Source organism: Cervus canadensis, chromosome 15 (assembly GCF_019320065.1).
Source record: "Cervus canadensis isolate Bull #8, Minnesota chromosome 15, ASM1932006v1, whole genome shotgun sequence".
Taxonomy (NCBI): Eukaryota; Metazoa; Chordata; class Mammalia; order Artiodactyla; family Cervidae; genus Cervus; species Cervus canadensis.
In genome coordinates, this window is record NC_057400.1 from 9,221,122 (window position 1) to 9,293,210 (window position 72,089).

General features: G+C 41.7%; 1 protein-coding gene and 1 non-coding gene across 2 annotated transcripts; one reads left to right on the forward strand and one right to left on the reverse strand.

Moving 5' to 3' along the window:
• The first annotated feature begins 6,525 nt into the window (after positions 1-6,525).
• LOC122454121 lies at positions 6,526-6,632 on the forward strand. The gene has a single exon (XR_006273330.1). It is a non-coding gene; the product is annotated as a U6 spliceosomal RNA (small nuclear RNA).
• A 28,609-nt stretch (positions 6,633-35,241) lies between these two features.
• On the reverse strand, positions 35,242-36,058 carry LOC122454016 (pro-interleukin-16-like). The gene is made up of 2 exons (XM_043488379.1): positions 36,009-36,058; positions 35,242-35,632 (listed from the first exon to the last, which is right to left on the reverse strand). Exons 1-2 carry the CDS (start codon positions 36,056-36,058, stop codon positions 35,242-35,244), a joined length of 441 nt encoding a protein of 146 aa, XP_043344314.1.
• Positions 36,059-72,089: the final 36,031 nt, after the last annotated feature.

Genomic DNA, 72,089 nt, shown 5'->3' on the forward strand with positions numbered 1-72,089 from the left:
GGTTTACTTAAGAGCTAGTCCCCTGGTTTTACTGAGTCTGAAGAATGCGATCTTCTCTAGGTTGTCCAGCTAAAATGTCAGGGCGTCTTTTCTAAGGAAGGAAGGAAAAACAATGCCACTTCATCTCTGTCTTTATTCTTCCATCAAAGGAAATTGAGTCCTCTATCCTTTCTAAGGCAACAGCTTCCATATGTGCTGGTAATCCTACCCGTTTCACAACTGTTTGAAAGTGTGTACTTGTTTTCAGAATTATGTTAATTGTGCTTATGTCTCTTTATATTTCTGACAGTGGATGTTTTTCCTGCCTCTACACTTTATTACATTTGATTTTTTTGAAACTGAAGTTTTCCCACAAAAGTTTTTTTTTTTATCGTGTTAACAAATGGCGTAAAATTACTTTTCTGCCTGCCTGCTACCCTTTTGGATCTTTTGAACTTGCTTTAAGTAATGAAAAATGTGACTGCGACTATACATATGTGTGTGTGTGTGTATGTGTGTGTGCATGCATGTGTGCATGTGTGTATGAACATGATATATACGTATGTATGTATAAATATGTATATATATGTGGGCTTCCCCTGTGGCTCAGTGGTAAAGAATCCGCCTGCAATGTAGGAGACACGGGTTCGATCCCTGGGTCAGGACGATCTCCAGGAAGAGTGCATGGCATCCCGCTCCAGTATTCTTGCCTGGAGAACCAGATGGACAGAGGAGCCTGGCGGGCTACAGTCCACAGGGTCCAAAAGAGGCAGACACGACTGAATCAATTGAGCATGCCCGTATATAGACGTATGTATGATGTGAGCATGCTGCTCATTTCCATTCCATTTTTAGATGTCTTATTAATGTTTCATCTAAAAAATCAGTGTACTGGTTATGAAAACATTGTTGATCTCAGAAAATAGCTAGCCTGCCCTGTCATTTTGGCTGGACTATGCAGATCAAAGACACTTCTGTAATCTTGTACCAGAGAGGCTATCTGGAAGTAAATTTCTATTTCAAGATAAAATGTTCCTGATCCCAGGATCTGTGCTCCAGTCTTAATTTGTAAAGGTGACTGAGTGGAGACCCGGAAAAGCCAATGCTGTTGGAAGGACAATTTTCATTATTCATGTTTCCTGAGAAAAGGTGGCACGTGTGCCATGCGGGTCCGCATAGGGCAGCCCCAGGTTTGGTCCGGAGGCGGGAGCAGGAGCGAGGGGAAGGCCTAGCTCCTGGGGAAAGGACGGGCAGGATGGGGGAGGATTTTAGGATAGGCAAGAATCATTCTGGCTGGCCTTGGGGCGTAGGGGCTGTCCCCACTGCCTGTACACAGCCCTGGGGGATCAGCCCTAGGTGCACCAAGCAGGTAGAAGAGGTGGCTGAGAACGTGGGCTCTGGACTGGGTAGATCGCACATGAAAGACATGTTCCTGTCAGAAACCTTAGTCATCTCTAGGAATTGGCTCGTCCTGATGGGGGCAGTCTCTTCATGTCCAGCGACGTATTCCGTTTAAGATGCTAAAGCATTGTAAGAAACAGAAAAAAATAAAAGATTAACCCAGTCCACATCATTTTTCTAGCTCTCATCTTTTCTTAAATTTAGTTTTATTTTTTAAATTTATTAAATAAATTATTAAAGATTTATTTTTTTAACTCGAAGAAAGTCGCTTTACAATGTTGTATTGTTTTCTGTTGTACAACAATGCGAATCAGCCATAATTATACATATATCCCCTCCCTCCCCTCCTCCCATTGCACTCCTCTAGGTCATCACAGAGCACCAGGCTGGGATCCCCGTGTTATATAGCAACTTCCCCCCAGTATCTGTCTATTTCACATGTGATGGTGGGTTCTCGTTTTATTATCACCACCCCATCTCTGTCTCCTCTTGCTGTCAGATTATGTTTCCCCCTAAAATTTAGACCTAAACCCTCCAGTTCTCCTCCTTTTCAATCTGTTGTGCCCACACACCCTTTTGGGGCCTTAATCAGTACCTCTGTCTATCAAGGATGGAGTAAGCTCTAGTTAGTGTTTCTGTTTGGGCCTCTCCTTCTTTGTCTTAAAATAGAAGGCAGTAAGGGGTCATACAGAGAAGGCAATGGCACCCCACCCCAGTACTCTTGCCTGGAAAAATCCCATGGACGGAGGAGCCTGGTAGGCTGCAGCCCATGGGGTCGCTAAGAGTTGGACACGACTGAGCAACTTCACTTTCACTTTTCACTTTCCTGCATTGGAGAAGGAAATGGCAGCCCACTCCAGTGTTCTTGCCTGGAGAATGCCAGGGACGGGGGAGCCTGGTGGGCTGCCGTCTATGGGGTCGCCCAGAGTCGGACACGACTGAAGTGACTTAGCAGCGGCAGCAGCAGCCAGGGGTCATAAGTAGTTGTGCTTAGTCGTGTCAAACCCTTTGCGACTCCATGGACTGTAGCCCAACAGTCTCTTCTGTCCATGGGCTTTTCCAGGCAAGGATACTGGAGCAGGTTGCCATTTCCTTCTCCAGTGGATATTCCCAACCCAGGGATTGAACCACCATGCCTGCATCTCCTGCATCGGTAGGCAAATTCTTCACCACAGAGCCACCTGGGGTAGAGGGCTTCATTTTTCCTCCCATCTGTACCTTTTATCTTAAAGGTCATAACCAGCACCTGAAAGGGGGCCTCTTTCTGAGATAAGACATGGAGGATATTCTCCATCACCAAAGTGCTTGTTTACCTGGGAGAACAGAGGAGGGAAGATGGAATATCTCTGGGTCAGACAGAAAAAGTAGTAGAAACAGATTTCACAACTCTCTGCCATCCAGTTGGATATGCAGCACTCTAATTCTGCTTGTGCTTATTAATTTTAGGCCCCATAATATGAATGCCTGATATTTCCTAACACAAGCCATTGTCTGCATCCTGATGGGTCTTTGCTTTTTCTTTTCTTTCTTTCTTTCTTTTTTTAAACTTTTTATTTTGTATTGGGGTATAGCCAGTTAACAATGTTGGGAGAATTTCAAGTGAACAGCGAAGGAACTCAACTATACATACACATTATCCATTCTCCCCCAGGCTCACTTCTTATCCAGGCTGCCACATAATGTTTAAGAGTTCTGTGGGCTATACAGTAGGTCCTTGTTTGTTATCCATTTAAAATAGAGCAGTGTGAACATGAGACAGGTCTTTGTCAACTGTCTTTGTTATTTCCACCAATGTGTCTTGTTTCATCCTGGCTCCTCTGTCTTGCATGCCCTTTCCCTTTTTTTCCATGTTTAATCTTCAAGGAATAGGGTTTTTACTCCTGATTTTCTTCTCTGGTTTTTCTGGCCTGCCTTGAGCTCTACTACTATAGGAGTTAGGGTCTGCATCATGCAAGGATCCCTTAACTAATTCTAATTGTTACAAATGTGTTAGCCTTTTAAATTGGACCCTGAGCTTTAGGTGGTCAGAGGCCACTTCTGAATGCCCTGCCAATGTTGGAGGTCTTTAGTCACAGTTTACATAGTATGTTTTCTCCTTGGATCTCCCAACTGCAGGCTGCTCTTCGTCCTGCACCAGCTGAATGCCCTGCTGCTTGAGAATTCAGCGCGTTTACCCATACAACCCCCTTTGCACACCCTCTCCAACCCCACTACAGTTTTATTGGCCTCATTATGCCTACTTTACAACTCAGCTTTGATTACTTATCGAATCTCCTTAGGCTGTGAGCTCCTTGAGGGCCATGACTTGTAATGCTTGGCACACAGTAGGTGCTTTAAGAATTGCTCTTAGAATAATTAAGGAACAAGCCCAGCTGGCTTTTTCACATATTGTATTATTCTCCACCCAGGACTTATCACATTTATTTTATCTTGAAGGCTGCTGATTTCCTGGAACAGAGAGGGACAGAATCTGCCATGAATTCTGATTTCTGTTTGACCCTGGTAAAGACAATCTGAATATTTTTTCCCTTTGGGTGCTTGAGGAAAGCAAATTAGCTCCATGCTTGTCAGATTCCCTCCTCTCTTTGTGCTGCAGATGAAAGTACAAGGAGTGAAAACTGGAACTCTCTTAACCTTTTCAGGTCTTCAAATAATGATTTTCTAGACAGATAAGACTAAATTGGTATTGGATCTCTGCTCAGGAGCAGGCAGGATGGCTGTTTACAGGCTGCATGTGTCTTGCTCATAGCTTCATCACCTCCTCTGCTCCCCAGTGGAGGAAATTAAAACTCCGATGGTCAGATTAGGTGGTTCTTAGCCTCTGCCCTTTTCCTGCTGCTGCACATGTGAGAATTAGGCTTATCTACCAGTTCAGATGAAGTGGTCGATAATTTGAACACTTGAAGAAATAACTGAGGTAATAAGATCCTAAACTAAAGGGCTCATGGGTTGTTAAAAGGAATCCACAACCCAAAGCAAACAAACAGTCCTCACCCTCAGCTTCCCAGTGAAGAGCAAAGGGTCACCTACTCAGAGAAAAGCAGAAGGCATGGTCCAGATCGTCTGCTTCCTGGGACTGCCTTCTGATTTGAACTGCCCCTATTAGTCATTCCTTTGAGTTAAAGCACCCATCTAAAATGGAGCTGCCTGTTAACCAGGGAACATCTGCTGTTGACCAGTATTAACATGACTTCCATCCAAGTGTTTAGCTGGGCTTGTGGGGAACTGAACCATGTACCAGGTAAGTCTTCAAGAGGAAAAGGGGTTGGCAGTAATCCAAAGCCAGGGTTTGTTTCCAAAGGCCCATTTTCATCACATCCCACAGGGGAAGTAACTGGAGGGCATTGGCTACTTTCCCGAAAAGATACCAGGGATTGGAAGGAGAGGTCCTCAAAAACCCTTTCAGCTTACATCTTGGTGTGGCTAAGACTGGCTTCCCAGGTGGCGCTAGTGGTAAAGAACACGTCTGTCAATGCAGGAGACATAGGAGATGCCGGTTCGATCTCTGGGTTGGGAAGATCCCTCGAAGAAGGGCACGGCAACCTACTCCAGTATTCTAACTTGGAGAATCCCAAGGACAGAGGAGCCTGGCAGACTACAGTCCATGGAATCATACAGTGTCGGACGTGACTGAAGCAACTGAATATGCATGCATATGGCTAAGGCTAGCAATGATGTTTTTGAAGCATCCTTATCAAGGGCTGTGAGTCAGTCTGCATTTATTGGGTGTCTTGACTCTTGGAGGAATGAGAACTGGAAGGCCAGAGAGAAAAGTTGAGTCATCAGACTTCTTTCAGTTTAGTGGCACATCATTATAAGATATACTTTTTCTGTACCTACTCTTCTGTGTTACTGATCCTCTTAGTGGGTGGCTTTGAATCTCAATCATATAACTCTGCACTGTCTGGGATAAAGCATTAGGAGAAACAGGTCTGGATAGTTATTCCTCTAAGGTTTAGCAGAAATCAAGCTTTATTTATTTATTTTTCAAGCTCCGTAGTTAAAGGATACAGAGGATTATTGCATCTGATTCTCACAGCAGTGCAATTTTTCTTCTGAAACCAGTGGAACAGGATTGGTTTTGTGCAGTCACACAAGTAAAGAATCTGAGGGTCACAGTGAACCACTCAATAAAGCCTAAATAAGACTATTATTAACAAGAGACTGTTATTTTTGTGTTTTTTAGTCTCTTGCTCTCTTTTTCTTTCTCCTTCTGTTTATAGAAGGATGGGGCTCTCTAGACAGTACCTGGTCATTTTCTCCTGTGACCCTTTAATTTTACTAAAACATCTCTCTTTATTGGGAAAAATTGAGTTCAAAAGAGCATTTACTATTGTTCTTTGGTTTACTTAATGGAAGATGAAATAGTTATTTGTGTGCAGTTTATGTGACTTTTTATAGTTCCTAAGCTAAACATTATAAAATGGCATGACCCTTTTATCTGAAAGCTGACAGTTCTGGCCTGTAAAGTGTCCAGAGCATAGATGACCAAAGCCCCCTTCTCTCTGTCTTGATCAGACTCACACCAGGCTCATTCTAAGCCATTGACAAAGCCTAGGATAATATCATACTGAGAAAACATATCTCATGAGCCAAAAGAGCCTGGTACTCTATACCCTGAAATGACTAAAGTGAGACTGCATTTGTTGTCTTGACGTATCGGAAATGATGCCATATTGCAAAGGGGCAGCCTTGGTCCAGAATTTGGTCTGATGTCCAGGAGTTCAGAGCAGGGAGATCTGAGCTCACTATAAGGAGGAACTGTTCCATTAGAATTGGTAATGTACTGAGACTTCTTTCACTTAAAGTATTCCAGCAAAGACTAGATGATCACTTGTGAGAATATTGTAGATGAGATTAGGCTGGGTTATCCTATGTGCCTGCATCTCAGATGAGGTTTTCCCCAGTATAATCCTCAAAGAAGCAAAAATTATTTTATATTTGAAGACAAATAAGCTTGGAGATAATTTAAATACTTTAGTTGATGCTACTTTGAATAGCATCAAAGATTTATGATTTAAATAATAGAATCGGTAAAAGAGGAAGGAAAGGAATTTCTGAAAAATTTAGTAATGGTTTCTGGGTATTTGACCTTGCGATTCAAAACACTGAGGTTGTTATAAAAAATAATTTTAAAATAATGTAGTGCTCGCTTCGGCAGCACATATACTAAAATTGGAACGATACAGAGAAGATTGGCATGGCCCCTGCGCAAGGATGACACGCAAATTCATGAAGCGTTCCATATTTTTAAAACAGAAAAAGAGACACAGATGTACAGAACAGACTTTTGGACTCTGTGGGAGAAGGCGAGGGTGGGATGTTTCGTGAGAACAGCATTGAAACATGTATACTATCTATAGTGAAACAGATCACCAGCCCAGGTTGGATGCATGAGACAAGTGCTCGGGGCTGGTGCACTGGGAAGACTCAGAGGGATGGGGTGGGGAGGGAGGTGGGAGGGGGGATCGGGATGGGGAATACATGTAAATCCATGGCTGATTCATGTCAATGTATGACAAAACCCACTACAATATTGTAAAGTAATTAGCCTCCAACTAATAAAAATAAATGAAAAAAAAATTAAAAAAAAAAAATGTAATATAGCACTACAGGAAGAGGTTACTCTGGCAGTGGTTCTTATCTGGGGGTGATTTTGCCTCCCAGGAAATATTTGGAAATTTTTGGAGACTTTTTTTTTTAAAAAAACTTTTTATTTTGTATTGGGGTATAGACAATTAACGATGCTGTGACCAGTTTCAGGTGAATAGTGAAAGGATTCAGCCATACATGTACAGTGTCCATTCTCACCCAAACTCCCCTCCCATCCAGGCTGCCACATAATTTTGAGCAGACTTCTGGAGCCGCTTTTGATTGTCATGACTGATGGGAGCTGTGTGTGCTATTGCCCCCTAGGGAGAGGGGCCAAGGATGCTGCTAAACATCCTGCCATGAGCAGGCCAGGCCCCCACAATTAAGAATTATCCAGCCCGAATGTCAGTCATGCCACAGCTGAGAAGCCTTGCTTTAAGGAAGTCAGGAATTTAACTACAAAGCTAACAAAAATCAAATCAGTGAAATTATGTTTATTTACAAAATGCTATTTTTTAAACAATATTATGGGAGTAGAGATGATGTGTTTTGAAGAACCGTGTTTAGTGTTATGCGGCTCAAAACCGGGCTTTGTTGACAGCAGACGTTCTGTTGTCAGCAATGTATGTGAAGAGCTCCAAGAAAGCTGTTTCATAAAATGTGTAAGTGAAGAAAGCAATATCTCTAAATCAGTGTTATTGTATATAACATGTGATTTTAAATATTTGCTTGTAACTAATTTAACAAACTAAATGTTGTAATCATTTGGCAATGTAATTTGCTCTAAGAGTTGACTTATTGAAGTAAGCCTGAAACAATTTTTTGATCTCCTCACTGGGAAAAAATGCCTGCATGCCTTGTATTCAAGTGAGCCTCATATTTGGAAATGGACAGAAAATCTAATTCCAGGGTCTTAAGTTCTGTGTATGTGTGTAACATACATTTTTTGGGTCATAATATGAAATTCCTTCTGTCTTGTGAGTCTGGAAATAACGTCTAAATGTAATCAAATCTTTCCTTTTATTTGCTTTAAAAAATCACACACTGTAAAATTCAGCACATTCTATGAATTTTGACAGATGCACACAGTTGTGTAACTACGGCCACAATCAAGATGCAGCCAGTCTATCATCTTTCAAATTTTCTCATGCTTGCTCTGTGTTATCAGCCCCTTTCCTCCATGTTCTATCTTTTAAAATAGATAGATACATAGGTAGATAGATACATACATAGATACATAAATAGATAAATAGATAGATACACCTTACCAGTAGAATGCTAATTTTCACAATAGACTCCTCTGTGGAGACCCAGCATCTAAATCAGACCCACTCACATTTTCTCTGGTCAAAGTGGGGCATAGAGTCCTGAGTTCACCTGCTCTGACTCCTTCTGACCCCTGCCAGGGCCCTGGGGATTTTTTTTTTTTAAACTGGTGCTCTGTAGAACAGCCAACATCACTGATAAAATTCTTTTCTCAATCAAATGTTAGATTTGGCCCTTACAGTGAGCCAGACTGGGAACTGGGATGGAGAGAAGGAAGAATCAGATAGGTATGGTTCCAGCCTTTAACAAGCTTAGAGCCTAGTAGACAGACGTCAGCCAAACACACATTCAAACAAAACTGAAGATTTGTTAAATGTTAAGAAGGAAATCTCACGGTGCTTTGGGAGGAAGCGTCAGTGAAGCCGAGGCAAAAATGATGTCCTCTCTGATGGAGCCAGTCCTGCTCATCATTCACATGCTGAGCAGAGTAAGCTCCATGGGAACCCTGAAGGAAAGGTGTGACTATGAGAAAGCTGATGTGGCCAGACAGGCAGAGAGTCCCTGGAGAAGTTGTCAGGGGTTAGGCTGAGCAGGGCGTTGTGTGCCAGAAAGAAAGAAAGGAAGGAAGAAAGAAAGAATACTGAAAAACCTGAACTTCATTCTCAAGATTTAGAATGAAGGGTGATAATTAGGACAGTGACATGATCAGATCTCTCTCATTTACAATGGTTTCAGTTAGTAGGTCAGATTGGAGTGTGGGATGGGTAAATGTGAGTGTAGATGGAGTAATGAAAAAACTGTTTCAGCAGCGACAGACGGGAGATGATGGTTGACACACGGAGGGGTGATGTTGAAAATAAAGATGAGGTAAGTCATTAAATGTCAGAGGCAATTTAATGCTGGCTTGTTGCTGAGATAAGGAGAGAGTGATGATGAGCAGGTTGACCAGATATTTAGCTCGGGGGGTGTGTGTGTGGGGGGGGGGGCTCGGGGATACAGAGTCTACTTCTGAAGGTGGGGCATGGGAGACAGCTAGAAGGAAATCCAGACGAGGTAGACAGATATCAAGGTCTGGAGCTCCATTCCAACAATTATTTATTTATTCTTTGGAAAGACCCACCATTCCCTGGTCCCTGAGCTAAGAGTTGGGATGAAAATACTGCTATGTTGTGAGCCCTGCCCCGGAGAGGGAAACGGAATACATTTGGATTAATGCTGTAAAAGAAATGTGCTCATGCAGCCATGGGGCTCAGCAGAGGACACGATTTCTTTTGCCTAAGGGAGTCAGATAAGTTGTTTCCAGCTTTGCTAGATGGAGGGTTTTCCTAGACAAAAAGTGGAAAGAACATCATTCCTGGGACAGAAAGCAGTTAAGTACAAAGTTTGCAAGGTATGAAAATTGATGGTCTACATGGGGACCTTCAGGGAGCTGGGTTATAGGCAGGCTGTAGAGACTGCAAACTAGGGGAAGTGGCTGGAAATGGGTCCAAATGTTGAAAGTGCAAAATGCCTTGCAAGGGAGGAGCCAGGCAGGGCTGCAAGGAGGGAGGAGACATGGGGGGAAAGATCCACAGCTGTGAACTGCAGTGTGGGCTGGGGACGGAGGGGCTGGGGCCAGGGGGACAGGCTCGGGGGAGTCTCAGGGGTCCAGCAGGGAGGTGGAGTTTCTCAAGGCCATGGGACTAGGAATGGACAGAAAGGGGTGACTTGGGGATATAGGAAGCAGAGTCTTGTGGTCTTGGTGAGAGATGAGATGAAAGGACAGATGATATTATTTCCATTTTGAAGAAGCCTGTGATGGTGATGCTGTTAACTGCAACTGCAGACTAGGGACGAATAGCAGTGTTGTGGTCAAATAGTAAATTCCATTTTTTTACATGTTGTGTGTGGGCTCCTGAAGGGCCTCTATGGACCCCAGCGGGAAGTCAGGATGATGTAATCCCATCACGTTGGCTGTGATTCCCTGGCAGGTTGTGACAGACCCAGCTGTTTCGTTCCAGTGATTTATTATGAGTCTCTGTTTAGATTATGTATATTCCCAGGGTAGGAGCTGGGCTGTATTTTCCCTTTCTCTCCAGGCACATGTTGTAGGGTGGTGTCTTTCAAAATTCAATTTTTTTTCCACTTGAAACACAGTAAGAAATACATTTTACTTATTGCACAAACATCCATCTAAAATATACCTAAAATTGTCTTAGAAAACACTTACCCATAGCATCTGCAGTGTACTTTTCTTTCTAGTTTCCTCGCCTCTCATCTCTCCTTTCGTCTCTTCTTATTTCTCCATATCTCTTCATTTTCTATTCTAATTTTATTTTAAAAAGTTACTCCTTGCTATATTCACTCCTTCCTATACTCACTTTGGGATGAGGAGTCTGCCGCCAAACATGTGTTAACCACTGACGTGGAGCAGAGTGTAGTAAAGATTCTGGAATCTGTAGTCAGGCAGACTCAGGTCTGAACTCTGTCACCGAATAGCTTTATGCCCCTAGGCAAGTCATTTAACTTCTTTGAATCTCAATTTCTCACTTGTAAAATGGAGACAAAAGCTTCGGCTGTAGTGAAGAGCAAATAAGAAAAACATGTAAAAGGGAATTTAGCTGTATAGCTTGTCTTGCTGCTGTAGCAAATTATCTGCAAACAAGACAGATCTTTAAATCTTACAGTTATGGAGGACGGATGTTCAAAATGGGTCTTACTGGGCTAAAATCAAGGTACAGGAGGTCTGTGTTCCTTCTGAGGCTCTGTGAGATGAGCTCCCTCACCTGCCTGCATTCCTGGGCTTGTGGCCTCTTCCTCCATCTTCACTGATGGCAGCACAGCATTTTCAAATCCCTCCCAGACTCTAACCTTTGCCTCCTTCTTTCACATTTAAAGGACGCTGTGTACTGTACAGAGGGCTCACCCAGATAATCTGGAGTAATCTCTTCATTTTAAGGTTAGCGGAATAGCAACCTTAATTCTCTCCTGCCATTGAACATAATATATTCATAAATTCTGGGGATTAGGATGTGGGCATCTTTAGGGGCCACTGTATTCTGCCTTGGAGAAGGAAATGGCAATCCACTCCAGCACTCTTGCCTGGAAAAACCCATGGATGGAGGAGCCTGATAGGTTATACTCCATGGGGTCTCAAAGAGTTGGACATGACTGAGCGACTTCATTTTCACATTCACTTTCATATTCTGCCTACTGCAATAAATACAGTTGATACCATGCAGGCCCTGTTGGGCTTCGAGACCCAAGACCTTTCCATGTCCCTCATTTCTTTGATTATAGGAAACAGCCTTTGTTCAGCCCTCCATGACCTTCCCTGAATTCCAACGGGCAGATTCAATCTGATGTTAGTTAAGGAAGGGAAGGAATGGGAGACCAAGGAGACACAAAAAGTCAAGAGCCACCTTTGGACAAGGTCCTGTATCCCCATCAATGGATACATGCAACAACATCTTTGAGCTATTTTGCAGATACTGAAATCCCCTCCAGGTGGGAGAATTTAATCATGATTAGGAATGGTATGCTGCCCACAAGCATGTAGACCACAGACCAATTAGACCTGAAAGTTGATGTTGACTCTTATATACCTCACCACCAACCCAACAGAAGAATGTCCGTGAATTGATCACTCGCTCTTTGAAAAATTGCTATAAAACTTCTATCTTCTCCAAGTTGGGACACACGGTTTTGAGGTCACTAACCTGCTGTGTCCTCCTTTGACTGGTTAAGCATTGCACATGTGCTAAGTCACTTCAGTCATGTCTGACTCTTTGCCACCCTATGGACTGTAGCCCACCAGGCTCCTCTGTCCATGGGGTTCTCCAGGTAAGAATACCGGAGTGCCATGCCCTTTTCCAGGGGATCTTCCCAATCCAGGGATCGAACTTGCACCTTTTATGTCTCCTGCACTGGTAGGAGGGTTCTTTAGCACTAGCACCACTTGGGAAGCCCAGCTAAGCATTAAACCTGCCCTTTTCTACTTCATTAAAACTCTCTGAGATTTCACTCAGCACCTGCATACAGATAGGCTGAACTTTTGGCATCACAGTGAGTAGAACTTCATGTGTGTCCAATGAAGAGCTGGTACATTGAAGTTCCCCATTAACTCTGTCTGTGAAATTAAAGAAAAACATATAATATAAATCAATGCAACACAAAACAAAAAATTCCAATCTTTAAATATAGATTCAGCTTTCAACCAGATACTCATTTAAACATTGGGAAACTGACATTTGATGCTAAGTACAGGACGTGGCATTTGACTATCTTATAGTTTTGAAATCAGGCATTAGCATCAGAGTCTTCTTAAAATGTTTTGCTTCAGTTTGAGTACTTGGTGAGCACGCTTTGTTGTCAGTGTTCAAATCAACGATGAAAATGTCGAGCAGGCTAGGTCTTGTGGAGTTCTCGTAGAGGCTTTCCTCAACTCGGAAACTGATAGTCATCAGTGCTTCCCCCATTTGAACTGAGAGAGAGAAGGAGAAGGTAAAGAGAGACAGAGAACAGAAATTAAGAGCAAGCTGAACTTCTGAGAATATGACACAAAGTAGATTTTTTTTTCCTGGTGTCTTGGATAAAAAGTGGAGTTATAATAAGGCCACCTTCCAATAAATGTTTGCTATTATTATTATTCTACCTATTTGCAGCATTTCTCATAAACTACACCTGGAGCTACGCACAAGACTCTCACTGTTGCCTCCCCTGCAGATGAGATTAAAGAGCTATAAACCCCTGGATACTTAGCCAGCTTGCAAGCCTGCAGTCAATCGTGCATACTAAGTCGCTTCACTCATGTCTGACTCTTTGTGATCTCAGGGACTGTAGCCCACCAGGCTCCTTTGTCCATGGGATTCTCCAGGCAAGAATACTGGAGTGGGTTGCCATGTTCTCAACCGGGATCAAACCTGCATTTCTTACGTCCTCTGCATTGGCAGGTGGGTTCCTTACCACTAGCTCCACCTGGGAAAGACAGTGCCTAATTCTCTGGACCTTGACTCCACAAGATTTGAAAGTAGGGTCAACACCAGTGCAAAGGATTCTGGGAGCTCAGGACACAAATTTAGCAGCACCAAGAAGAGTGACATAAGGTTCAGAATTAGGGATCCTAAAGGTGAGTTTATGGTAGCTTCGCCTTCTCTGAGCCATGGGGGAAGTATGTAGTGATAAAAGGAAATAAAGCACCACAGCAGTCAACTAAGAGGAGATGAAGGATATCATCACTGGTTTTTTTTTTTTTTTTTTTTAAATGATGTGGACCATTTTTGAAGTTGCTATTGAATTTGTTGCAACATTGCTTCTGTTTCATGTTTTGGTTTTTTGGCCACGAGGCATGTGGGATCTTAGCTCACCAACTAGGGACTGAACATGCACTCCCTGCATTGGAAGGTGAAATTCCAACCACTGGACCACCAGGGAAGTTCCTATTACCACTGGTTCTAGTGTTTGGCCTACATGGCATCAAACATGTGGACTTTGAGGACAGTCCAATGATGAATTGACTTTTTCATACTCTATTGTCTTTCCACACTCATGAAGAGTCCCAGTTTTCTGTTTTCTAGATATTTTGCCTCTAGACACATGATCGAATCACCTGGTTGCCCGCTGAACTCTGACATCATATTGATTCAGGCTAAAGTTATTACGGAATATAAGGTTGATGTTTTTCTCAAACCATTAGCAAGGTCCTGGGTGAGGACATTTCTGTAGCCCAGTGCCTAATCCAGAAAAGACCTTCATTAAATTTTTGCTGAACTTGAGAGAATAGATTCAAATTGCTTCGCAGTAGACTTTTGTACCCATTTTCTTGACTACTGGTTATTGTGCAAATAATTTTGTGGTAATGAACCCTGCCCTTTTTGTGTGTATGTGTGGTAATAAGATTTCATAGTTAACAAGAAGAGAATAAGCTTAGAACTAGGCCCATGGTCAAATCTCCATTTGGGCATTTACTTATAATTTTTGAGATTTTGAGACAATGATTTAAATGATCTGTCTTAGCTTACTTATCTGTAAAGTGGGGATAATAGTATTTCATATCCTATAGAATTAAGGTGAAAGAGGAGAGTGAAAAAGCTGGCTTCAAACTCAACATTCAAAAAACTAAGATCATAGCATCTGGTCCCAACACTTCATGGCAAATAGATGGGGAAACAGTGGAAACAGTGACAGACTTTATTTTCTTGGGCTCCAAAATCACTGCAGATAGTGACTGCAGCCACAAAATTAAAAGACACTTGCTCCTTGGAAGAAAAACTATGACAAACCTAGATGATGTATTAAAAAGCAGAGACATTACTTTGTCAACAAAGTTTCATCTAGTCAAAACTATGGTTTTTCCAGTAGTCATGTATGGATGTGAGAACTGGACCACAAAGAAGGCTGAGAACCAAAGAATTGATGCTTTTGAGTTGTGGTGTTGGAGAAGACTCTTGAGAGTCCCTGGGACTGCAAGGAGATCAAATCAGTCATTCCTAAAGGAAATCAATCCTGAATATTCATTAGAAGGATTGATGCTGAAACTGAAGCTCCAATACTTTGGCCACCTGATGCGAAGAGTCGACTCATTAGAAAAGACCCTGATGCTGGGAAAGATAGAAGACAGGAGGAGAAGGGGACAACAGAGAATGAGATGGTTGGATGGCGTCACTGACTCAATGGACATGAGTTTGAGCAAACTTCGGGAGACAGTGAAGGACGGGGAAGCCTGGCATGCTGCAGTCCATGCGTTCACAGAGACTCAGACATGGCTGAGCGATTGAACAAGAACAACCCTACAGAATTATTGTGAGAAGTACTTAAGACTTTTTCTGCCCCCTCTGAGTCAGGATGCTTTTGGCAGCAGGTAACAGGCACTCAGTTTCAAAAGCAGAAACTTCAGTTTCAGAATTGACATTCTAGGAATCAGAGAACTAAAATGGACTGGAATGAGTGAATTTAACTCAGATGACCATTATATCTACTATTGTGGGCAGGAATCCCTTAGAAAAAATGGAGTAGCCATCATAGTCAACAAAACAGTCTGAAATGCAGTACTTGGATGAAATCTCAAAAGCGACAGAATGATCTCTGTTCATTTCCAAGGCAAACCATACAATATCCCAATAATCCAAGTCTATGCCCCGACCAGTAATGCTGAAGAAGCTGCAGTTGAACAGTTCTATGAAGACCTACAAGACCTTCTAGAACTAACACCCAAAAAAGATGCCCTTTTCATTATAGGGGACTGGAATGCAAAAGTAGGAAGTCAAGACACACCTGGAGTAACAGGCAAATTTGATCTTGGAGTACTGAATGAAGCAGGGCAAAGGCTAATAGAGTTTTGCCAAGAGAATGCACTGGTCATAGCAAACATCCTCTTCCAACAACACAAGAGAAGACTCTACACATGGACATCACCAGATGGCCAACACCGAAATCAGATTGATTATATTCTTTGCAGTCAACCATGCAGAAGCACTATACAATCAGCAAAATCAAGACCAGGAGCTGACTGTGGCTCAGATCATGAGTTCCTTATTGCCAAATTCAGACTTAAATTGAAGAAAGTGGGGAAAACCACTAGACCTTTCAGGTATGACCTAAATCAAATCCCTTATGATTATACAGTGGAAGTGAGAAATAGACTTAGGGACTAGATCTGATAGACAGAGTGACTGATGAACTATGGACAGAGGTTTGTGACATTGTACAGGAGACAGGGATCAAGACCATCCCCAAGAAAGAGAAATGCAAAAAATCAAAGTGGCTGTCTGAGGAGGCCTTACATATAGCTGTGAAAGAAGAGAAGCAAAAAGCAGGGGAGAGAAGGAAAGATATACCCATTTGAATGCAGAGTTCCAAAGGATAGCAAGGAGAGATAAGAAGGCCTTCCTCAGTGATAAATGCAAAGAAATAGAGGAAAACAATAGAATGGGAAAGACTAGAGATCTCTTCAAGAAAATTAGACATAGCAAGGGACCATTTTATGCAAAGATGGGCTCAATAAAGGACAGAAATGGTATGGACCTAACAGAAGCAGAAGATATTAAGAAGAGGTGGCAAGAACACACAGAAGAAGTGTACAAAAAAAGATCTTCATGACCCAGATAATCATGATGGTGTGATCACTCACCTAGAGCCAGACGTCCTGGGATGTGAAGTCAAGTGGGCCTTAGGAAGTATCACTACATCGCTATGAACAAAGCTAGTGGAGGTGATGGAATTACAGTTGAGTTATTTCAAATCCTAGAAGATGATGCTGTAAATGTGCTGCACTCAATATGTCAGCAAATTTGGAAAACACAGCAGGGGTCACAGGACTGGGAAAGGTCAGTTATCCTTCCAATCCCAAAGAAAGGCAGTGCCAAAGAATGCTCAAACTACTGCACAATTGCACTCATCTCACATGCTAGTAAAGTAATGCTCAAAATTCTCCAAGCCAGGCTTCAGCAATACGTGAACCATGAACTTCCAGATGTGCAAGCTGGCTTTAGAAAAGGCAGAGGAACCAGAGATCGAATTGCCAATATCCGCTGGATCATCGAAAAAGCAAGAGAGTTCTGGAAAAAACATCTATTTCTGCTTTATTGACTATGTCAAAGTCTTTGACTGTGTGGATCACCATAAACTGTGGAAAATTCTGAAAGAGATGGGAATACCAGACCACCTGACCCACCTCTTGAGAAACCTGTATGCAGGTCAGGAAGCAACAGTTAGAACTGAACATGGAACAACAGACTGGTTCCAAATAGGAAAAGGAATACATCAAGGCTGTATACTGTCACCCTGCTTATTTAACTTATATGCAGAGTACATCATGAGAAACGGTGAGCTGGATGAAGCACAAGCTGCAATGAAGATTGTCGGGAGAAATATCAATAACCTCAGATATGCAGATGACACCACCCTTATGGCAGAAAGTGAAGAACTAAAGAGCCTCTTGATGAAAGGGCAAGAGGAGAGTGAAAAAGTTGGCTTAAAGCTCAACATTCAAAAAACTAAGATCATGGAATCCAGTCCCATCACTTCATGGCAAATAGATGGGGAAACAGTGGAAACAGTGGCTGACTTAATTTTTCTGGGTTCCAAAATCACCGCAGATGGTGACTGCAGCCATGAAATTAAAAGATGCTTACTCCTTGGAAGGAAAGTTATGACCAACCTAGACAGCATATTAAAAAGCAGAGACATTACTTTGCCAACAAATGTCCGTCTAGTCAAGGCTATGGTTTTTCCACTGGTCATGTATGGATGTGAGAGTTGGACTGTGAAGAAAGCTGAGCACTGAAGAATTGATGCTTTTGAACTGTGGTGTTGGAGAAGACTCTTGGGAGTCCCTTGGACTGCAAGGAGATCCAACCAGTCCATCCTAAAGGAGATCAGTCCTGGGTGTTCATTGGAAGGACTAATGTTGAAGCTGAAACTCCAATACTTTGACCACCTCTTATGAAGAGCAACTCATTTGAAAAGACCCTGATGCTGGGAAAAATTGAGGGCAGGAGGAGAAGGGGACAACAGAGTATGAGATGGTTGAATGGCATCACTGACTCAATGGACATGAATTTGGGTGAACTCTGGCAGTTGGTCATGGAGAGGGAGGCCTGGAATGCTGTGGTTCATGGGGTCGCAAAGAGTTGGACATGACTGAGTGACTGAACTAAACTGAACTGAACAGACACTCAAGATTGGCCTGATTTATGAAGATGTTCACTATTAACTTACAAAGAAACTATTGGCTGGCAGTGCCAAGGTCTTCAATTACAACAGTTTCAGCTGGGACCCAGACTCTATAGCTTCATGATGTGCCACGTTGCATTGATTCTTTTTCAATTTATACCTGATGGCTACAAAATGGGTGCTCCAACTCCAGGGTACCATGTGATAGCATTGCCCCCAAGAAGAATGTTACCAAAAGCTTTTTTCTTAGGGATCTTTTTATCCTACAAATGAAAGCCTCCTGTGATGGACTTCACCTTACGAATCTTTGGCCAGAACTGTGCCCACCTCAAGACCATACTTGAGGAGGAGGAAGGACCATGCTTCTTTTCTGTGATCAAGGCATCTCTGCTTCCAAGCAGGAGGATGGAGAGGACTGTCTGCTGGGTTAACTTTAAGTGACATCTGCCATACCTCCTACACATGCTTCCCTCCCTGCCTACCTTCTTCTCACATGCTTTATCTGTAGCCAGTGCCTCTGAACTTTGTTTTCTTCTAGAGGTCATGATCCCCAATACACTGGAAGTTCTAAAGGGTTAAGTAGGAACCCCATCCAACATTTTTTTTGTTTTATTTGCATATTCTGTCTCCCCCAATACAGCATAAAGCCTTGAAGAATAAAGATTGTCTCATGCTCATTTTTGTTTCTAGTACCTAGCACAGATCCTGCTTGATGGTTTCTGTTTAAAGTAGGTTTGTTAAATGAAATAAGTGTGTCTGAGACCTGAAATTTAATGAGAAATTCATGCAGATTAGAGTAGGAATGAGGCTCTAGTTCAACAAAGGACCTATGAGTATAAGGTAGAAGAGTGATTAACCAAAATGCCTGATAGGTAGAAACTCAGATATTAGCACCTACCTTGCTGTTGATTTGCAAAGTAATCTCCTTTGCACCTAAAGGCAGCTTCTGTCTGGGAAGGGAGGAGGAGCTGGGAATAGTGTGAACCAGCTGGGTCTAGCATAAATGGTGCTATGTGGATGTGTGTGAGTGTGTACTGAGCCACGTGGGACCCTTCATGGTCAGTAACCGTCCCCTCAGGTCTAATGGGTATGGCTTCCACATGCATTCTCTTCCCTAGACTTGGTGTTGTGGCTAATCCACAAAACTGAAGTTCCCTGGGATTTGGGATCATCTGATGAGTAGCAGCTCTCACAGGACTTTTGGATTTCCCATAGGCTTCCCCTGAGAGAAGAATAGTTTTGCTAAGCTACTTACATTTGGGGGTTAATTGGTTATTGCAGCCTAATCTGTTTATGTGAAGGAGAAGCTGGAAAGTCAAGAGAGAGGACTTCTTTGAGGAAGTTGTCAAAATGTTGTAGCATGTTTTTTTCCTTGCCCTGATGGGGAAGGGGAGGTGGGGACCACCCTTTCACTTCTACCTAGTTAGAGGGGCCTCAGAGGGGCCATGCAGAGAGCTAGACATCTTCATCTGGGGACCACAAGGGGGCCCAGAGACTGCTGGATCGAGAGCAGGAAGTCTGAAGGTGAGACACTATGGCCAGCAGGAGAGCTGGCTGCTTTGAGAGTAGGCTATGCTTCTGGAGTTTGCAGGACAAGGATGGATGAGATAAAGTCAGAGCCAAAAGTTGACCTAGAGGGACTTTGTGCAAGTTAGCTACTTTTAGGGGTGTTAGGACCTGACAGAGCCAGGCTGTGTCTGGGGTGCTGCAGGGGCGGGGCTGGAGTGAATTCAAAGCAGCCGGTTGGAGGAGGGGACGCCGACCACCGGGTTCTGCTAAACCTGTGCGAAAGAACCCCCAAAAGAAAGAATCAGCCTTCACCCTCTGCCACAGCTGGAGGCCATCCTTTCCTGCTCTTGAATTCTCCTTCTTGCCCCACTGGAGGAAGCAGAGGTGACTTTTCAACTGAGGAAAGGGCCAGATGCTTTAGGTGGGGAAATGGAGGATGTGGCCTTGACCCCCCTCCTGAATGAGGAAGCAACTTTGCTATTAAGTATAGTCGACAGTTTTGACTCTTGATTGAGACTGAATAGTTATATTATGAACAAAAACTGGGAGTCTAGAAGTAGAGAATTTTTCAAACTTATACAAGAATGACAGAAAAAATAGAGAAAAATAGTATGAAGAAGGAAGTCCCACAGACCAGATCTGAAAGAGTGGAGAAAAATACGTGTACGTTGTTTTATTTTTGCTTTGCTCCACTTTCTCTTTCAAAGGTATGGTTTCACAAACATCACATATGATACTGATTGTAATAACAGCAAAATAGCTGAAACAAATGTATGTTTGTGCTCAGTGATGTCTCTTTGTGACCCCACAGACTGTAACCCTCCAGGCTTCTGTGTTCATGGGATTTTCCCAGCAAGAATACTGGAGTGGGTTGCCATTTCCTTCTCTAGGGGATCTTCCTGACCTGGGGATCAAACCCACGTTTTCGGCGTCTCCTGCACTGGCAGGCGGGTTCTTTACCGCTGAGCCTCTGGAGAAGCCAAGCCACAAAATAGAACAGTAACCTGAAATATGTGATAGGTGCGAGATCTTTTCTTGAGGGATCTCACAGAGTATGACAGTGAATAATGTATCACTCTTCTAATTATAGAACATAATCTCCTAGTATGGAACGGGATACCAAAAGCCAGAGTTTCATGAGTCTTCTGTACATGTCTTAAAACACTTCAGTGTCTTTAAAAAAAAAAAATCAATTAATTGTAATGCAAAATTGCTTGACAAAACCCAGAGGAAAATTTAACAATAGTTTTCCTAAATACCTTTTATTTTTGGCAACAATAAAAACAGCAAAACTAGAGATTATACTCTACAAACATGTTCCACAAAGAAACAGGTAATTACATTTTTATCAACTGCACTTCTTGCCTTTTTAAAAGTGTGCGTTTTATTCTCCTCTAAAATGTTTTCCCTTATCTACTGTTGCCCTGCAAAAGCAGCAAATAGTGCGGTGATAAGCTCGGTAATTATGGACACTGCAGGTTCTGGAAGATTTTCGTGGCTGGAGTCAATGGGCAGCATTATTATCTGAGGCCATCACACTGGGTTAAGTGTCCTTCAGGATGAATCCTCAGAGGATCTCAGTTATGTCTTCTGAGTCATCAGTAGAGCCTCATGGTGGGTAGGGCTGGATAATGGGTAAATGAAGGGCTTTGAAGATGGCTTTGGAGATGACAACCCCCAACCAGTCCCCCCTCTTCTCTACCTGACAACTGTGCAATTTTGGGCAAGTCATTTAATTCACTTAAGGCTCGAGTTTCTTCTTTACAATAATGTGGTTATGACCTACTGAGGTTTACTTTGAAGGTTGAATGTGCTAATACACATAAAACACTAATACAATGCCAGGTAAATAGCATGCTAAAGACTAATGAAGGGAATTATTTCAGGCTGATGATACAATGACATTCACTAGAATGATAGACGAATGGATGATGCTAAAAGGATAAAACAGTAATACTGAAATGAGAATTGGATAACTGTAAAAGGAGTCAGTGATAAAAACAATGTAAAATTAATAACAAAATATGTGCATGTCACAGGCCAAAGATATACAGTTTTCTACTTTCAAATTATTTTATAACTGTGAGAGACCTGACATTCTCTTTTAAAATTGAGGAAAGAATTAATTATTTGACCCATTTAGGACTATGCCTTCTAAACTGATGTACGGCAAGCATCTTAGAAGAATCAATGCAGTTTGCTTCTGTCTCGTTTCACGGTAGTAGTCTGCTTGACTCACTCTCATTAGAGGATTCTCAAAGGCTTTGCCAATAGTTCCTTCCAACTGTGTTATTGGTGTTCGAGCCTTATCTGAATTACCTTAAAAAGGTGGGGCTGGGCTGTGCTTCCCTGAATGTGAGCTGATTGCTCTGTAGAGACCTCTGGTTCTAGAAATATGGGTGTACTTTAAAATCTCTCTTGCTTGCATACAAAAGTGCCAGGGGATTGCTTCTTGCTGAGGGGCTGGGTTTTTTTAACCTAGTGGTAAAAGTGAAAGTGAAAGTTGTGTCCGGCTCTTTGCTACTCCGCCCACGGACTCTCCATGGAATTTTCCAGGCTAGTATACTTGAGTGGGGTAGCCTTTCCCTTCTCCAGGGGATCTTCCCAACCCAGAGGTCACACCCAGGTATCCTGCATTGTGGGTTGATTCTTTACCAGCTGAGCCACAAGGGAAGCCCAAGAATACTGGAGTGGGTAGCCTATCCCTTCTCCAGCGGATCTTCCTGACCCGGGAATTGGCCGGGTCTCCTGCATTGCAGATGGATTCTTTACCATCTGAGCTATGAGGGAAGCCCTAATCTAGTGGAAAGACTGTGAATTCCTGGGAATAGTCACCCCGCTGTGTTTCCTTCCTGAACCTAAAGATCTTGGGTTTGCATCTTTGGCAGAATTGGACACTGTCTGCAGCTTTTTTTGAAAAAAGATTTTTTTTTTTTGGTTGTAGACCATTGTTAAAGTCTTCATTGACTTTGTTACAATACTGCTTCTGCTTTATGTTTTGTTTTCTTGGCCGGAAAGCATATGGGATTTTAACTCCCCAGGCAGGGCTTGAACCTGCAGCACCTGCATTGGAAGGTGAAATCTCAACCACTGGACCTCCAGGGAAGTTCTTGTCTGCAGCTTTGAACTTGCGGCCATTCAGTCCCAGGCTCAGAGCGAGTCCAGAGCATCCCCAGAGGCAGTGGTATGTATGGAAGGGACTGGGCGGATTGGTTTTTCTATAAAGACTGCCCAGACATTGCAGAGATGGCTTGAGGAGATTCGAGGTGGAAGGAATGAGTGGGGACACAAACACCAAGTCACACCACCTGCTCAGCTCCATCTGTGCCCGGGCACTGTCTCCCCAGGTGTGCTCTGGCTCACAGATTATTCTGACCCTTCCTGTTCTCTGCCTTCCTTGGATGGGGTGCCATCTGGCCCTCCCCACGGGGATTATTTCTCAGACAGTGACAGTGACAGATAATGAACGCAAACCATCCGTTTTCTCCTGCCAGCAGCTCTCTAACACCCAGAAAGGCGTATGTGTGGATGTACGTACGTGGTGGTAGCCCCCTTCCTCTCATTTGTCTGCTTCAGCTCTTATCCTAATGCCCCACATTTACCTTCATCATTAGTAACCTCCAAGAGGTCACAAACAGGGCTCATCTCTTTTTCTTCTGTTTTCTTCCCATTATAAAAGGAGCATGTCAATTTTTCTCTATTAAAAAAATTTGAAAATAAATAAAATAAAACAGGATTCTGAAACCCCACCACTGAGAGATACTAGGTATTTATGTTGTTCTTCTATCTTGGTTTGACCTTGTGTATGTATACAGTTGAAATCATACCACATATTGCATGTTATGTCTTATTTCATATAGCATTATATTATGAGCATTTTCTTATGCCAATAAACATATTTCTCATAACTTTAATGGCTAAGACTATTCCATTGTACAGGTATTTCTGATTTATTTAACCTTTCCCTTGTTGCTGTATCTGATTTTTCACTGTCATAGACAGTGCTGCAGCAAGGATCATTCTCGGTAAATCTTTGCTGGCCTCTCAGACGTTGTGAAACACAGTGCTAAATGCTTTCCAGAGAACATGTATCCATTGGTAGTCCCTTCAGTCTTGTCTCAGAGTTCCACTTCCACCAAACTCCCTCCATTGCCATAAAGTATCATATTTTACTGCCTATTTTAAAAAAAGAAACGACATTCTACTGTTATTTCAACATACATGTCTCTGATAATTAATGTCATCTGTATAGCCTTACTTTTTGGGGCTCTACTTGCCCCCAAAGGATGACTTCTGCATTTATAGTCAATATGAGCAGGAAGTCCAATAATGCCCTCTTGAGGCCTCCCAGCAACACCTGCATCCCTGCCTCATCTGAGAACCCCCAGGGTGGAATCTGTCTGATATCAAAGTGTCTAGGAATAAGGTAACTGGAGAATCTAACTGGTACTTTCTGCCAGAGGCTGCTGAGGGGGTGCTGATTGAAGGCTGGTCCTGTGAAGTTCAGGTCCTCATCTATGTGTCCCTCACATGTTCACTCACTGTGTTCAAGCTCAGCCACGGTGTCATGTTGGCTGGATTGGGGGTGAGGGTCATGCTTGTTGACACTGTTCCTTGCTACCCTGAATCTAGCCTGTGAGTTTCAAGGACACTATAGTGCCTGAGCTGTTAGATACCTCCAGTCTTTCTGGGGAGGTCCTTTTGGTGACCCGAGCATCCTTTCTCTCAGCAGACCTTAAGGAAACACCTGGTCTAGCCAAGGTGCTAGTTTAGAATCTGGGAGCTGGGGGGCAAGACCTGTGATCTCAGAGGGTTTTAGGCTGTTAATGAAGTGGATCTATTCCTTCTGAGGGATTTGCCTACCAAGGGCAGGGAGCTTTTCCTAAAGCCTGGGTGTGACAGTATCCTCTGGGGGTCTGACTGCCTGACTTTGAATCCCGGCCTTACCATTTCTGAGCTGCATAATCTTGTGCAGTTTGCTTAATCTCTTTAAGACTCAATTTCCTCATCTGTGAAAGAGGGCTTATTTAAGTACCTTCCTCTTAGGATCCCTGTGAGGATTAAATGAGATAATCCATGCGAAGTGTATAATGTAGTCCCTGGCACAAAGATATGCAACATAAGTTGGCCACAAAATTACTATGCTAAGTCACTTTAGTTGTGTCTGATTCTTTGTGACCCCATGGACTGTAGCCCACCAGGCTCCTCTGTCCATGGGATACTCCAGGCTCATGAATACTGAAGTGGGCTGCCATGCCCTTCTCCGAGGGATCTTCCTGACCCAGGGATCAAACCCATGTCTCTTGTGTCTCCTGCATTGGCAGGCAGGTTCTTTCCACTAGCACCACCTGAGAAGCCCCAAAACGTCCTATTATATCTGAATGAAAGTTTTGCTACCAGGGGACTTCTCCTTCATTATGTGGAGAAACTGCCTGAAACTTACTTCTCGTTTAAAAAATTCTGTTTTAAATTCATTGATTAGTAAAGTTAAACACTCCTACTCCCACCTCTGGCTCTGCGATATTTATTTGCTCTTTGCAAATTGCGGGTAAGCCATTTTGTGTTTTCTGCTTTCTTTTGATTCTTTAGTTAAACTTTATATTTAGAGATAGCTGTCTATTCATATGTAGTAATAAGAAGTAAGACAGAGAGATTCCATGTAGCCCTTATCTCAGCTTCCTGAGCAGCTCTGTGTATGTGTGTGTGTATGTGTTTACTTATTTTTCCAAACAGTTCCTCTGTTTTTCAGGTTATATCATTTCTATTGCCCCCATCTTCATGCTCACTAATTCTTTCTTCTGTTCTCTACATTCTGATGCTGAGTCCATGCACTGAGTTTTTATTTAGGTTTTCTATTTTCCCATTCTAAAATTTCTATTTGGTTCTTCTTTACATCTTCTGTTTCTTTGCTGAGATTTTCTAATTCTTGCTAAGTCTTTCTATGTTTTCATTAGTTTCAAACATGTTCTAAATTGTTCCCTGAAACATTACATGATGGCTGATTTAAAACCCTTGTCAGATAATTTTAACATCTCTGTGTAGGTGTCTATTTTTCCCACATTCCCACTGAGGTCTTCTTGTTTTTTTGCAAGATGAGAAATTACTGATTGAAACCTGAACATTTAAGGTATTATGTTACAGACTCTGGGTCTTAGTTAGACCTCCTGTTTTAGCTGGCATTTGTAGCATCACTCTGTCAGAGGAAGGGAGCTTACCCTTGTTACTGCCCAGCAGGGTGGCAATCCCAGGTCCTTCATCCCCTCTGTTGACCCTCAAGGGTGGTGGGGCGCCTTCTTACTGCTGGGCGGGGCTAAAAGATTGACTCACCATGAAGTCTTTACGACACATTTGCCTGGGAGGGGAGCCTTATCACAGCTCTCTCATGGCCTCTGAGTGGGGGGCAGGGTAGCCTCATTACAGTGGATGCTGGTGAAGTCCTGACTCAGTGCTGGGTCTCCTGTGACCCCCAGCGTGGCGCCTTGTTACTGCTGGTAGGTTACTTATTTGGTGCTGTGATACTGCAGCCTTCCCACATGGTCTCCATAAAGTGGGGGTGGGGGGCCTCACTGCTGCCCATTACGTGCCTCTTGTTGTTGTTGTTCAATTGCTGAGTTGTGTCTGACTTTTTGTGACCCCATGGACTGCAGCTCACCAGGCTTCCTGTCCTTAACTATCTCCTGGAATTTGCTCAAACACATCCATTGAGTCGGTGATGCCATCCAACCCTCTTATCCTCTGTCATCCCCTTCTCCTCCTTCCCTCAGCCTTTCCAGCACCAGGGTCTTTTCCAGTGAGTCAGCTCTTCACATCAGGTGGCCAAATTATTGGAGCTTTAGCTTCAGCATCAGCTTCCAGTGAATATGCAGGGTCTACTGGCAACTATGATTCACAACTGCTCCCTACTCTGCCTTTTCTGCCATGACCCCTGTGGAAGACTTCGGACACCTTCTCACAGACCAAAGAGGATGGACATCTAAGCTCCCCACTTGGCCTTTGCTGGCATGGGGGGAGTGGGCCAGAGTTTTATCTGTCATGTTTGACTAGAGGAGAACATTAGGATCTAAAATTTATCTGCTTCGCTAGGCTGCTCTTTACATGGTCCTTTCATTAGGAAGGTGCTTCCCTGGTGGTTCAGATGGTAAAGAATCTGTCTGCAGTGGAGGAGACCTGGCTTCGATACCTGCATTGAGAAGATCCCCTGGAGCAGGGAATGGCTACCCCTCAAGTATTCTTTCCTGGAGATTTCCATGGAAAAGGGATCCTGGTGGGTTACAGTCCACGGGGTTGCAAAGAGTCGAACACTACTGAGTAACTAACACTTCATTAGGGAGAGTAGGCTTCTGGGGGGCCTTTTTTTCTGTCTGCATCTATTGGCCTTTCCAGCTGAAGACGCCAGCTTCTTCAGCTCCAAGTCTGGGGTAGATATACGGGGAAAACCCAAGAAGCTCCTCACTCCGTCATCATTCCTCAGGTACAAGGTCCCAGCTGGTCTGCCTCTTACCCTCCACCTTTCAGTCTTCTTGTTTGTTTTATCCGTAAATTCAGGGGCTTTGGTTGTACTTATTGGGATCAGGGAAACATGTTCCCCAGAAGTAGAAGTTTCTCTCTGCCTTCTTTTCAAAAATAAAGTTTTATTGCTTTCCTTATAAACTTTTCACAGGTCAAATGTTAAGGATATCAACCTCCTGAATGTAAGAATCCTTTCCCATACGTGGTTATCTGTATGCTTCTTTAAGACTTGTGCTATATTCACTTTAAAAAATCATATTGATGATAGTGATGATGTTGATGATGGTGTACCAGAAAGTATTAGCTAAAATCAAGTGCTCAGCTATTTAGGCAAATTGAGTTCTCAGGGCTGTCTACTGTTGCCATAGATAATTTTGAATTAGCTCCAGGGGAGTGAAGCCTTCATAGCAGATTCAAGGTTTGGCACGTCCTTGTCCTCCACGAGGATTTGAGACTTTTAGGGGCTGAACAGGAGGCTGCTGATAACAGGAGCACCTTGGTCTCCAGCTGGGCTGAAGAAGTTCCTATCAGTGATCCACGCTGGCTCTGCCAAAGGACCTTGATGATGCCTTAGAGTCTTGGATAATTAGAGTTTCAGTGAAAAGCCTGTACCCTTGGCAAAATGCTGGAGATCTTCCCTTTATAACAGCTGCAAAAATGAGAATTTCCTGAGTCTCAGCGACTTTGGGGACATTATTTATATAACACTCTCACATACCTGCTGGGCTTTCTGTTCCCTCCAATCAGGAAAGACTTCCAGGAAAATTGTGACCATTGGGATGATGGTTTTGGGTGATTCTACATCTTTTTTGCCCTTCATTCATTTATTCATTAATTGAATAACCTATTCCATTTTTTCATCCACTTATTGGAGAACTACCCTTATGGCAGAAAGTGAAGAAGAACTAAAGAGCCTCTTGATGAAAGTGAAAGAGGAGAGTGAAAAAGTTGGCTTAAAGCTCAACATTCAGAAAACTAAGATCATGGCATCCAGTCTCATCACTTCACGGCAAATAGATGGGGAAACAATGGAACCAGTGGCAGACTTTTTTACTTTGGGCTCCAAAATCACTGCAGATGGTGACTGCAGCCATGAAATTAAAAGATGCTTATTTCTTGGAAGGAAAATTATGACCAACCTAGACCACATATTAAAAAGCAGAGACATTACTTTGCCAACAAAGGTCCGTCTCGTCAAGGCTATGGTTTTTCCAGTAGTCATGTATGGATATGAGAGTTGGACTGTGAAGAAAGCTGAGTACTGAAGAATTGATGTTTTTGAACTGTGGTGTTGGTGAAGACTCTTGAGAGTCCCTTGGACTGCAAGGAGATCCAACCAGTCCATCCTAAAGGAGATCAGTCCTGAGTGTTCATTTGTAGGACTGATGTTGAAGCTGAAACTCCAATACTTTGTCCACCTGATGCGAAAGAAAGAAAGAAAGAAACAAAGAAAGAAAGAAACAAAGTGAAGTCGCTCAGTTGTGTTCGACTCTTCGCGACCCCACGGACTGTAGCTTACCAGTCTCCTCCATCCATGGGATTTTCCAGGCAAGAGTACTGGAGTGGGTTGCCATTTCCTTCTCCAGGAGATCTTCCCAACCCAGGGATCAAACCCAGGTCTCCTGCATTGCAGGCAGACACTTTACCATCTGAGCTACCAGGGAAGCCCAAAAGCTGACTCACTTGAAAAGACCCTGATGCTGGGAAAGGTTGAAGGCAGGAGGAGAAGGGGACAACAGAGGATGAGATGGTTGGATGGCATTACCGACTCAATGGACATGAATTTGGGTAAACTCCAGGAGTTGGTGATGGACTGATGTGCTGTGGTTCATGGGGTCGCAAAGAGTTGGACACGGCTGAGTGACTGAACTGAACTGAACTACTGGAGAACTACATTATTTTCAGGAGGCATCAGGGAAACAAATGAAAAACATCCTTTATCCTGGTAAGATGATTATAAGTAGGGGAGACAATGACCATTAAACTTAAAGCCATGATGGAAGTACGGGATCATCCCAGAGCACAGAGTAGACTAGCAGTGGACAGTCAGAAAGGGCTTCTCAAAGGAGGTGACTCGTGGACTGAATCTTGCTGAGAAAAGGAATTAGCCAAGCCAAGAGCGAGCAGGCATGCAAGGCTGACCACTGCAGCAGAGGGATGTGGCTCAAGGATGGTAGGACCACAGAGTGGGAAATACTAGGCAGGTAGGAGGTAATCCTGAGAGGGTGAAGAGGTTTGGTGCTGCGTGGCTTTACTGTCAGGCTACCGAGCCTAAATTTCAGCCTAAGGACGACATGTGACCATGAAGAGTTTTTTTGTGGAATAGTAGCACAATATTCCAGAATGTTCATCTGACTATCTTGCAGAAGAAGAATGGACTGGTGAAGGATGAGCATTTGCTTGTATGTAATCCCTGGCCACTTGGGTCTTGGAGGAATTCGGTATCTTTATTTGAATCAAGATAAGAGTGACTTTATATGACCATAAGAATAGTATTTTTGTTGTTATTGTTGTCACTGAGGATTGGGAGAATGGAAGATGGCTCATATTTTGTGGTGAACACTCTAGCCATACCATATGGGTGAGCATATATTAGCTGAAGTTTGAGACCTGTTGGCCTTTCTTTCTTACAAACTATAGGTAACTGAGAGCTATTATCACAGATGAACTCTTTACCATCCATTTGCTTATGTAAATAACAGGAAGGGCCTTTCTTTTGAGTTGTGAAGATTGTCCTGAATGAGAAAATAGCTGCTTTGCAGTGCTTTGGGAAAATGATAAAAACTGTTGGTGAAAGAGCAGAAAATGAAGGCCATTTCCCACTCATTTTCTTCCTTTGGATCAGAAACTACAAAAATGTAAATCAAACCTTGAAATGCTCCAGCAGAAACAGGAAAACACAGGACAAAGGCTGTTTGAGACATAGCTCATGAGTTTGGGGAGAGTGGGTGGTGGGGGTGAGACTTTCTGTCTCCAGAAAACAATATTACTTTAAACAAAAGAAAGAAAAACTAAGTTCTCTGGCTTCCTATGTCCTGAGGCTGAGTTTAATTAAGGCTAGAAAGGGCAGAGAGACGTGATAAATAAAACAAAACCAAGATCTGTAGGAAACTGCCCTAGAGAAGTTAAAGGAGAGTGAGGTTGGTAATGATCATTACATGAGGGATGAGATATGTCAAGGGTAGCGGATGTCATGTGGACACTATAATGAAGCACCATATGGGAGGAGATAGTAAAATTCAAGCACCTTTTATAATAGCAGAACTAAGATGCAGGGTCCATGCTTGAGCACTGGTTCTTGGTAGTTTGACAAAATGGATCTGTGATGGTTCCCTCTTTATCAACTTGAGGGATGAAAAAAGTGGTACCTGCAAGGTGATGCCCTTGGCCTAGGGACACCAAGTTTTATTGGAGACATGAAAGAGGAAACTGAGTGATGGATAATTTGTATGGTAAGGATCACATTTCAGATGAACTTGGGGAAAGGTAATATGAGTAAAAACACAACAAAAAGCAATGGGAATGCCTGGAGCAATTGAAAATCCAAGTTCTCAAATGCAGGATGGCAACCTCAGGTTTGCCAATTTGGGGATGGATGACTTAGGGCAAGTCACAACTTCACTATTCATCTGTCAGTCAGAGAATGGTGGTAACGGGCATGTACCTCATTTTAGGTATCATTAAAAGGATTAAGTAAATTAATGTGTGTAAGGCACTTAAATGGGGCTTCTATGGACATGAGTTTGGGTGAACTCCAGGAGTTGGTGATGAACAGGGAGGCCTGGCGTGCTGCGATTCATGGGGTCACAGAGAGTCGGACACGACTGAGCGACTGAACTGAACTGAACTGATGGTAGCTCAGTTGATAAAGAATCTACCTGCCCTGCAGGAGACCTGGATTCTATCCCTGGGTCAGAAAGAACCCCTGGAGAAGGGAATGGCAACCCACTCCAGTATTCTTGCCTGGAAAATTCCATGCACAGAGGAGTCTGGTGAGCTACAGTCCGTGGGGTCTCAAAGAGTCGGACATGACTGAGTGACTAACACATACACAAGGCATTTAAATAATACCTGGCACACAGGGAGTGCAACATGTAAACAAATTAAAAACTATTGCGATGAAGATTAACTGCTCAAGTTATTGGGGTGTCTGGGGACTCAGTTTGAGATAGTATAAAAACAAAATTGTCTCTGGGAAGCTCTGAACCAACTTGAAGAAGAGTCTAGAATCAAGGGAAATCAATATTAGCATCCAGTGGGGGATGGGAAAGATCAGGATCATAAATGGGTGGGCAAACCACGAGTCAAGGGTGGGCTGGAGAAGGCATGGAATCAGAGCCAGTCTGGGTCAAGATGGGGGTGGTCTGTAAACAGGGATTTGGGTTACCTTGTTTATTGCTACAAGCCCAGTGCTGAGAACAATACCTGACACATAGCTGGCCCTCCCTAAGCATTTGTTGAGTAAATGCTTTAAGTGTTGAGTGAACAGTGGACATGCAGGTCTGGTATAAAGGAACAGAATCAGGATGGACAGGAGTTACAGGATGAAAACATCAAAGGCCATGATAATTCCCACAGCAAGGAGTCTGGTTCTCTGGAGTATCCAGAATTAGAAAATCCTGAATTTGAGTAAGGAAGGCTGAGGAGCATCAATTAATGTCTTTCTCTTTCTCTCTCCCTCTTGCCTTTCTTCCCTCCTTTTGGATCTCTGTCTTTCCTCTGACAGTCTACTTTGATCTAAAGGAAGTGGTTAACATCTAACGTTTCCCTTTTCTGTGGATGGAGCAAGGAAAAAAAATCAAGTGAGTTTAATAAACAGTTGAAAGATTTCAGTTAGGTCGAAAGAAGAATTTCTTACCAGCAAGGAGTGCTCAATTCTGAAATCTGTTAGTTACAGAGTCAAGTGGGGAATGTCTTCTGGTTTAAGAGATCTCTGTCAGTAGCACAAATTCTCCATTCTTTAGAAAGTTGGTGACCCTACATGAAAGAGAATTAACAAGGAAAACTCATTAAGGATCTCTGCCCAGGAGGATGTGGAAGAGAAGATGAACTTCAAGATGACTCGAAGATTTGCAGGCACGCAAAATGGAATCAGGATGGGAGGGAAAGGGATGATGTCCGAAGACTAGGTCAAGACAAATAGCAGCCTTCTCTTTCCAGCAGATCAGAGAGGGTAGGAATCCTTGGTGTCTTCATGATTAGCTGCTTATTCTGGGTTTTTAGCCTGTTTGGGACGTTGTGATAGATGCATACGATTGTGGTGGTGGTGGTGGTCTGTGCTTAGGTGTGAGTATGAGGTGTGTGTGTGTGGGTCTGCATGGATGTGTGTGTGTGTATGAGAATGAAAACGAGAAGTCTGTATTTTCAAATGCTGCCAAAGTGCTTAGAGATCCTCATTGTGGGTTTCCATGGAAACTCACGATTCTCTTTCAGAAACAAATGGCAGGATCCTTGAGAAAAGGGCATGGATACTCACATTTCATCTTTTTGTAATCTATGCATTTGTGAGGGGAAATGGGCTAAAGGAGTGATCAAAATACTGGGAAATGTTTTAGTGGTTATTTTAACAACAACAAAAACAGACATTGGTCACTGGGCTTTTGTTTTATACAGCTTTCACATAACACAGAGGTTATTTTCAAGAGTCTCTCTTTGATTTCTTACTTTACTTCAGCTTGTGTACCAACCAATTCTTGTTAAATATTTATGGACAAGATTAAAGACTTTATAAAACGTAACAGCTGGCAGCTGTCCTCGCCTAAAGGATAAAGCAGAAAGTTTTCATTTTAATTGGATAACTATGTGACCGAAATATCTAACCCCTAAGGGAAATACAAGAATTAAAAAATGTAAAGCAATTTTTAAAAGGGAAAATCGCATTTTACATTTCGTAGCTTTTATTTCCTTGTGTCGTTTGTGTGAAGGTGAAGTTACAGTTGTTGTCTTTTATAGTTTCCTGAGGTTGAAGACATGTTTCAGTGTTTCAGAATGTTTCCTATTAAGATTCAGCTGGTGAAAATACACTTTGGGTCCTTGTTGTGACACAAATCACTCATCCTATTTCACTTCTAAGAATCTTTAATACAATTGTCTCATAACCAAGTTGTAAAATGAGAGAATAAACTGAAACATTCTGGGGGTGTGGGTAGAGGGAGCTGTTAAATTGGCTGACATTGAACGTAATCAAACAGCACTGGGGAAAGAGTGGTTCTCTTTTTCAGTTTTTAAGCCAGCAATTACCTGACATTGAATATATTTGTATTGAGATTCTGATACTGATCTGAAAGACCCATCTGGTCTTGAACAAGTCACTTACCTGCTGTGGTCTGATACTCAACTATAACATATGGGGCTTGGATAAAATATTTCCTGAGTTTTTTTTTTTTTTTTGAGAGTCTAAATATTTAAGTCAGGGTTAGCAAGCAAAGGATCATGAACCAAATCCTGTCTCCTTACTGTTTTGTGGCTTCCCTGGTGACACAGTGGTAAAGAATCCGCCTGCCAACGCAGGAGACCCGAGTTCAATCCCTGAGTCAGGAAGATCCCCTGGAGAAGGGAATGGTAACCCACTCCAGTATTCTTGCCTGGAAATCCCGAGAACAGAGGGGCATGGTGGGCTACAATCCATGGGATTGCAAATGAGCTGGACATGGCTTAGTGACTAAACAAAAACAAAACAAAGTAAGAATGACATTTTTAAATGGTTGGCGGGGGGGAATCAGTACAAGATTAATGCTTTGTGATACATGGAAATTACATAAAATTCAAATTTCAGTGTTTATAAACTTTTATTGCAACACAGCCAAGCTCATTCAATTATGAAGCTTTGTTCGTGGCTGTTTTCACACCACAGTGGCACAGCTGAGTGCCATGACAGAGACCCTATGGTCCTCAAAGTCTAACGTGTTCACTCTCTGATCTTTGCAGAAAAAGCTTTCCATCTCCTATCTGATTCTCAATCATTGAAAAGAATTAATCAGATCATCTCTTTTTTTTTGATCAGTAATCTTAATAGAACAGATAGTGTTTGGATAAAGTTTTTATTAATTTTTTACTCTATTATTAAAGGGGAAAAATGTAGGTTTCCTCAAACATAGCTGATAACTTTTTTGACATGAACCAATTTGTCTAGGTAGTTTTTCCTCTCTTAACCTCACGTGGGGGCGGGGGTGGGGGGGGCGGGCGCGGTTTACTGCATTCCTAGAGGAGTAGGGGTGGTAGGGGAATGTAATGTATGGACCTGAACTTTAAAGAGTCCACTCCTTCAAGGACTCCCTTGGTTACAAAATCTCAAACCTGAGTTCTGGCTGCCCAAGTGGCTCAGTGGTAAAGTCACCGGTGGCCCCTGCCAATGCAGGAGATACAGGGGACGTGGTTTCAACTCTTGAGTTGGGAAGATCCCCTGGAGTGGGAAATGGCAACCCAGTATTCTCGTCTGGAAAATTCCAGGGACAGAAGGAGACTGCTAGGTACAGTCCATGGTGTCGGAAAGAATCAGACACGACTGAGCATGCACACGCTGCCACACACTGCTAGAGACCTGAGTTCTGGGAAAAACTCTTGACTGGCTGAAGTGCAAATGAAACCAACCCTTAGCAGACCTGAGGAGGTAACCTTTATTGATCCCCTACTTTGTGCCAGCCTCAGTGTTAGATATTTGCATGCATAGCTTTATTTATTCTTTTTGATGACCTCATCTCCCAGGGGAGAGGGCCTGGGTCATGGAGCGTTTAGACAGCTGTTTAGTAGAAGAGGGAAGATTTCAGCCTGGGTCTGTCTGACTTCAATGCTTATCTTCTCACAAAGTCAATTTAATATTTACAAAATCTCTCTTCTCAGTAAGGAAATTACCCAAAGAAATCAAAAGTGAATCCACAAGACCTGTGTTTACATCATAGACAAGTCCAGGAACCTCTGTCAGTCTCTATGGATATATCAAAACTCTACATATCTTTCAATCTCTGTTTTCAAGTGTCAGAGATCTCCCTTATGAGACATTGTTTGTTTCTCTTACTCACTTCTGTTGTTGACCTCCTACCTTTTTTTTTTTTCCCCATATCCAATCATAGATCCATTTTACTTACAGCACCACAGTATTATCACTAAGCTCTCTAGATGCAGTCTGTCGTTTGTATCAGCCACCCCACTGTGACTGCATCCTAACTTCTGGGACCACCCTTTTACTGGGAGGGGTCCCAGAAGGTCCAGACCTGGGCAAGCAGCCACTGGGAAGCACATTGCATTCCCCCTTGGGTGGGGTCAGCTGTGACCCTGAGAATTAGCAGTTCCGGGACCTGCGTGTGGTAGGCTCTGGCGTCCGCACTGGTGCTGGGCCTAGGGGTCTCCAGCAGCTGGGGTCCCCTTGGATTGCAGGCTCTTCCTCCTGAGGACGATTGTCACAGGTCCATCAGGCAACGCCTTGATGATGTTCCAGGCTTCAAACTGCGTGAGACCCTGCATGTTGGTGCCGGCCAGGTATAAGATTTCATCTCCCGGCTGGACTGTGTTACTCTGTTCTGAGGCCACCCCTTTGAAGATCCTGTTAACCGTCAGAGGCTTGTCCCCATGTAGGGAGCCCTTCCCTCCTTCCAGGCTGAAGCCCAGTCCTGCAGAGGTCTTTTCCAGGGTCACCGGGCAGACTGTGGCCTCTGCTGTGGATTCTATGGAGACGTCACTGGCCACAGAGGCTGAGCCTGAGGAATCAGTGGAGGAGTTGACTACCTGCCTTTAAGAGCTGACTCCCAGGGCGCAGAGCAAGTCAGGGGCCCTGACACCTTGCTGGCCGTTAGCAAGTGCTACCTCCTGCAACCAGTTTGTTAGGAATGTTCCTGCACTGCCTGATTACATCTTCCTCTGAGACCCTAGCCTGTCCTTTTCTTAGACTCAACGTTCTGCTATGGACCCTGCTGGGTCTTTAACTTCTTAAGGTCAGAGATGATGTCCTAGGGTTTTTTGTGTCCCTGCAGCACTGAGTGTGGTGCCTCGTGAGGGCAATGAACGTTGGTGGCAAGAATTAGACCAAAAAAAAAAAAAAAAGAATTACACGGGAAAAAATTTCCATTCTGGCAGTTTACCTCGTTGCCTATATTCTGAGCACCTACCATATGCTGAAGCCAACAAGAACATACTGAACGAATGCAAGGCTGTTCATGCTTATTTTAGCAGGAAAGGGTAGGTTTGAGATGAGATAAGACATTTAGGGTTGACATTTTAAAAAATGGGCTTCCCTGATAGCTCAGTTGGTACAGAATCCACCTGCAATGCAGGAGACCCCACAAGTTTAGTTGATGTATAATATCATATAAGTTATGGGTATATAATACTGTGATTTACAAGTTTTAAAGGTTATACTCCATTGATAGCTAATGCAAAACATTGACTATATTCCTCCTGTTGTACAATATATCATTGTAGCTTATTTTATATCTAATAGGTTGTGCTTCTTAATTCCCTGCCCCTGTACTGCCCCTTCCTTCTTCCCTTTCCCTAGGATGGCGATTTTTCTTCCTCTTTTTATTATTATTTTCTTAAAATTTTTCGCAGGTGTACAGCAAAGAGATTCAGTTGTACACATATGTGTATCTGTCACTTTTCAAATTTATTCCCCATTTAGATTATTACAGAATATTGAGCAGAGTTCCTTGTGCTATATAGTTGGTCCTTCTTGGTTATCAATTCTAAATCTAGCAGTGTGTACATGTCAATCCTAATCTCCCAGTCTATCCCCTTGGCCTTCTGCCCAGGTAACCAAGAAGTCTATTCTCTAAGTCTGTGAGTCTGTTTCTGTTTTGTAAATAAGTACATTTGTATCATTTTAAAATAGATTCCACATATAAGAGACTTCACAAAATTTTTGTCTTTCTCTGTTTGACTTAATTTATTTAGTATCATAATCTCCAGGTCCATCCATGTTGCTGGAAATGGCATAATTCTATCCTTTTTAATGGCCAACTAATAGTCCATTTGTATATATGTACCATTTCTTTATCCAAATAATTGTTCATGGACATTTAAGTTACTTCTGTTCTTGGCTATTGTAAACAGTGCTGCAATGAATATTGGGGTGTATGTATACTTTCAAATCAAGTATTTCTCCAGATATATGTCCAGGAGTGGGATTGCAGGTTCATATGATAGCTCTATTTTAGTTTTTTAAGGAAACTCCGTCCTTTCACAGTGGTTGTACCAATTTGCATTCCCATTAACAGTGTAGGAGAGTTGCTCTTTCTCTCCACCCTCTATAACCTTCATTGTTTGTAGATTTTTTTTTTATTTTGATGATGGTCATTCTGACTGGTGTGAGGTGATATCTCATTGTAGTTTTGATTTGCATTTCTCTATTAATTAATCTTCTCATGTGCCTCTTTGCCATCTGTATATCTTCTTCGGAGAAATGCCTATTAAGGTCTTCTGCCAATTTTTTGATTGGGTTGTTTGTTTTTATGGTATTGAGCCATATGAGTTGTTTGTAAATTTTGGATACTAATCCTTTTTTGATTGCATCATTTGCAAATATTTTCTCCGATTCTTTGGGTTGTCTTTTCATTTTCTTTATGGTTTCCTTTGCTGTGCAAAAGTTCTTGAGTTTAATTAGGTCTCATTTGTTTATTTTAGTTTTTCATTTCTATTACTCTGGGGGAATGGATTAAAAATAACATTGCTGTGATTTATGTCAGAGAGCATTCTGCCTATGTTTTCCTCTAAAAGTTTTATAGTATCTGGTCTCAAGTTTAGGTCTTTAATCAAGTTTGAGTTTATTTTTGTGTGTGGTGTTAAAGAGTGTTCCAATTTCTTTCTTTCTTTTTCTTTTAACATGCAGCTGCCCAGTTGTTTCAGAACCACTTATTGGAGAAACTGTCTTTTCTCCATTGTATAGTCTTGCCTCCTCTGTGGTAGATTAATTGACTACAGGTGAGTGGATTCATTTCTGGGCTTTCTAGAAACATTTTCCATTGATCTATATTTCTGTTTTTGGGCTAGTACCATACTAGTTTGATAACTGTAGCTTTGTAATATAGTCTGAGAAGTCAGGGAGACTGATTCCGCCTATTCTGTTTTCCTTTATAAAAATTGCTTTGGCAGGGGGATCTTTTGTGTTTCCATACTAATTGTACATATTTTTTGTTCCAGTTATGTGAAAAATTCCACTGGTAACTTGCTAAGGATTGCATTGAATCTGTAGGTTGCTTTGGGTAGTATAGTCATTTTCACAATATTGATTCCTCCAATCCAAGAACATGATATATCTCTCCATTTGTTAGTGTCATCTTTGGTTTCTTTCATCAGCATCTTATAGCTTTCTGCATACAGATCTTTTGGCTCCTTAGATAGGTTTATCCCTAGGTATTTTATTCTTTTTGTTGCAATGGTGAATGGGACTATTTTTTAAATTTCTCTGAGTTTTCATTGTTAGAATATAGGAGTGCAAGGGTCTTTTGTGCATTAATTTTGTATCATGCTACTTTACTAAATTCATTGATTAGCTCTAACAATTTCCTTTAGGGTTTTCTATGTATAGGATCATGTTGTTTGAAAACAGTGACGGTTTTACTTCTTTTCCAATCTAGATTCATTTTATTTCATTTTATTTCTTTTTATTCCCCTCTTATTGCCATGGCTTGGATTTCCAAAACTATGTTGAATAATAGTGGTGAGAGTGAGGATCCTTGTCTTGTTCCTGATTTTAGAGGAAATTCTTACAGTTTTTCATTGTTGAGATTAACATTTGCTGTGGGTTTGTTGTACATGGCCTTTATTCTGTTGGAGTAGGTTCCTTTCTTGCCCATTTTCTGGAGTTTTTTTTTTTTTTTAATCATAAATGGATGCTGAATTTTTTCAAAAGCCTTTTCTGCATCTATTGAGGTGACCATATGGTTTTTATTTTTCTATTTGCAAATATGGTGTATCACATTGATTGACTTGTGTATGTTGAAAAATCACTGCATCCCTGGGATAAATCCCACTTGATCATGGTGTATAATCCTTTTAATGTACTGTTGGATTCAGATTGCTAGTATTTGTTGAGGATTTTTGCATCTATGTTTATCAGTGATATTGGATTTCTTTCTTTCTTTTTTTTTGTAGTATCTTTATCTAGTTTTGGTATCAGGGTGATGGTGGCTTCATAAAATGAGTTTGGAAGTATTCATTCCTCTGCAATTTTTTTTGGAATAGTTTTAAAAGGAACTATTTAGAAGTTAACTCTTCTCTAAATGTTTGATAGAATTCACCTGTGAAGCCATCTGGTCTTGGACTTTTGTTTGTTGGGAATTTTAAAACAACACATTCGATTTAAATTCTTGTGATTTGTTTATTCAGTTCAGTTCAATTCAGCCACTCAGTCATGTCAGACTCTTTGTGTTTATTCACATTTTCGATTTCTCCCTTGTTTGGTCTTGGGAGTCTATACCTCTATAAGAATTTGTCCATTTCTTCCAGGTTGTCCATTTTATTGGCATGTAGTTGCTTCTTATGATTCTTTGTATTTCTATGGTGTTGGTTATAACTTCTTTTTCACTTCTAATTTTATTGATTTGAGCCCATTCCTTTTCATCCTTGATGAGTCTAGCTAAAGGTTTATCAATTTTGTTTATCTTCTCAAAGAACCAGCTTTTAGTTTCTTTTCTATTGTTTCCTCATTTCTATTTAATTTATTTCTGCTCTGATGTTTATGATTTCTTTCCTTCTTCTAAGTTTGGGTTTTATTTGCTCTTCTTTCTCTGGTTGCTTTTGGTGTAAGGTTATGTTGTTTATTTGTGATTTTTCTTGAGGAAAGATTGTATTGCTATAAACTTCCCTCTTAGAACTGCTTTTGCTGCATTCCATAGGTTTTAGATCATTGTTACCCCTATTTTCATTTGTCTCCAGGTATTTTTTATTTCCTCTTTGATTTCTTCAGTGATCCATTGGTTACTTGGTAGCACATTGTTTGGCATCTACATTTTTGTGATTTTTATATAGTTTTTTCTTGTAGTTTATTTTTAATCTCATAGTATTGTGGTTTAATAAACGCTTGATATGACTTCAATTTTCATAAATTTACCAAGGCTTGCTTTGTGGCCCAGCATGTATTCAAGTCTGGAGAATGTTCTATGTGCACTTGAGAAGAATGTATCCTTCTGCCTTTGGATAGAATGTTTTATAAATGTCACTTAAGTCCACCTGGTCTAACTGTCAGCTAAGGCTTATGTTTCCATATTGATTTTCTGTCTAGATGAACCTATCCATTGATAAAAGTGGGGTGTTAAAATCTCCCACTATTATTGGGTTACTATTGATTTTCCCTGTATGGACATTAGTATTTGCCTTATATATTGAAGTGCTCCTACATTGGATGCATAAATATTTTCAATTGTTATATCTTCTTGGATTGATCCCTTGATCATTATGTAGTGTCCTTCTTTGTCTCTTATAAGTCTTTATTTTAAAGTCTATTTTGTCTGATATGAGTATGCTGCTGCAACTTTCCTTTGATTTCTATTTGCATGGAATACCTTTTTCCATTCCCTCAATTTCAGTCTGTATGTGTCCCTAGGTATGGCTGAGTCTGTTGCAGACAGCATATATATGGGTTTTGTTTTTATATCCATTCAGCCATTCTATGTCTTTTGGTTGGAGCATTTAATCCACTTGTATATAAGGTAATTATTGATACATATGTTTTTAATTGCCATTTTGTTACTCTTTTGGATTTGTTTCTGTAGGTCTTTTTTTCTTCCCTTCCTCTTTTGTTCTCTTCTTTTGTGATTTGATGACTATGTTTAGAATTGTGTTTCAATTTCTTTTTTTTTTTTTCCTGTGTGTCTGTCTATTGTAGATTTTCAGTTTGTGATTGTCATGAGGCTTTGATATAGCAGTCTATATACAAACAAGATTGGTTTAAGTTGCCGGTCTTTTAATTTCAAATGCATTTCCAATATTCTATGCTTGTGTTCTTCCCTTCTCAAAATTGCTGGTTTTGATATCAAATTTTGTGTGGATGATTTTGTATCTTTACTGTGTTTGCCTTTACTGATGAACTTTTCCATTCTTAATTTTTCTTGTTTCTGGTAATGGCCTTTTCTCTTCTACTTAGAGAATTTCCTTTAGTATGTGTTGCAAAACTGATCTGGTGGTGCTGAATTCTATCTGATTGTTTGAAAATCTTTGTTTTCCCCATCAAACCTGAATGAGAGCCTTACTGAGTAGAGTGTTCTTGATTGTAGGTTCTTCCTTTTCATCACTTTAAATATATCATTCATTCTACTCCCTTCTGGCCTGCAGAGTTTCCGCTAAGAAATCAGCTAATCACCTTATGGGAGTTCCCTTGTATGTTGTTTGTTTCATTTCCCTTGTTGTTTTTAATATTTTTTCTTGTGTTTAATTTTTGTCAGTTCTATTACTATGTATCTTGGCACATTCCTCCTTGGGTTTATCCTGTCTATGACTCTTTGCACCTCCTGGATTGGGTGACTGTTTTCTTTTCCATGTTAGGGAAGTTTTCAGCTATTATCTCTTCAAATATTTTCTCAGGTCTTCCTCTCTCTCTCTTCTCCTCATGGGACCCCTATAATGCAAACACTGATTAATGTTGTCCCAGAAGTCTTTTAGACTGTCTTCATTTCTTTTCTTTTCTTTATTCTCTTTCTTAGCAGTGATTTCCACCATTCTGTCTTCCAGGTCACTTATCTGTTCTTCTGCCTCAGTTATTCTACTGTTGAGTCTTTCTAGTGTATTTTTCACTTCAGATATTGTATTGTTCATCTCTGCTTGTTCTTCAGTTCTTCTAGGTCTTTGTTAAACATTTATTGCATCTTCTCAATCCTTGCCTCTATTCTTTTTCCAAGATCCTGGATCACCATCACTACCATTATTCCGAATTATTTTCCCAGAAGGTTGCCTATCTCCATTTCACTTAGTTGTTCTTCTGGGGTTTTATCTTGTTCCTTCATCTGAGACATATTACTCTGCCATTTCATTTTGTCTAATTTTCTGTGATTGCAGTTTCTGTTCTGCTATCTTATGGTGCATGAGGCTATCTAAGAGGCTTGTTCAGGCTTCCTGATGAAAGGGACTGGTGGTAGGTAGAGTTGGTTCTTTTCCCTCTGGTGGGCAAGGCAATGCTCTGTAAGATTTTAAGCTGCATGGCTGCTGATGGGTGGGGCTGTGTTCCCTTCCATCAGTGGTTTGTCCTGAGGAGACACAGCTCAGAAGACTACAGGCTGTTTGGTGGTGCTCATAGTGGCCTCCAGGAGGGCTCCTGCCAGTGAGTACTTCCCAGAGCTTCTGCTTCCAGCATCTTTGTCCCCACAGTGATCCACAGCCACCCCCTCCCTCTGCATGAGACCCTCCAACACCAGCAGGTAAGTCTGTCCCAGACTCTCATGGGTCCCTGCTTTGTTCCTCTGGATATGGGTGGGCCTGAGACTTTGTGTTCACCCTCAAAAGGTAACGCTTGTTTTCCCCCCCAGTCCTGTGTAACTCCTGTGACCAAACTCCACTATCCTTCACAGCAGCTCCTCCTGCCTCCCTTAGGCTGGGAAGCCTGATGTGAGGCTCAGGACTTTCACTCCAATGGGGAAACTTTTGAAGTACAATTATTTTCCAGTTTGTGGGTTGCCCTCCCAGTGGGTGTGGGATTTGATGTCATTGTGATTGCATCGCTCCTCCCATCTTATGGTGGCTTCTTCTTTGTCTTTGGATGTAGGGTATCTTTGTCGGTAGGTTCCAGTGTTTTATTTGTTGTTGTTTTTAATGATTGTTTAGCAGTTAGTTGTGATTTTGGTGTTCTCCTAAGAAGGGGTGAGCACATATCCTTCTACTCCACTGTCTAGACTGATTTCCTTCCCCAAAATGGCATTTTAAAAAGAGATTCTTCAGTTCACTGAGAAGAAAGCCTCTCTGTTATCTTGGGGGGTCTTCTTACTATGCTTTCTCCCTTTTGACCAGAATTGATAGAGGTACTACACATTGCTCAGTCAGTGCCAACTTTCCAAGTACTGGACTTATCACTCATCCAAGCTCCAGGAATCTTCAAGGAGTCACAGCATGGTGGTGAAGAATATGACCTCTGGAGTTAATAGATTTGTGTTTCCAGTTCCAATTCTGTCAGTTACAAGCTGTGCAATCTTGGGCATGTACTTAAGTTCTCAGTTTCCTTACTTGTAAAATTGAAGTAATACCAGCACTTCTCCAATTTACTAGCACTCGTCTTGAGTATTAGATGAGAAAATGTACCTAAAGCACTAATATGACAGCAATCTTACTTATGCTGCTAAGGTAATAGGAGAGCTACCCAGTCATGATTGCTTTTTGGTGACAGGAGTGCTTGTCCACTCAGCTATTGATGTTTTAATTTACTCTTTAAGTGTCTAGTGTAGACATTTGGGAGGGAAGAGATACAGGAGAAAATTTGAGGAGTCTTTTTTCTTTTTTTTTTGCTCTCTCTGCCTTCCCTGACCACATTCTCCCCTTACATCATGAGTATCTTTCATTTGTTTCTTTAACAAATCCTTTGTTGCATTGGGGATAGTTGTTTCCAGCATCCATCTGCATCAGCCTGTGGCAGTGCTGGGTGGATGGACCACATGTTTATGAGCATAACATGCAGCCCAGGCCTCTGTCCCACTTGTGAATCCTGATTCCCACCCCGCATGGGGGGTGGTGAGGGGTTGGTTTGAGGGTTCCTGTTCTCCTCAGCTGGTCTCTAGGCATAGTGGAATAATGCAGACCAATTTGAATATTTACTATGTGCCAGACATTGTTCTAAGCACTTTGTAGGTATTAAGTCTCACAACCCTGCCCATTTTAGAGTTAAGGAAATGGATGGAGAAAAGTTAAGTAACCTGCCAAATATTATACAGCTGGCAAAACCAAGAATTAAACCTGAACCATCCAGTTTCAGAAGCCAAGATGAGACAAGCTGAGTGGCTTGGTGTTTTTCAGTTACCAAGAGCGCATTCCAAAATCTCTGAAAAAATGTGCAGCTTCAGTGAATACTTGTGACAGGGGTGTTGTCATTCAGATCCCCAGCTTTGTTTTCTTAGGAAAAAAAATCCAACTACAGAAGGATTATACTTGGAGTCATCTGAGAACCAACCTGAAGGCTGTGATTGTCCTTTAGAAATGAAGACCTTTCTCGCCTTGTGCTCATGGAGACTTTATTTCTGTGTGTGGAGAGTTGGCGGTGGTGGGGAGTTGGAGGTAGGAAGTTGGATGATCTGTGAAAATAAGTGGATTTTCTCTGATGTTTAATCCACTAATTATGCAGAGCAAAATTGGATCACGCTTGTAATTTAGTTTTTACTATTTGCATTAAGAAATGTTGTTGGCAGAGTTGTGAACAGGAAAAGGGAGAAGGACATTGCAAATCATTACTTAATGTGAACAGAGCAAATGGTAATTTTATGGGGGGAGTTGGGTGAGGTGTTGCATTTAGACTGCTCTATGTAGCTAATGGAGCTGCAGCAGTGATGGCTAAAGTGGCAGCAGATAATATTAAGGAAAGTAATGTGGAAAGGAATTTGACTATAAGTCATAGTGACTACTCTGCATACAGGATGAGGAGTAAAATGCAATGCATGGATTCTTCTTCATCAAGTTTAAAGGAACTGTCACCCCCAAATTGGCTCTAATGATAGAAATTTCAGGAAGGTGATAAATTTTTGGATTAAAAACATAGAGCTGGTCAGCACTTGGACCTTTCTTCAAGCTTGCTCAGAGCCCATGGCTACCATTTTATCTTTTGTGTGTAGTAATAGTACTCATCTCTATCATGGGATGACTTTTATGCAAACATCTTGAAGCTACTTGGGGATGTACCTCAATCCAGTCTTCATGGTTTACCAAACACCACCAAATGTTAACATTCTGAGGAAAGTATCAAAAAGGTGAATTTCTTCTGATGTAGAAAAGAGAAAGACCCAGAATCAAAGTAGCCCTGGGTGGAATGTATGTGGGGAAAGGAAAATTTTGTAGAAAGTTTTTATGGTGTTGGCTGGGATTGTCTCTGCCCAGTACTTTTGCTCAGGTCTTTCTCCCTCACTCTCTGTCTGTCCATGCCTTTCTATTATTTCTTACTAGAAATGATAAAATTGTCTTTCAGAAGGAGGCCTACTTCAAAGCCTGTGGTTCAATCTGGGGCCCAGTTGACACCATTCTCCACTTGGGAAAGTGTGTTTCTGCCACCTACCCATTGGGCAGGTCCCACCCCATCTCCCAGTCGTGAGAATGAGAAATGGTTCCAGATGTTGTCAAATATCCCCCAGCGGGAACACTGCCCTTGTTTGAGAACCACTGGTATAGCCCGTCTTTTCCATTCACTGTGTTAAGCTCACCAATGGACGATGGAAATTGAGGAGGAAAGACGAAGTCTAGTCCCTGTGGATTTTCCCCCCATGACTTGCCAAGCCTTCCTTAGAATTGGTGGTTTCCCAGATGTTTATTCAGAAGCTGATTTTTTTGCTCTTTCTCTGGGAAAGAGTTGCCTATGGTGACTCTTTCTATGTTTAACCTTTTGAGGACCTGCCAGAATGTTTCCCAAAGCACCTGCATTGTTTAATGTAGGCTTTGCAAATGCAATTTCTTGTGACTCCCTTCTCCTATTGCCTCTTCTTTTAGAACTTGTCTTAATTATCTCCTCCTCTAGGTGGTCTTCACTGGTGGTCCAGTGGTTGGGAATCTGCCTTGCGATGTAGCGGATGTGGGTTCAATTCCTGGTCTGAGACCTAGGATTCCACAGGCCTCGGGGCAACTAAACAACAAAACTTCTAAGTGTGGGCACTCTAGAGTCTGTGCTCTGCAACAAGAGAAGCCTGTGCCATAATGAAGAGCCTGAATGCCCGATCAAAGACCCAGTGCAGCCAAAAAATAAAGTGAATGCTTCTTAAAAATAAATAGTAAAACATAAAATTTTTAAAAAATATAACTTTCTCAGGACACCTTAGCTCACCTTGAAGACTAACTTAAGTCTCTATTATATGACTATCACAATCAAATTTTTGGTGTGTAAATAATTCATTAACTTTTGTGTAAATGTTTTATTAACTTAGAGACTCTTAGTGCCTCAGTTTATCCATTCATGTTTTTATTTGTAAAACAGGGGTAATGCTGTCTAAATTACATGTGAGAATACTGAAAATGGCAGTTACTGTTTTAACATTTTCTATATGGAATATAGGATCAGAACCATGATTGCACATTCAATAAGCATAAACCAAACATAACTGGTTTTCCCACAGGTTTTTAAAAAATTCATAGCTAGTAGATACTTGTTTTATACCAGCAAACAGATGACTGAGTTGTAGGAGAAAATAATAGAAAGAAGATGTAAATAGAGAAAATTCTATTTGTTAATTTATTTGAATTGGGAAAATGGCTAATATTTGATTTTAGGAGGAAAGACCTTGGTTTAGCTCAAGGAACCCCATGACTGGGTGGGGCATATTTTATGAGCCATAATTCCTAACAACATATACAAAGGTGTTTTTTTTTTTTTTTTTGGTTCTTTGGCACATCCATTAGTCCCTCAGATTCCTGAAGAGCCAATCATCACATTTGCTTCTGCTTTTTTCTCCCCAGAAGCTTGGCCAAAGCCAAAGCCAATTCCCCAACATGGTAGTGACTTTCCAGCTGAGAATTGGGCTGCCTGATCTGTTTCTCAGCAGCTCCCCAAGGCTGGCCCTGCTGAGGAGAAACCACACAGAATCACTTGGAGGTGAAGGTGGGCAGTATCTCACCTCCCGCCCACACTTGCAGTGTAGTTTGTGTTATGCTCCAGAAAGTGCTAGTGCTGCTAGAGATTACCGGGGAAAGTGTAATCTTGGGGACCAGTAATGGATGCAGTGATTGTTCACAGCCCTTTGTCACCTGGAGAGTGAGGAGATGGGATCTTGCAGTCACAGTTGAGGGAAGGCAGATCAGGGCTTTGGGGGTGCCTCCCACTGCTGGGTTCTAAGGCTTTCCTAAGTCAAATGTTGGGAAAGTACAGAACAAGGTGGGGGTTTGTTTTGCCTGTAGTCTGAGTCCCCGGTCGGGAAAGAAGACTCCTCGAAACAATGCAACTCACAATAGGGGAATTTATTACTGACTTGAGCCAGGGCCTCCCGCCCTCACCAGGTGTGTGAGGACGAAAGGCCCTGAGCCCCAGTTCTCTCCGGTATTTATTAGGTCAAAATAAGCAGCAGGTAGTTGGCGCAATCGGATTGGTTACACAGTGGGTAGTTGGCGCAAGCTGATTGGTTACACAGTTGCAAGGTAATTTTTGTTGGCCCAACATGGGGCTTTCAGCTTTCCCCTGATAGGTTCCCTTTTTTTCTGGCTAGGCATATGTTGATTGGCTGGCTCCAGGAGGCCTGATAATTATGTTACCCTGGGAAACCAGGCCTACTCCTAATCTAGGCTGCCTGCCATGGCGTTAGCCGTGACAGCCTCACAGGGTTGTACTCCCTTCTTTCAGGGGGCTACCAGAGAAGGCATACAATTTACCAGGAACTGTCCTTAAGAATCTCTTGGTTTGATGGGTCTTTCCTTTTCTGGCATCATTCTCTTCTTGTCTTCCAAGACTTCTACCAATTGCCCTGGGGATGCTATTGACCCCAGGCTCCCTACTGGTCCCTGGCCTGTGCTGGATGCTGTTGGTGCCTTCCCAGATGCCTGATGGACATTCATTCCCTGCTGTGAGGAGTGGCTGTTGACTACCTTTCCTGTCTCCCTCTCAGCCAATGGGAGCTTTCCTGATAGAAGGTGGCCGCCTGCTGTCCCATCCTCTGCTCCTGTCTTCCCTCTAGCTGGAACCAATCCTGAATTATACTGAAGCTCATCTCCAGTTGAGACCACATGCTTGCTTTTGTTCCCCTGTCTTAGACTGCTTCTTTCTTCTGGAAGCATTCTGTCATAAACCACTTGAGTAAGAATTCTCATCTCAGGCTATGCTTCTGGGGAAGCCAAGAAAGTGCCCCTGCTCAAGCCCCCCTGCTGTTTTCTCTTCAATTAGGACCTGGCTCTCCTTCAAACTTCCAGTCTCTACTAGGTGACGATGGGTCATGTTAATAATCAATCATCAATAAATCTGCTTAGTGTATTTGTAGGCTAATGTGTTACACTTTCATGATAACATGATACCTTACCACTGAGAATTTATTTCTAGGACTTTAAGTAGCATCCCGGTGGGCCAACGCCCATGGAATTGTTGGAGTATGAATGACTATGCCTGCAGGGAGGAGAAGGAAGGATACTTCTGGTCAGAGGGGTTCTTCAACATCCATTCCAGAAAGACTGTCTGAATCACCTTCATCATCTACAAAGGACTGAGTGTATGTGTCCATCCAGATTCAAATGCTAAAATCTTAATCCCCAGTGTGATGGTATTTGGACGTGGGAATTTTGGGAGATAGTGAAGTCGTGAAGGTGGAGCCCTCACTAATGGTATTAGTAACCTTATAAAAAGGATCTTGGAGAAGTCTCTCTACTCTCCATCAACTGAGGTTATATGAAGTCAGCAGTCTGCAACTCGGAAGAGAGTCTTCAGCAGAACCCGGCTATGCTGGCACCCTGATCTTGGACTTCCAGCCTCCATAACTATGAGGAATTAGTTTCTGTTGTTTATAAGCCACCTAGTCTATGTGGTACCTTGTTGTAGCAGTCCTAACTGACCAAGACACCATCTCTGTCCACCAGAGAACCGAACTCTCTTTCTTAATTGCACTCGTCATATTGCATGGCAGCTATTTGTTTTCCTGGTTCCTTCCCTTAACATAGTGGGAATGATTGGAGAGCAGCGGCTTTGTCCTGTTCATCCCTATATCCTCAGTGCTCAGCAGAGCTCCTGGAACTGTGTGTGAACTCAATAATGCACGTGAGCTATAGAAGTCCACCTCCTCCTCGATTTTCATGTATATTGGGACCTGGGCCCAAATGACGTTTTGGGTGGGATAAAATGTTTAGAATATTAATCAATTGTTTTTCTTCCTGGCATTTTTCAGATTTTGAGACTGCAAAAATGATACCCCAGGCTGAGACAAAAGAATAGAGAGAGGTGATGAGATATAGGAAGCTGGTGGGTCTCTGAAATGGATTTGAGGAAGGTGATGGTCAGGGCGGAACTCAAGATCGACTTATGAGATCCAAGAGCTAAGAAGGCCCATGCTGTCTTTCCCTAGTGGGTCCTCTATTAGGAGGGAAGACCCTGGGAAGAAGAGGGCATGTGGTAAGTCTAAGTAGAGAGGCCTTACATAGGAAGTCAGTGTTTCCTGGAAACTAGCTGGTGCAGTGACAAAAGAATCCAACTGCCAATGTAGGAGGCACAAGAAACTCGGGTTCGATCCCTGGGTCAGGAAGATTGCCTGGAGAAGGAAATGGCAACCCACTCCAGTATTCTTACCTGGAAAATTCCATGCACAGAGGAGCCTGGTGGGCTACAATTCATGGGGTTGCAAAGAGTTGGACACGACCGAGTGACTGAGCACACACACACACACAGTTAGGCCAATCTAGAGGCCACAGACCTTTGTTTCACACCCAACAGGCCTAGGAATGGCTGGATGGCTGAGTAAGATATACCTCAGCATCACCCTGATCGTACAGACAGGGGCTAACCATATGGAAGAGGGACAACTCCCAGCCCAGAGAAGTTGTCCTGCTATTCTTGTGTGTTAGGGACTCAGAGAAAAGAAAAAAGTTCAGTTATGGGAAATGTTTTAGAGACGACATTTAGTGAACAGCTCAACTCTGGACTAACGCTTTTATTTACTTTAAGCTATGGAGTAAAAGTGAAAACTCTGGGCAAATGAATCAATACCATTGATCCACAATGGATGAAGGAGTCATGGAGATGCAGGATAAGGAACACCTAGGGCCTGGGGCATGGCTCCTGGAATTTCAAGGACCCAGTGGAGAAGGGTTGTAATATACTGGTTGCCAATGAGGACAGGAGGAAAATGTTACGTGATCTTGTGTCCTGGGCTTTTTCAGTTCCAAGCACACCACCCATGAACATCTTATACACATAGCAGGGAGGCCTAGACTTTTAAAAACATCAACCAGAGGATCTCTGACAAAGAGGTATCCCCAGGCATTGTTGTGGTGGCGAGGTTGAAACTGCTGTGGCTGTGCAAACTGAAAACTCTGCCAGATACTCACTTGCCTCGAGTCAGAAAGGCAGCCTGGAAAACCTCACCTGATAAATCTAATAATTTTTTTTTCCCCTGGATATTCTTGGGCAGACTCAAGACTGCTTGGAGAAAGGGATATCCATACACAGAGATAAACACCCATATTCAGACTTGAATGCATACAAATGAACACTCTAATACAGATGTAAATATGCAGACATTATCAGTTACTGAATACTTACAGTTTGGGGGGGTCCTATATATGATTTCACATATATCACCTCATTTTTTTCCTCCCCTCAACAACAAAACATGGATGATATTAATGTATTTTTACACAGAGGAAATTGAAGCAGAGATTGATGAAATAATTTGTCCAGGGTTTCAAAGCTACAAAGAAACAGGATCTTTCTATATGATTGTGCATAATCAATACCAACTGCTCTTTAGGAGTCATGGGAGATGGATTTATTTGAATAATCATCCCCTTAACTTCCCCTTAATCATCTCCTTAACCTTCATTATTCAGCTCATTTTACTCCCTTTATCAATGTTATTGGCACAAATCATATGGGAATGATCCTAACACAGTAATGAAACAGAGAGATAGTAGCTCTGGAGAAATTTTGCACACACGTGTTTATGTGTGTGTGCATACGTGCAGGCCTGTGTGCATGCTCAGTTGCTCAGCTGTGTTCAACTCTTTGTGACCCCATGAACTGTAGCCCGCCAGACGTCTGTCTGTGGGATTTTCCAGGCAAGAATACTGGAGTGGGTCACCATTTCCTACTCCAGGGGATCTTCCCGACTCAGGGACGGAACCTGCATCTCCTGCTTCTCCTGCATTGCCAGGCGTATTCTTTACCACTGAGCCACCTGGGAGGCCTGCATACATGCATATGTACACACATACATATGTGTGTATATGTACACGCATACATGCATATGTACACACACATACAGGTTAACATGTTGTGTTTCATGCATGCGGAAATAGAAACTCAGAGAAGAAAGAGACTTGTGCGAGGGTTCACATACCAAGTCTAGAGGGACACTGTTGTATTTCTGCCAGAGAGATGGAGAGATGGAGTTGTCAGTTTCTAGTTTAGCCTAGAACTGGGAGGCTGCCCAATGAGAGGGCACTTCAGAATCTGATTGCAGCATGACTTTTCAGAGCAACAGATATCCCTGCCTTAAGATGAAGGCATGGATATTCTTTCCTAAGCCAAACTGAAATGGATTTTTGGGTTATCTCCTATTGTTCAGAAAGATTCTCTTTGCACTGGTTGCATTGAAGTTCCCTGACTTCCCAGAGCCCTGAGTCTCCTCTGGGAGTGTGTTTGAGATTGCTCCATTAGCAGTCTTTCCATCTCTGACCAGGCAGGTCCATGGGCTGACCTGTCCTTTCACCAGGCCTGTGCCAGGCCCTAAGGTCCAGACATGACCCTCTTACTGCCCTCAGTACATCAACCTAGTCCTTACTTCTCTCATAAGGATAAAACTTGGAGGCATCTATATATATTTTTGTTACATAAATTTTTAAAAATAAAAAATATTAGAAATAGAACAAACACCCATGTACCTTCCACCCAGATGTATTATTTTTTAAGAAATAAATCACTGTAAGCATAATTAAAGCTCCTCTGTATCTCTTCTGGCTTCCATATTCTCCCAGAGGCAAGCATTATGGCAATAATTAAAAATATTCTACATGTATTTCATATTTTTATGATATATTCATATTTATATAAAATACTACCAACTTAAAAGACATAAACTCATATGTATATGAATGAAGTTTTATATTCTATATAAATTTCATATATTGCATATAATTATATAAAATTATATTTATATACTGTATAAACTTGTTTTAATATGATAATTACTCTAAATAAATATTAAATTGTATATCTATATAAACATAAACTAGCATTTATTACTATATGTAAATGCTGTATGTACATTAAATTTTATACTGTATATAGTATATAAATTAAAATTTATAAAATTGGCAAAACTCTTCATGTCATGGCATAACTTACTTTTTCATTTAACACTGTATTTTCATTTCTATCTATTTTGATGCATGGTGTCCCTTCATTCTTTTGAACTGCTGTGGAATATTCCATTAAAGAAATATGCTTTAATTAATTTATGATTGTCCTGTGGTTTGCAAAGTACAACTGTTTGAATTTCTCAAAATTGCAAACATTGCTTCCACCCACATTCTTGGGGATGTCTCTGTGCACACATGTGAATGGTCTTAGGAGGGATCCCTGGATGCAGGATTGATGGGTATTGTCAGATTATTCTCCAAAGAGATGTATTTGTCCCATCCCCTCACACTACACCAGAAGGATATGAAGCTCCTACCTTCCATATCTTTGCCAACAGCAGACCTTGTGAGCCTTGCGCTTCATTGCCAATTGGGTGGGTGTGCACTGGTTTCTCACCGGTGCTATCAGAGAGGAAAAAATTTTTCACTACCCTTCTAGGTTCTTTTGGATAGTCTAAGAATTAAATCAACATGAGATAGATTAACAGGAAAAAAATCAAACAAAGTTTAATAAATATGTTAACATGGGAGAGACCAAGGAAATTGGAGTTGAATAACTTGCCAAAATGGATGAAGCTCTGAACTTACACACCATCTTTAGTTAAAGACTAAAGGAAAAGTTGAGGATAGGTGACTGGGGCTTCAAAGGGAGGAAGGCAAGTCACATGGAGTTGGAAAAGCAAACGTTTGGTAAACAAAGGTTTGCTGGCCCTGCAGATACAATGGGACACAGGATGGACTGTGATCTCTCGGCCCTGTTACCCCATCACATCTCACCCATATTTCTTGCAGATTTTTCTGGTGATATCTGTATTGGGGGAACAGGCCCTCTATCTAAACTTTTTAGGCAATCAGGGGAAGATGAAGTTTCTCCCTGAGTCTTTTGGGCCTGGATGATTTTCAGTTAGAAATAATTTGCATATCAAAGAGACATTTTGGGGTGGCAAGTTTTGCTCCCCTGTAGTGCTGTAGAATCCCAGGGACGGGGGAGCCTGGTGGGCTGCCGTCTATGGGGTCGCACAGAGTCGGACACGGCTGAAGCGACTTAGCAGCAGCAGCAGTGCTGTATTCATGTCTTCCTGACTGCACATGACCTTGTCAGTCTTTTCATACATCTGTGTGAAATGCTTTTTGATAATTTGTCTATTTTTTCTCTTGGGTTGTTAATTTGTAGGATTTTTTTTAATATATGTATGTGGGATTGTAATCTTCTGTTAGCTTTGAATATTAACAACCCTTTTTCTGGTTTGTGACTTTGAATTTCATTATGTCTTTTATCATATAAAAATATTAAATTTTAATGTCAAATTTACCAGCTGTTATCCTGATGATATATATTTTGCATGTCTTGTTGAAGAAATCCTTCACCTACCTTTCACTATTGACGTTGTTTCATTGGTAAAATGACATTTGTGAGCATACATGAGAGGTAAGGAGGAGGACAGGGCAACCCACTCCAGTATTCTTGCCTCGAGAATCCCCAAGAACAGAGGAGCCCGGCAGGCTACAGTTCATGGGGTTGCAAAGGGTCAGACTTGACTGAGTGACTAAGCACAGCCCTCATGAGCGATAAGGGGCTTCCCTGGTGGCTCGGTGGTAAAGAATCTGCCTGCAAAGCAAGAGAAGCAGGGAATGCAGGTTCAGTCCCTAGGTTGGGAAGATCCCCTGGAGGAGGGCATGGCAACCCACTCCGGTATTCTTGCTATGGGAAAACCGCATGGACAGAGGAGCCTGGCGGGCTACAGTCCATGGGGTTACAAAGAGTCAGACGGACTGAAGTGACTGAGCATGCACATACTAATGAGAGGTGAGACGGGGCTTTTCTTTTGCTTCCTAAATTCTTAATTAAAACAGTAACCCAACGGTTAGGCAAGCTCAGGTTTGCTCTAGTGATTTCAGATTATTTTCTAGGGTATAGTGCAGTGTTTCAGGGTATGAGTTCTAGAGTGAGGATGCTTGTGTTTGGATCACTTACTTTGGAAATGTTACTTAAACTCACCCTGAGGATGATACTATAGTGTCTACCTTTTAGGGTTGTTGTGGAAATTAAATTAGTACAAGTGGCTTAGATTGTAAAGAATCTGGTTGCAATGCAGGCGACCTTGGATTGATCCCTGGGTTGAGAAGATCCCCTGGAGAAGGAAATGGCTACCCATTCCAGTATTCTTGCTTGGAAAATCCCATGAGCAGAGGAATCTGGTGGGCTACGGTCCATGGGGTTGTAAAGAGTCGGACACGACTGAGCAACACTTTGGAATCGTTTCTGGTACATTGTGAGAGCCAATTCTTATCTACTACTCTCGTTAGCATTATTTTCTCACTATGCTTCCTGGTTTCCTTCTGGGCTGGATTTCTAGGGGCTACCTGAGACACTAGATCTGCATTCTTTCCATGCTTTCCTGTCCCTAGACTGATAACACCTTGGTCTGCTTGGTCACGTGTCACCTTAGGGGACTAATCCACTGAGCTGTCAAGAACTAAAAATGCTAATGGCCTAATCATTCCTCCTTGTACCCCGGTTGCTAGTACCAGACAGTTCATCTCATATAGTTTTCAGAAGAAAGAGAATTAAAGCTTTCAAGGGGTCAAGTATTATCTGAGTGCAGATTGAGTCATCATCATTTCAAGTCTCCAAAATGAGGCATATATTGGCAAAGGTGATTTGCAAGGACTTCATAATGTGTATCTACCATGGTTGTTGGCCCAGTGCCTCTTTCCCTTCTTCTGGTTTTGTCTCCTTTTATGCCTCTGTTTCTCAAGCAAGCTGCCAATCAAAGCATCACCTATTTCCCACCTACAGGGAGGGAGATGTTTCCCAAATTAAACTATCTTTCTGACTATACTAATTTTTCTAGGAGTTGGACATGAAACCCAGGTGGACAAATCAGAGAACTTTCCTGGAATTTTTTGCAGGTGAGTAACTGGAAAAAGCCCTTTCTTGCCTGGCGGCAAAGTTGATGACTAGATGGCAAAGTAGATGAGTCCATGGGATGCTGGCCAAACTGTTGTGTTATGAACACTAGATTTGTTTCTAGGGCTTTTCTTCCAGATTTTTCATCTCACATATCTGCTTGCATGGAAAGACCTAGGAGAGAAGAGGAAGCTGGCCTCAGAGAAGTGATGAAAGAGTCGGACAGGGTCCTGTGTGTGTGTGGGGGGGGGCTGGGGAGCGGGTATCTGAGTTTTACTCAGTGGAGCTGGATTTGGAACAGGACTGGAGGGGGATTCAGATGTTCAGTTCAGTTCAGTCTTTCAGTCATGTCTGACTCATTGTGACCCCATGAACCACAGCACGCCAGGCTTCCCTGTCCATCACCAACTCCTGGAGTTTACCCAAACTCATGTCCATTGAGTCGGTGATGCCATCCAACCATCTCATCCTCTGTCATCCCTTTCTCCTCCTGCCTTCAATCTTTACCAACATCAGGGTCTTTTCAAATGAGTCAACTCTTCACATCAGGTGGCCAAAATATTGGAGTTTCAGCTTCAACACCAGTGCTTCCAATGAACACTCAGGACTGATTTCCTTTAGGATGGACTGGTTGGATCTCCTTGCAGTCCAAGGGATTCTCAAGAGTGTTCTCCAACACCACAGTTCAAAAGCATCAATTCTTCAGTGCTCAGCTTTCTTTCTTTCTTTTTTTTTTTCAGCTTTCTTTACAGTTCAACTCTCACATCCATATATGACTACTGGAAAAACCATAGCCTTGACTAGACAGACCTTTGTTGGTAAAGTAACGTTTCTGCTTTTGAATATGCTGTCTAGTTGGTCGTAACTTTCCTTCCAAGGAGTAAACGTCTTTTAATTTCATGGCTGCAATCACCATCTATAGTAATTTTGGAGCTCCCCAAAATAAACTCAGCCACTGTTTCCACTGTTTCCCCATTTATTTGTCATGAAGTGATGGGACTGGATGCCATGATCTTAGTTTTCTATGTTGAGCTTTAAGTCAACTTTTTCACTCTCCTCTTTCACTTTCATCAAGAGGCTCTTTAGTTCTTCACTTTCTACCATAAGGGTGGTGTCATCTGCATATCTGAGGTTATTGATATTTCTCCCAGCAATCTTCATTCCAGCTTGTGCTTTATCCGGACCAGAGTTTCTCATGATGTACTCTGCATATAAATTAAATAAACAGGGTGACAATATACAGCCTTGACATACTTGTTTTCCTATTTGGAACCAGTCTGTTGTTCCACGTCCAGTTCTAACTGTTCGCTATTCTTTGGAACTCTGCATTCAAATGGGTATATCCTTCCTTTTCTTCTTTGCTTTTTGCTTCTCTTCTTTTCACAGGTCTTTGTAAGGTCCCCTCAGACAAGCCGTTTTGCTTTTCTTTTTCTTGGGGATGGTCTTGATCCCTGTCTCCTGTACAATGTCACAAACCTCCACCCATAGTTCATCAGGCACTCTGTTTATCAGATCTGGCCCCTTAAATCTATTTCTCACTTCCACTGTATAATCATAAGGATTTGATTTAGGTCATACTTGAATGGTCTAGTGGTTTTTCCTACTTTCTTCAATTTAAGCCTGAATTTGGCAATAAGGAGTTCATGATCTGAGCCACAGTCAGCTCCCAGTCTTATTTTTGCTGACTGTTTAGAGCTTCTCCATCTTTGACTGCAAAGAATATAATCAATATGATTTTGGTATTGACCATCTGGTGATGTCCATGTGTAGAGTCTTCTCTTGTGTTGTTGGAAGAGGGTGTTTGCTATGACCAGTGTGTTCTATTGGCAAAATTCTGTTAGCCTTTGTCCTGCTTCATTCTGTACTCCAAGGCCAAATTTGCCTGTTACTCCAGGTATTTCTTGACTTCCTACTTTTGTATTCCAGTTCCCTATAGTGAAAAGGACATCTTCTTTGGTGTTAGTTCTAAAAGGTTTTGTAGGTCTTCAGAGAACTGCTCAACTTCAGCTTCTTCAGTGTTACTGGTCGGGGCATAGACTTGGATTACAGTGATATTGAATAGTTTGCCTTGGAATGTTCAGATCCCATGATTTCCAAATCCAAGTTGTTAAGCTCCTGTCTTGATTCTGTGAGCTTCTGCAGTACCTTTATAACCTCCATTTATCTTTAGGCTGAATCTGGTTAGATTTCTGCCACTTGAAAGTGCAAGAGTTCTATTTACCAAAGACATAAATAAGAGGTATAATGAAAAGATTGATTACTTTTCTATCACTTCTGAGTCCAGATCCTGCTTTTGCCACTTACTAGTTTTGTGCTTTTACCTGTGACTCAATTTCTTCATCTGTAAATGGTAGAAGATAAATACTCTGTAGGGTTGTGTGAATTTAATAAGATGGTGGTTATAAAGGGTTTGTTATAGCTTTTTGCTTCAGGTTTAACTGAAGATAGCTTACTAAAAGAACTTTATGGGCTTCCCTGGTGGCTCAGATGGTAAAGAATCTGTCTGCAATGTGGGAGACCTGGGTTGGGCATGGCAACCTACTCCAGTACTCTTACCCAGAGACTCTCCATGGACAGACGACCCTGGATGGAGGGCTACAGTCCATGGGGTCACAAAGAGTCAGACATGACTGAATGACTAAGCACATAGTTTTTTGCACATAGTAGGCACTAATATTTTAGCTACTATTATTATTTTTATTACTACCTACTACTACTATTGCACTAAATAAACTGATTATTCAAGTCTTGCATGCCAGGTATCTCTATAAGGTCATCAACCTTTTCTCTGGATCTATGTGCATGGAAAAAAAGATAAAATGTATAAAAAGTAATATTGATTACTTTGCCCATGCAGAACACTTTATAAAGGGGCAAGGAGGAGAGTCAGTCAGGTTACTGATAAGAAGTAGAAAGTTCAGACAGAGGTTTAATTGAAGATAGCTTAATAAAAGAACTTTATGGGCAAGTGAGTGAGATTAAGGGGATTGACATGAAATGGTGATAAGCTCAAGGAATGGCATCCAAACTAGTATAAGGCCACATGATGCAAAGACTTGACTCATTGGAAAAGACCCTGATGCTGGGAAAGATTGAGGGCGGGAGGACAAGGGGGCGACAGAGGATGAAATGGTTGGATGGCATCACTGACTCAATGGATGTGAGTTTGAGTAAACTCAGCGAGATGATGAAGGACAGGCAAGCCTGGCACACTGTAGTTCATGGGGTAGTAAAGAGTCAGACACAGCTGAGCAACTGAACCACAACAGCTGTTGGGAAGAGCAGAGGAGCAGCTCTGGGCTTGGCATCCAGGAGCAGGTGCTGAAACTCAGTGGCTGGACTGGCCTGATGGAGTATCCACCTCCACCCCAGTGAGGGAGGCGGGGAGGAAGGGGGCCACCCCTAGCAGAGCTGCTGCCATCCAGGTGCTGCCACCACACAGCTGCCTCTCCACACTGCGGGGCTGCTGACTGTCATGGTCGTGGGTATAGAAAGACCCAATATCTCTATAACTCTGCAACCAGAAAAAATAGTCTGCCTCCCTTTTGCCTTGCATATATTACACATGTGAATTCAGAACCCTAGCGCACTGGGTCTGTTTCATTTTTTTTTTTTTTTAACCTATCAAGGGAGGCTTAGGGAGCAGAGGTTGGAGAAGTGAGTAACTCAGTAGAAGCCGAGTATCTGGAGAAGGAAAGTGCTCAAGAAATACAGTCGGCACACACAAGCTCCATGGACTCGGTTTCTTTTTGGATGTCCAACCTGGCGCTAGCCACTGGCTGTCTCTGGGAGTTTGCTCTCATTTAGGTAGTGGGAGGGATGTCTGCATCAGGGACTAAAAAGGGAAGAGTATGAATATCTTTTATTTTGTACTACCATACATTTATTTTATTTATCCCAGAGTTTCTCATCGTTGTCCCCATTAGCATTTTGCATCATACATGTCTTTGCTGTGGGGGGCTGTCCTGCACATGCTGGCATATTGAGCAGTGTCCCTGACCTCCGTTCACTAGACGTCAGTTACCTCTCTCCCTTCCCAGGTGTGACTACCCAAAATATCTCCAGATATTGCCAGATATCCCTCATGGGGCAAAACTGAACATCACAAATGTATACAATCTTTGTACATATGATATTTGAGCAATTGTCATCACTGAGAAGAGAGGGAAGAAGACAGTTAACGTCAACGAAGCATCCGCTCCATTCCGGGCATGATGTTTTATTTTGTTTATTTATTTTATTTTTGGCCACACTGGGTCTTTGTTGCTGTGTGCAGGTTTTCTCTAGTTGGAGAGAACCAGAATCTCGCTGTGGAACATGGGCTTCTCATTGCAGTGGCTTCTCTTGTAGGGGAGCATGGACTCTAGGGCTTCAGTAGTTGTGGCATGTGGCTCAGTACTTGTGGTACTTGGGCTTAGTTGCCCTGAGGCATGTTGGATCTCCCTGGACCAGGGATTGATCGAACCAGTGTCTCCTGCATTGCAAGACAGATTCTTTTTTTTTTTAGCTTTTAGTTTTGTTTTAGAATATAGCTAATTAACAATGTTGTGGTAGTTTCAACTGAACAGAGAAGGGACTTAGCCATACACATACATGTATCCATTCTCCCTGCAAGGGGGATTCTTAACCCCTGGAACACTAGGAAAGCCCCCAGGCATGGTGTTAGAGGCCACCTAAGGCTTGCATGCTTTTAGGCACTGTGTTCTGGACCCAGAATGGCCTAGAGAGGAAGGCTGACTTAGGTTCAAATCCTGCTTCCCCCCAGGATCTGCCTGGCCTTGGGTGAATTATCTCTGCAAACTTACACTTTGTTTCCCCTCTGTAAAGGAGAGCTAAACTTTCAGGGTGGCTGCAAGGATTAATAGAGGTGAACAATGGCAAGTGTTATCAGTGATTCTTACCCAAAATTTGCCCATGGAGAGGGGGAAGAGCTCTTTCGTTTCCCTCCAACACAACAGTTCCAGTCTGTGGTCAGTGACTGGCTGTGCTGCTGGGGCTGATCCTTCTCCCCCCCGCCTTACTTACGCAGAGACAGTGGGCCAGCAAAGAAGGACTATGTCTTTAAGGACAAAGGAGAAAGTGAATAATGCAAAAAGCCTGGCATTTCTAAGTAGCTGGGTTTTCTTTTTTCTTGACAGGGCTGCTGACAGGCCCGTTAGCAACACAGAGCCTAATTACTTGCCAGGAGTAAAAGAAAATGTGTCATTTGGTTGTTCTGGCTTTTCCCGGTGCAATAAATCACAGCCATGGGACCCTGGCTTCATTTGATTTAATAAAGATTTTAGAGAAAGAAAAAGTTTTCCTTGTTTTTATTGAGAAGGGCTGGTCATTTGTGTCTGTTTCATCGGGGGCTCTTGATTGGTGTGACCTACCCACATCAAAAGCCACTCTGGGTACTTCTGAGCTTAGCTGTGTGGGTCTGTGCTTGCCCACACACCCTCCAGTTTCTCTATAGAACTGAGAGGCCTCTGCTCTCTTTATCGTAGGTACCCAATCCCTCCATGCAGTACATCAACTTCTGATACTCAAAACGAGACTCTCTTCATGTTGATGGTCATTTGGCCATTTGTCTTTGCTTTCCTACCTCTAAACCTCATGCTGTCCTCTGAAATAATCTTGCAGTGGTCTGCTGGTCCCCACCTGACTGTGGGTAACAGATCTGTCTGCTCCCCCACGTCATCCGCTCTTCCTTATATGAGGTCTACACTTCCTGGATCCCCCGCTAGGCCTCTACAGCAGGTAAGAGGTATCAGACAATTTGAGCGAAGCAACGAAACAGAATGGGATAATGAAAAATCTGGTAGATTTTGCTTATTTTATGAAAGCTCTCAGTTAAGAACATCTGTGCAAATAGAACCCCTCCTCTTGCTCTGGCTAATATTCATATTTGTCTTATTTCTGGAAGGCCTGGCTCCTTCTTTTCTGATTTTTTTTTTTTTCAATTGCTATTTCAATTGCTAATCAATTCATTTCAGGTGAAACTCACCTGAAATGAAACCTTTGAGAAAAGGTAGGTGAAAACACATAATGGCAATGTTTCAAGAGTTTTCAGGGACAAGGATGAAAGTGAAGGATTGGCTTGATGGCCTGGTGCTATGTAACCAAATAGGCAGGCAGAGGAGGGGTGTGCCGAGGAGGGAACACTCTGACCTGTTTCCCTTCAGGGTGACTTACCCTCCAGAGAACAACAGAGTGCCAGAACCAGACAATGCCTTTGAGATCAGAATACAACTCCTTCTACTGAAGACAGTGAGGACCGTTAAATGGCTAGTCCAAGGGCATCCATTTACCCAGTAAAGTGAGGGGGGCTGGAACCCAAGCATCAGCTCTCAGTCCTTTTGAGTTTGCATAGCGCTGAATGGGAGGTGTCTGCCAGTAAGACAATGTTTTCTTTGTTTTGAAACGGATGTGTGATTCTCCTTTGTATCTGTTTGTACCACAGTAGGAGCCAGTCAGCGTCTTCTCCCTATTCCACCAAAATGGAGTTTCTATACAATGATGCTGCTTTTGACCTGCCCTACATGTAAATCCATGGCTGATTCATGTCAATGTATGACAAAACCACTACAATGTTGTAAAGTAATTAGCCTCCAACTAAAAAAAAAAAAGTCAATGAGCAGGTAAATCCTTTTTAAAAAATAATTTTATTTATTATTTATTTATTTTTGGCTGTACTGGGTCTTCGTTGCTGCACATGGGCTTTCTCTAGTTGTGGTGGGTAGGGGCTACACTTTGCTGTAGCGGGCAGGCTTCTCACTGCAGTAGCTTCTCTTGTTGTGGTACATGGGGTCTAGGATGAAGGGTTTCAGTAGTTACAGCTCCCAGGCTCTAGAGCACAGGCTCAGTAGAAGTGGCACATGGACCAGTTGCCATGAGGCAAATGAGATCTTCCCAGACCAGGAATTGAACTCGTGTCTCCTGCATTGGCATGTGGGCCAGGGAAGCCCACAGATAAATTCTTTTTTCATCCTGGGACCCAGAGCCTTAAGGCCTGTGGGCGAGCTAACCTCAAGTGTGAGCTCCGACACTATTATGCTCCTATGAAACCTTAATACTGCTCCCTGATACCCAATATCACATCTCTCTTTTATATATTCCCATCTTCTCATGCCTAGTCTTTCATGGACAATGCCTTAACACTCTGAAGTCTTCTGTCTGCTCTGGCTAACCAGCCAGATTTGAAATCATCTCATAAATTAATTTATTCTAGAAGTGTTGATAACTGGTAATTGTTTTTTCACTTTTGCTCACTTTTTTTTTTTTTGGCATTTCAGCAGGGGGATTTCTAGTATTAACACTATGAAGCTTTGATAGCAGAGTTCTCAACTGTGGCTACACATTAGAATTAGCCATAGAGCTTTATCAAACTCTTGGAAATGGGGGTCCTCATCTTCAGATATTCTAATGAAGTTGGTACTGAAGGAGCCTGGGGAAATAGTAATTTTTTAAAAGCCCATCAGGTGATTCCAAAGTATAATTATATTGTAAACCCTTGCCTAAATATGAAGGATGACATACCCAAAGGATTACGAATTCTAATGACTGTCAGGAAGATGTGCTGCAGTGAACTCCGCAGTCCTCTCCAAGACAAAGCACGCAGCTCTTTCTACTGCATCTCTGCGCTCTGTGTGGGGTCCAAGGAAGTCTCAGCGAAAGTGGAGTGAACAGCAGCTGACCAAGGAGCCAAGGAAATGATCTGGGACAGAACATTTTCAGTCACTTTAATCCAGTTTAGTCTTAGTAAGGATGTTTGCACGCGTGTGTGTGTGTGTTCGCTCAGTCACTCAGTCCTGACATTTTTGCTTTTGTTCCTTGTGCTTTTGGTGTCATATCCAAAAACTCATTGCTAAGACCGATGTCAAGGGATTTTTCCTTGTGCTTGCTATTAGGAGTTTTATGCATTCAGGTCTCGTGCTTATGTCCTTAATCCATTTTGAGTTAATTTTGTAATTGGTATAATATGGATTCATCCAAATTCATTCTTTTGCCTATGGATATCTAGCTTTCCCAATACCATTTATTGATGAGGCTCTCCTTTCCTCACTGACTACTATTGGCTTCCTTATCCTTATCAAATATTAGCTGACCATATATGCTAGGGTTTGTTTCTGGGCTTTCAGTTCTGTTCCATTGTTTTGTGTCTGTTTTTATGCAGGTACTATATCATTTTAATTACTGTAGATTTTTAATATAGTTTGAAATCAGGAAGCATGCCTTTGACTTTATTCTTTCTCAAGATTGCTTTTTAGGATTGCTTTGTCTATTTCTGTGAAAAATGCCATTGGAATCTTGATAAAGATTGATTTAAATATATAGATAAATAGGTAGAATGGACATTTTAGCAATATTAACTCTCCTGATCCATAATATGAGATATTTTTCCATTTATTTCATCAATGTTCAATTTCTTTCGTCAATGTTATAGTTTTCAGTATATAGATCTTTAACTTTGGATAAATTATTCTTGAGCATTTTAGTGTTTCGATTATTCTTAATGGGATTGTTTTATTTCTATTTCAGGTAGTTGATTTTAGTGTACAGAAATATGACTGATTTTTGTATGTTACTTTCTTATCCTGAAATTTCACAGAATTCATTTATTATGTCTAACGATTTTTGGAGGAATCTTTAGGATTTTCTATGTACAAGGTCATGTCATCAGCAAACAGAAACAATCCCATTTCTTCCTTTCCATATTAGATGTGTTTTATTTCCTTTTCTTACCTAATTACTCTAATTAGGACTTCCAGTACTATGTTGAATAAGAATGGTAAGAGTATGAACCACGATATTACCTGGGTTCTAATGAAGAAAGCTTTCATCCTTTCACCCTTGAGTGTGATGTAAGCTGTGAGTTGGTCATATGTGACCTTTATTATGTTGAGGGATAGTCCTTCTATATCCAATATTTTGAGAGTTTTTATCAGGAAAAGATGTTAAAATTTGCATCTGTTGAGATGATTATATGGTTTTTGCCTTAGATTTTATTAACGTTTTATCACATTTGTTGAGTTACATATATCAAACTCTCCTTGTATCTCAGGGGTAAATCCCACTTGATTATAGTGTATGATCCCCTTCATGTGCTGACGAATTCAGTTTACTAGTATTTTGTTTAGGATTTTTACATCTATGTCCATCAGGGGTAATTTTTAGTTCTCTTTTCTTGTAGTGTCCTTATCTGGCTTTAGTATCAGGGTAATTGTAAAATATATTTGGAAATGTTGCTTCCTCTTCGTTTTTCTAGAAGAGTTTGAGAAGAACTGGCATTAACTCTTTAAATGTTTGGTAGAATTCACAAGTGAAGCCATCTGGTTCTGGGATTTTCTTTGTTGGGACTTTTTGAATACAAATTCAAAATACTTATTTGTTATTTGTTCAGATTTTCTATTTCTTTGTAAATCATACTTGATAGGATGTATATTTCTAGGAATTTATTAATTTCTTCTACGTTGTCTTATTTTTGGCTTATAATTGTTCATTTGTTGTTGTTTAGTCACTCAACTATGTCTGACTCTTTGTGACTCCATGGACTGTAGCAGGTCAGTCTTCCCTGTCCTTCACTATCTCTTGGAGCTTGCTCAAAATAATTGTTCATAGTCACCTCTTAAGATCCTTTGTACTTCGTGGTATCAATTGTAAGGTTTCCTCTTTAATTTATAATTTTATTTCAGTTGTTTCTTTTTTATTTTCTTATTAAATCTAGCTAGTAGTTTGTCAATTTTATCTTTTCAAAAAACCAACTCAACTTCTTGTTCTTTTCTATTTTTATGATCTCCATTTCATTTATTTCTGCTCTGATTTTTTAGATCTCCTTCCTTCTGCTAACTTTTTGTTTAGTTCTTATTTTTCTAATTCTTTAATGTGTAAAATTAGGTTGTGTATTTGAGATTTTTCTTTTTTCTTAAGGTAGGCATTTAGTACTATAAACTTCCCTCTGAGTACTGCTTTTGCTGTATGCCTTAAGTTTTGATATTCATTGTTTCCATTTGTGTTTGTTTCAATATATTTTTTCTTTCTTTTTTGATTTCTTCTTTGACCCATTGGTTGTTCAAGAGTTTGTTGTCTAATTTCCATGTATTTGTGAATTTTTCAGTTTTCTTTCTATTATGATTTCTGGTTTCATACTATTTTGTTCTAAAAAAAATACTTGTTATTTCTTTATAATTTTTTATCTTATTTTATTTATTTTTGGCTGTGATGGGTCTTCATTGCTGTGTGGGCTTTTCTCTAGTTGTGGCAAGTGAGGGCTATGCTTCATTGTGGTACATGGGCTTCTCATTGCAGTAGCTTCTTTTATTGCAGAGCACAGGCTCTAGGCTGGGCTTTAGTCATTGCGGCATGCAGGCTCTAAAGCGCGGGTTCAGTAGTTGTGGCACACAGGCCCAATTGCTCTGAGACATGTGGAATCTTCCCAGACCAGGGATTGAACCTGTGTCCCATGCATTGGCAGGCAGATTCTTATCCACTATACCACCAGGGAAGTCAAAAATTACTTGTTAAAATCTCAGTCTTTTAAATTTTTCTGAGACTCATTTTATGAACTAATATATGATTTATCTTGCAGAATGTTCTATGTGTGCTGAGAAGAATGTATTCTGCTGCTTTTGGATGGAATGTTTTGTATATGTCTGTTAGGTTCATTTGGTCAAAACATAGTTCAAATCCAATGTTTTCTTACTGATTATCTGTCTGCATGATTTATTCACTGTTGAAAGTGGATATTGAATTTTCCTATTTGTATTGTATTGTTGCCAATTTTTCCCTTCAGATCTGTTAGTGTTCACTTATTATGTGTAGCTGCTGCAACGTTGAGTGCATGTATAGTTATAGCTATTATATCCTCTCAATGAATTGACCGCTTTATCATTATATAATGATCTCCTTTGTCTTGTTTCAGTTTTTGACAGAGTGTATATTTTTTCTGACATAAATATAGTTACTCTTTTTTTCTTTTAATTTACATGTTTGTGGAGTATCTTTGTCTGCCTCTTCACTTTGAACCTATATTTGTCCTTGAATCTGAAGTGAGTCTCTTGTTAGCAGTGTATAATCATGCTTTTTCATAATTTTATTTTTTTTATTCAAGTATAGTTGATTTACTATGCTGTATTAGTTTTGCATGTACATCAAACTGTTTTAGTTATACACACACACATTCTTTTTCAATGTAGTTGTGTTTTTAAAAAATTCAGTTAGCCATTCTATGCCTTTTGATTGAAATTTTCAATCCATTTACATCTGAAATAGTTATTTACAATTAAGGACTTTCCCTTTTGATAAACTACTTTTCCAGATGTTTTGTAGTTTTTTTCTTTTTGTTGTTGTGTTATTTCCCCTTGTGATTTGATGATTTTCCTTAGTAGTGTACTTTGATTGCCTTCTCTATCTTTTATGTATGTATTAATGTCTATTTTGTTTTGTGTATATATAGTTGACTATTCTGTTTAGGTTTTTGTTTTCAGGTTACCCTGAGGCTTACTTGAATCATCTTATAACAGTCTAGCTTGAGCTGATAACTTAACTTTGATTGCATATGCTATGATTTTATTCTCCTTTCACCCATATTTGTGTCTTTTTCTGTCTTTCTTTACATCTTTTTATACTGTGTATACTTTAGCAAATTGTTGTAGCTGTACCTATCCTTAATACTTTTGTCCTTCAGCCTTTATACTAGTGTTAAATGGTTAATAACCTCTATATTTCAGTATTAGAGTATTCTAAATTTGACTGTGTACTTGCCTTTACCAGTGTGTTGTTTATTCATAAGATTTTATGTTAATAAGCAGTCTTTTAGCTTGAAAAAGTCCTTAAGCATTTCTTGTAAGGGAGGTCTAATAGTGATAAACTTTTTTGGCTTTAGTTTGTTTTAAAAAGTCTGTATCTCATCTTTATTTCTGAAGGACAGCTTTGCTGGGACAGTACTCTTGGTTGGCAGTTTCTTTCTTTCAACACTTTGAATTTATTACTTCATTGTCTCCTGCCCTGAAAGGTCTGTGCTGAGAAATCTAGTGACAGCCCTACAGGATTTACTTGTATGAGAGTTTTTTCCCTTGATGCTTTAAAATGTTTCTGTCTGTCTTCATTTTTTAAAAAAATTGTAGAGTGCCTGGTGTAAGATGGTTTTGGATCAAAATTTTAGGGCAACCTATTAGCTTTATAAACTTGGATACCCAAAACTCTCCCCAGGTTTGGGAAGTTCTCAGTTGGCATTTCTTTAAATAAACTTTCCAGCCCTTTCTCCCTCTCTTCTTTTTCCAGGACTCCAATGATGCTTTGTTCCTTTTCATCATGACACATAAGACCTGTTGGCTTTTTTCATTCCTTTTCATTCTTTTTCTTATGATTGGTAATTTGAAAAGATATGTCCTCGAGCTCACTGATTCTTTCTTCTGCTTAGTTTGGTCTATTGTTAAGGCTCATTATTGAATTCTGCAGTTTGGTCATTATATTCTGTAGCACCAAAATTTCTTTTGATTCTTTCTTATGCTTTCTGTCTCTCTGTTGAATGTCTCATTTTATTTTCCAGAGTAGTATTGACGTATATGCAATACCGTGTGTAAAATAGATAGCTAGTGGGAAGCTGCTGCATAACACAGGGAGCTCAACTCTCTGCTTTATGATGACCTAGAGGAGTGGGGTGAGGGGGTAAGAGGGAGGCTCAAGAGGGAGGGGATATGTGTATACCTACAGTTGATTCACATTATTGTACCGCTGAAACTAACACAACATTGTAAAGCAATTATACTCAAATTAAAAAAAGAGTTTGTCTTCTCTTATAGCTCTCTGAGCTTCTTTAAAACAGTGACTTTGAATACTCTATTGGATAAGTCCTGCATCTTCTTATCTTTGGGACCAGTTACTGGAGATTTAGGGTCTTCCCCAGTGGCTCAGTAGTAAAGAATCCGCCTGCAATGCAGGAGACACAGGAGATGCGGGTTCGATCCCTGCATTGGGAAGATCCCCTGGAGAAGGAAATGGCAACCCACTCCAGTACTCTTGCCTGGAGAATCCCACAGTTAGAAGAGCTTGGTGGGCTGCAGTCCTTGGGGTCGTAAAGAGCCGGACGTGACTGAGCGACTGAGCACCCACACGCACGCTGGAGGTTAACTGTGTTGCTTATCTCTCCCTGATTCTTCATTCCCTATAGCACATTTGAAGAAGCAGTCACTTTCCCCAGACTGTGTGGACTAACTTTGGTAAGGGATGACTTCCATCTGTGGGTGGGCACATGTTAGAGCGTGGTGTGTTACTGGGTCTAGTGGCACAGGGTGCCAAGTGCGGAGATATATGGTGACTCTGGGACTGGGGCCCCCTGGGGACTCACAGCTTCCACAACTGTGTAATCCTTGGTGAGTGTGCTGCAGGGGTGTTCACAGAGGCTGCAAGGGCTGTTAGTTCTTCAACTGTACCTTCAGTCTAGTGGCTAGGGACAAGGAGAAGCAGCAGCAGTGATCAGAGCTAGTGGTGTGCACACATTTGGCTGTAGGTACCAGCTGCAAATGCCTGTGTCATAGCAGGGTCTGGTTGCAAACACACATACAGTGGTGCGGGCCAGGGAAGTTAGCAAGGCTGGGGTCAACAGCAGGAGCACCGGCTGCTCTGAGGGTTCTGGCTGTCAGCATGTACTCCTGTGGCTACTGGGTCTTGCTATGAGCACACAGAACTGGAGGCTGCTGACAGATATCAGGCTGGTAGGATGTAAGTACACAGCCAGAGTGTGTACTGGGGGTCTAGGCTGGTGTCTTGCACTCACACGGTCACAGAGGCCTGAGGTGGCTGCTATGTGTAGCTCCCAGGCCCCGGCAGGGATGGAGAATGGAGGGGATTGACAAGGACTCAGGTAGCTGGTGATAGTGATTGCAGGTATTTGTGAAGCAAAAACTGCCTCATATTCCACTTGAGAAATTAAAGTTATCATGGTGGTTTGTAGCAGTTGTTTCTCTATTTTTACTAAAGAGAAATTTTTGTTTCCTGACTATAAATTGCATTTCTAAAAACAGTATGTCCAACCTACCACCTTTTAAAATTGAGCATCTACTATGTATCAAGTGCTACAAAAGGCATTTTTTATATATGTCGTTTTACTTAATCCACATAATGATCTATTTAATTTGCATATCTTACAGATGAAACAGAATCTTCAAGAGGTTGAGAAAATTGTAAAAAGCCACACAATCATTAAACAATATGTCTCCAAGCAGGTATCTTACCAGTGGTCAGTCAGTTAGTAGCTTGTCATCATTACTAAATAGAACAAAATACTTTATTATTATTGAAAAAAATTGAATGTAGTATATTTATTGTTTAACTTTTGGTAAATTCAACAAAAATCAAAGAAAAAAGAGAATAGCACTACCTCCTAGAAATACTGTACCATTTTAGTGCATTTTGGTGTGTGTTTGTGTATGACTGTTAATTATTAAGTATATTTATTTCAAATGTATTTAATGAGCTTCCTGGGTGGCGCTAGTCATAAAGAACCTGCCTACCAATGCAGGAGACATAAGAGACATGGGTTCCATCCTTGGGTTGGGAAGATCCCCTGGAGAAGGTAATGGCAACCCACTCCTGTATTCTTGCCTGGAGAGTCCCAAGGACAGAGGAGCTTGGTGGGCTACAATCCATGGGGTCACAAAGAGTCAGACACGACTGAATGGACTTAGCACACATGCATGCAGGCATTGAAATTTCAGAGATTAAAATAACCCTTAGGGAAACATGGCGTGTGTGTGTGTGTGAAGTAGACAAGTAAATGCAAAATCATTATGCAGTGTGATAAATGTTATAATGGTGATAAGCCCCGAGAGTTTGGAAATCCAGGGAGACTTGGCCAAGGCAGACAACTTCACTACGTGGAGCATGTGACAGAACTGCAGCAAAAGTTGAGGACACGGGACTTCCTTGGAAACCCAGTGGGTGAGGTTGTGCTTCTGCTGCAGAGTGTGGGGTTCTATCCCTGGTCAGGGAAGTAAGTTCCTACATTCTACATGATGAGGCCAGAAAAATAAGAGTTTAAGAAACCTAGGTGAATAGATGAGAAAGGGCGTTCCAGGGAGAGAGATCACCTGTGCAAAGCCTTTGATGTTTAAGATTATTTCTGAATGCAGCCTTCTGACCTCCATTTTGTCCAGCAGAAATAGCACATGGACTGTGTTTTTCTTTATGCTAATAGAAACCACAAATTATGGGCCTGTCAGCATACTCGCTTTCTCTTCTACCTGTCCCATTGAGTCACTTAGAATTCTAGGCTCACTCTACTGGGATAAAGTTACAGGGCTTTTGCTGTATCCAGTGGGAAATAGAGCTTTTACCCATGGCAGAAAATCTGTTTAATCATTTTCACATAATAGACCATATGGTGGTACAGGGCTTGGAGGTGACAAGTTAAAGGCAGAGAAAATCTTTGCTACAGGTTCAGGTGATGAATGTATCAGACAGGTCTTTGCCCTAGGGAAGCACATAGGTTCAAGTGTGCTCAGGTAGGCTGGAATCTTCTCCCATCACAAGTGCCATGGTGGTTATTTTCGAGGTTGTGTAGAGCAGGCACTCATCTTGCTTAATGAAACATTTAAAAGGGCAAACTCCCTGCTCTAGTTTTTTTCTAAAGTCGAATAGAGAAAGAACGAGTTATTTTTTTATCTGATCAGATCCCTTGAAAAAATCATGAAGTCATAAAAAAATCTCTTTGGTACATGGAAACTTCATGTGTTCATAGACACTAATGGTCTTTCTCACTTTTGCTCCTGCGTCACTGCACACTGCATCTAGTAGACACCTAGTTAAAAGTGCACGTGAAGGAGAGTACTTGATGACTGTAGCAGCTAACCCTGCAAAACAACTTGCCATGTGCTTTTTGCACGTGTATTATTTCTTTCTCTCAGCAAAGTTATACAGCCAATGAAGCTTGGGGAAGTTAAGGACTCATTTCAGGACACAGGCGCAGCGCAAGGATTCAAACCCAGGTCTGCCTGGCTTCAGACTCCTGATATATTTCCCTGTCTCATTTTGTCTGCTAAACTTTGTGGATCTAGGCTATAATGGCACAGTGGCTGTTCTGAAAATGTAGTGATAAGCATGTACTTAAGGCTAAGTATGTCAGAGGTACAAAACTTAAGCAATTGAAGCAGAGTGAGAAGAGAGAATGAGCCTCATCATCAAGCAAGGGCTTGGACTGTGGATCACCCTTATCACCCCATCAAGGACACCACTCTACTAGTTGTTCTTGCTCCCTTTCTGCATCACCTCTTCTTACTTTCTACAGTAGTGTTCCCATCAGTATCCAAAACAGTGTGATCTTAAAATTAACCTTCTCTGAATCCCGCATCCTCCCTCCAGTAACACCCCATTTCCCTGAGGGCAAACTGAAGAGTTGTCTGCATCCACTTCGTCCACTCTTATTTTTTCTCCTACCTACTCTATCAGACCTTTGCTGTCACTTCTTAACAAGATCATTCTTGTCGAGCTCACCAATGGCCTCTGTGTCACCAAATCCAATGGCTGTTTCTCAATCCCCCTGTTACAGCCTGTTATCACAATGTGACCTAGTTTTTCTCTTGAAAACCCTAAACCACTAAAACCCCACTCTCTTTCTATACTGCTGTACTCAGCCAGTCCTCAGCCTCTTTTGCTGGTCCATCCTTGTATTAATTAGGGTTTATGTCTGGTTGCTAATAAGAGAAGTCAGAAAAATGTGGCTTAAGAAAGGTACATGTGCCTTTCTCCTATGTGACTTGAGTGCTGCAGGTACATAGTCTAGGCTGGTAAGGCGGCTCATGTATCACCAGTGTTCCAGCCTCCTGCTATCTGCCCTATTTCTCTGAGTACATGGTTTCTGCTCTCCATGTTTCCTCAGGGAAGAAAACTGGCTACTGCAGTGCTGGTCATCATAACCACTTCTAGGCAGGAAAAAAAGGGAAGAGGAAGTATAAAAGGATACGCTTTCAAGTTGAGTCAAGCTTCTTTGCAAAGTTACCTTAACACACTGTATTATTCTACAAGGAAATCTGGGAAAAGCAGTTTTTATTTTTAAGTTTGGGACATTGCAGCTTTTCATTAATATCAAGTTTCTTTTATTAGGAAGAAGGGTAAAGTGACATTGGAAAGGCAACTAGAAGTCTCTGCC

Coding starts and splice junctions, on each gene's coding strand:
- LOC122454016 (XM_043488379.1), bottom strand. CDS start 36,058: ATGAACAGCCTTGCATTCGTTCAGTATGTTCTTGTTGGCTTCAGCATA. Junction 35,633..36,008: donor CTTGTTGGCTTCAGCATATG/GTAGGTGCTCAG, acceptor CAGCTCTTAAAG/GCAGGTAGTCAACTCCTCCA.